The 72089-nt window shown below is 43.5% G+C and overlaps 3 non-coding genes across 3 annotated transcripts; 2 read left to right on the plus strand and 1 right to left on the minus strand.

The window, feature by feature from the left end:
* The first annotated feature begins 8704 nt into the window (after nucleotides 1-8704).
* On the plus strand, nucleotides 8705-8776 carry Trnat-agu (transfer RNA threonine (anticodon AGU)). The gene has a single exon. It is a non-coding gene; the product is annotated as a tRNA-Thr (tRNA).
* A 14644-nt stretch (nucleotides 8777-23420) lies between these two features.
* Nucleotides 23421-23495, minus strand: Trnat-ugu (transfer RNA threonine (anticodon UGU)). Its single transcript has one exon. It is a non-coding gene; the product is annotated as a tRNA-Thr (tRNA).
* Nucleotides 23496-63252: 39757 nt separating this feature from the next.
* Trnat-ugu (transfer RNA threonine (anticodon UGU)) lies at nucleotides 63253-63327 on the plus strand. Its single transcript has one exon. It is a non-coding gene; the product is annotated as a tRNA-Thr (tRNA).
* The last annotated feature ends 8762 nt before the right edge of the window (nucleotides 63328-72089 follow it).

Raw genomic sequence — 72089 nt, forward strand, 5'->3', positions numbered from 1 at the left:
TGCTTGTACAGCCCTCTCGCAGTGTCCGGAGCAAGTATGGTGGGTCTGACACACCGGTATCAATGTGTTCTTTTTTCCATTTCCAGGAGTGTATGATGTCTACATGCAGACTGAAGCGACGAATGAAAATTTGTAACAAGATCTGGATTCAAAGCCGGATCTCCTGCTCACTATGCAGATGCGCTAACCAGTACGCCACCCTGGCATAGTGGCTTTGCACAACTGCACAGACCACACTGGCACGCCTCCCTCTTCCATCCAAATTTCCACTCACGCAGACCCAGATTCGAATCGCGGCCTTAGCTTTACTTGTGACCTGTTGCCAGCTGAGAAAGAAGCCAAAAGTTAGTGCAAGCCGGTGCGCCTCAGGTCAGCGTCAGCGGCCGCGGCTGGAGCACTGCACGGGCGGGACGCGGCCTCCCGCCGACCTTGCGCGACCTTGGCCCTCCTTGTTGCAGAAGTCGCTGGCCTCGCGTAAGCTTAGGCTTGTCATCTCGCGGCGAGCTAGCTAGGACCTCCCTCTAGCTTCACTGCCCAGTCACCTACGGTACATCTTGCCCATTTCATTTCCCCGTGGATAAAAAGCTCCAGTTGCCGTATGGAAAAAAGGAGTTTCACTTCTGTATCGAAGAATTCCTAAACTGTCGGGGCTTCTTTGAAAGAACTAAATCACCACTAATTTACAGCGATTCGGGAAGATCACGAGAAATGTAAGAATAGTTTTATTTATCCGTGGATAATACTAAGAAGGATAACTAAGTTGGAATCCATTAGGTCCTTATGTGCGCAGCGACCGTTGAGTGTTAGGAGGACAGCAATCAGTCGCAAAATCTGTCATTTATTGGATCAGATCTAGATTTTTGCTATTCCATAGTATCATCGGTACTAAAATTTTTTCCGCCATCATAGATCTTCTGGCGTCCATCTGTTCGATGGTCTTGCAGTTTTGGAAGCTTTTTGAAGACCACCTTGTCAAAAAGAAGATGCGGCTCGACCCATAAGTTACAAGTTTAATGAAACCGTAGCCCGTCCCTTATACAGCAGAGAGACAGGTTATTTGTATTTGTATTTAATCTAGTCTCAGTTTTGTCTTCCAAATGATTGTTCCCTCGTATTCTATGCTGTTTTTAACATAAACTGGTGTGTACTGGTTGTAACTTTATTAGTATTTCACCACATGCTTTTAGTTTTTATATGCTGATGGATGACGTGAGACTATGTCATCGGAGTAACTTACCTCTTTCGATTATGAAAAACCTAACTTGTGTCCATGTCATGTGCAGTGTCATTGTTGTTGTGGTCTTCAACATTTTTCCTCAAATATATTGTTTAAAATGTACTTCCTTAAAAATCTGTAATGACCCCTACGTTAGAGCCAAAAATATGATGAGACGAAACGTATGTTAGTTCAAATACACGGTTGTGTTATATGAAGCCCTTCGGAATATCATCTCATTTAAATGTAAGATCAGTGAGGGCGGCTTATGACCTCTGTGGCACTTGATCTCACTTCATTGTAAAGCCTGAAAAAGCCGCGCGAACCGTGACAAGACGCCCGAGAACGCGCGGCTACACCGCGCGACACACACATACACATACACACACACACACACACACACACACACACACACACACACACACACAGAGAGAGAGAGAGAGAGAGAGAGAGAGAGAGAGAGAGAAAGAGAGCTGGGAAAGGGGTTCGAACCTAACCAGTTTACACTGACGAACCATCTTTCTTATGGAACACAAAGCATAAGATTCCCCAGGAGATCTATAGAGAGGATTGGTCGCAATTATCTTATCTAGTTAATTGCAATATAAGCCTTTGTTGGAAGTCGAAGCGCTGTTTCAGATGCATTGCACTTTGATGATGTTTAAGCGTTCGTATGTGAGAGACAAAACGGCTTATACAATTTTTAAAAAAATGCTGGTATTGATAACGACCGTGTGAACTACAAAGTCAATGATAGTAGTATCATTTTTTAAAATAGTAAACATAATGAGTAACATTTATTAGGCGGTAATGTAACTAACAAGACGAACCTACTAGTGGGAACTGCTACATCAAGGCACCCACTGATTTAGGAGTAGTACACGTAACCGGTTTCTGTCGGTTCCCGCAGCGGATTTCATAACGTCTCCGAGTAACATCTTGGCCTTCGCGGGAGCACTGTAGCGGCGCTACACTCAAATTACTAAAGGAAGATAAATCTCATTAAGCTGTCAGCTCGTGTGCACAGTGTAGAGCGGTCTTGTTATTTGTTGATTTTATTTCTTTTCGTAGTCATGTCTCCGACAAATTGAAAAAAAGCTTAAATCGGTGGTATTAGGTAACAGTTTCCAACTGAAACTCGGCACTGCAGTTTAAATGCACTGGACTCCCGCAACACCCACTTCGTTTTGGTAGTCTTTTTGTTCATATTCAGTACATTTTTAGGAGATGGTAAAAAAAAAATGGCTCTGAGCACTATGGGACTTAACTTCTGAGGTTCAAAAATGATTCAAATGGCTCTGAGCACTATCGGACTCCACAGCTATGGTCATCAGTCCCCTAGAACTTAGAACTACTTAAACCTAACTAACCTAAGGACATCACACAACACCCAGTCATCACGAGGCAGAGAAAATCCCTGAGCCCGCCGGGAATCGAACCCGGGAACCCGGGCGCGGGAAGCGAGAACGTTACCGCACGACCACGAGCTGCGGACTAACTTCTGAGGTCATCAGTCCCCTAGAACTTAGAACTACTTAAACCTAACTAACCTAAGAACATCACACACATCCATGCCCGAGGCAGGATTCGAACCTGCGACCGTAGGGGTCAAGCGGTTCCAGACTGTAGCGCCTAGAACCGCTCGGCTAGGAGATGGTAACCTGCAGCTCTTATATATTTGAAAAATTTCATGTTACCGCTTTGAGTTGCTATTTATACAACCAGTTTCAGTCGTCTGATCATCATCAGGTTCATAAAAACCGTGCCATATTAGGCGAAATGTAAAATTGTTATCACCAGGTGATAAAACCATGGACAAAGCACTGTTATCATATCGTTATAGAAATTACGTCATCAATCTATAAAATCTGTGCTGGGGAGTATACATACTCACGTTAAAACTGTAAATGTAGACTGAAGACATAATTTATATTACGATAAGATAACTATGTATTATTCATGATTTTATCACCTGACGATAGCTATTTTAAACTTCGCCTAACATTATGCTGTGAATACTTTTTGAACCTGTGATCGTCAGACGACTGAAACTCATCGTGTAGATAAAGTATTTTACCAGCAGCTCCAGGCGATAGTATGACATTTTTCGAATATTCAGTACATCGTGGCTGTTATATTTCGAATCTTTACTCAGTTTTTAAGAAGTTCTAGGACGAAATATCTGACCCTTGCCTTCGATTTAATGAATGTAGACAAATTGGGAGGTTAACTTGAAGCAACTCCTTCTGCTTTGTGATAAAAAAAGAAATATCCTTGTGGAATAGATGGCAATCGCGAAGAATGCTTATTGCAGTCAGAGAGTGCTAGTAACGAGGAAGGTGTCTGTCCCCGTCTTCGTTTACAGGAAAATATGTTTGTCTTTCTTTCTGTCATTCGTTCTCTGTTTATTTTCATTCCTGTGAGGTTGATTGTCTAGCGTACGAGACATTTGACTGTGTGTAACTTGTGCATCCGGCGGAATGTGAGAACCTACAGAAGAGGTCTCTGAACGAAATGAATAGAAATTTTTGCTCTCTCAGCGATAGCAATCTCTGTACAGTCACGAGGTTTTTATTGAAAGTGCACAGATAATCTACCGTGTTAATGCACCGTAGTCTTGTGATAAGGCAACGGCTAAGAAGAATGTTTACATTCTTGCTGAGGGGAACAGCAGGCGAAGCAGCCCGCAGAGCCGCGATGTCGCCGCTGAAACTTTGAGCCTCGCCTCTTTATCTGCGCGGTTGTTTTCTGTAGCCGCGGCAGACGTGCTTGAGACACGTGCAAACAACTTGAGTATATGGATTTATTTTTTGTGAGAACAAAAGAACCGTAATTAGCCGTGAAGCGGCGGACGCGCACCAGCCCGGCAAAAGGAGTTCATGCCGCGTCCCGGATGGAGCAGGGTCTTCTCGCGTCTCTGGACAACTTCGTCTACAAATGTAAGTGCCGTTCCACGCTCTGCGTGTTTACGTTTGCAAGACCAATGATTCCACTTTATGCATTTTTATACGACTTCTTTAAACTTACACTTGTGAGTTACCCATGTCAATAAAGTTTCAAGCTATGCTACCACATTCTTAGTTGTCGCACTCAAATAAATCACCTTCTTTGCGCTAAAAATTCAGTTATGTTGTCCGTTCATAAGCGCTCAGTTAACGGTTCGTTCATGCATAGACATCGTGCATGTATTATTCCAGCCGTCAAGGCTCTGTTATGAAAACTATAGTTGTTTTTCTCCTGTCTTTCACAGATTAGGTCTAACCTCCTGTTCTGACCACATTTCTGTCCTATGTTCCTCTTTCCTTTTGCTATTTACTGTAAGGCCACCTATCGAAACATTGTTTCATCCAGTCGTTCCAGATGTTCCTTCCTGTTTTGTTTGTGTTGTTCCACTATAGCTGTTCCCAAGCCCGTTTCAGAAGGGAGGACGGGAGCAACACCTATTTCAAAAAATTTGGTTCACCTGCTAACACCTGGTAAGGGCCCCTTGTCGGGGTTACAGTGAAGGCTACAATGGTCGAGGAGGGAAAGTGGGGTCAAGAAACACACACCATGGCTCATACAACTGAAGTAGCAACCCTCTCTGTAGGGATTATGACTCACCAAAGGCTGTGGAAGAGGGGGGGGAGGGGGGGGGAGAGACCTCAGTTATGAAATAATGGTCCTACGTGAGTTGAGAGTTACGCAGTTGGGTTGATAGAACAAATGCGAAAAAAAATCTGATAGTACTTTTTACCAATATTATCGAATTTCTTTCCTCTTCCAATTTCGTACTGAACGTTGGAACAAGTGATTGTCTGTATGCGTACCTTATTTTCGTGGTCCCTACGCGAGATAGACCTCGGTCACAGCAAATTTATCGCACAGTCTTATGCTAACACCTGTTTTCTAAATTTATGACACTGTTTCACGAGGACACTGTTGCCTTCCTTCCAAGAATTCCCACGAATTCCAACAATATTCTCCGGGCTCTATAATTCCTAACAGAGCGTCTCTGAATTAGTTCGATTCCTGCTGTCATGCCTATTTTATAAATTTGAAAAGTTAATAAGCCACGGAATAAAGTAGATAGAGAGGTAGAGAGGTAAAGCTTGACACACATACTTGGAATGACTTGGGGTTTTATTAGAAGCAAAAAAAAAAAAAAAAAAAAAAAAAAAAAAAAAAAAAAAAAAAAAAACTGGACAGCAAAACTGTTACCGTGACGGGTGAGAGGTACGCCGATATGTTACAGAATCGCATCATCCCCAGCCTGGCTGATAAACGCCTGCTGGAACGTACGATATTTATGCAGGATGACGCTCCACCCCATATTGCTAGACGCGTGAAAGACCTCTTGCGCGCGTCGTTTGGTGATGATCGTGTGCTCAGCCGCTACTTTCGTCATGCTTGGCCTCCAAGGTCCCCAGACCTCAGTCCGTGCGATTATTTGCTTTGGGGTTACCTGAAATAGCAAGTGTATCGTGATCGACCGACATCTCTAGGGATGCTGAAAGTCAACATCCGACGCCAATGCCTCACCATAACTCCGGACATGCTTTTCCGTGATTCATTCAGTTTTCAAATTTATACTGACTTTTTGATCATCCGGTACACACATCTGAACCTGACTGCTATTATCTATTCCATAAATTTGGTTTTTTTGCTACAAAAATACTTAAACTTGCTTTGTTGGGTATTTATTCTAAGAGGTTGATTCGTATTTTTGCATTAGTTTCAATATCTTTGTTCATAGTCTCCAGTGTTACTGGTGATAGCTAATGTCTTCTGGACTTTATAAAATTTTCTTAATACCTAATATATGTTGTGTCGATGTCAAAGTTTTGAAGCATTTCTTTCAAAAATGCGCTGCTGAGCCACCCAGTTAAATGAGAATAGATACAGTGGTGTGGAACGGAGGAGAGAGGATACTGGAAAGGCATAAAAATGATACAGAGTCAATTGGTATAATTGTAATAGCAAGCAGCTGAATTGGGGCATGTGCGCCAGTTACGGTAATATACAGACTGACTGTCGACTGGCAGCGAATGGCTGCGGCCCAAACAGACGTACCAAAAAAAAAAAAAAAAAATCTATTGGTCGCCGCGACTGCTGAATGCGCCGGCGGTTTTTAATATAACAATCGACCGCACCAAGTGAACTATATTCTCGCATGATTCAAATTTCGATGAGAGGGAGCGGCTAGCGGGTGGAATGCTGTTGTTGCTTTTTTCAGCCCCTCCGCCCCCGCGCGCAGCAGCTACTGCGGTGCCCAGGACGCGCGGGTGTACGTTCTGGTCATTAAAGGCCTATATTGCACTTGTTAATCATCGCAATTGACATGTGTGCGGTTTGTGTACGGCGCGGCAAGGCCCATATTTCACCATTAGAGGTAGGAATGTGTGCTCAACAGTCGCGTAATAGCGGTTTTATGTGCGGTGCCTATCACTGGTTGCTGCGCATGCGTAAATCAGCGCGCGCCGCACCGATAATTACGTTATTACCGAGCGGGTAATAGAAACAAAAATTCGCGTTTGTATTTGGGGATATATATTTGTAATTATGCTAGCCGGCGGCTAGTTGTAACAGGTGCAAAGCGCGCCGTTCTGCGGTCTGGCCCTAAAGATACCTCGTCGGAAACAAAGCGTCGTTACTCTCGCTGCGGTCGCGATCTCCACCGCTCGCTGATTGCACTTATTGTCGGCCTACCCGCGCCAAAAATTTAGAGCCGGTCGCGCGGCAGAACTATGGCTGCGCATCCGATAGCTTGGCCTCTAGGCTGTAAGTTCTGGCTCCGTGACAAATATCTCTTCAGGATGATACAGAATTATTTCTTCAGTGTCGACATCGTCCTTTTTCGTGTGTTTTTTGGGCTACCTGAAACATTTAGGTGTTAATCAAATGAACCTGTATGGTTCCAGATGAAATTAAATGTCGTGTGACTAGGGCCTCCCGTCGGGTAGACCGTTCGCCTGGTGCAAGTCTTTCGATTTGACGCCACTTGGACAACTTGCGCGTCGATGGGGATGAAATGATGATGATCAGTACAACACAACATCCAGTCCCTGAGCGGAGAAAATCTCCGACCCAGCCGGGAATCGAACCCGGGCCCTTAGGATTGACATTCTGTCGCGCTGACCACTCAGCTACCGGGGGCGGACTGGTTCCAGATACCAAGACTGAAACACCTATGATGTATTTGACTGAAGCGACGAATGAAGACGTATACCAAGGCCGTTGTTTCCCGTTCACGAGGCAAGGCGTTCGATACAGTTTCCCACAGTCGTTTAATGAACAAAGTAAGAGCTTATGGACTCAGACCAATTGTGTGATTGGATTGAAGAGTTCCTAGATAACAGAACACAGCATGTCATTCTCAATGGAGAGAAGTCTTCCGAAGTAAGGGTGATTTCAGGTGTGCCGCAGGGGAGTGTCATAGGACCGTTGCTATTCACAATATACATAAATGACTTTGTGGATGACATCGGAAGTTCACTGAGGCTTTTTGCGGATGATGCTGTGGTATATCGAGAGGTTGTAACAATGGAAAATTGTACTGAAATGCAGGAGGATCTGCAGCGAATTGACGCATGGTGCAGGGAATGGCAATTGAATCTCATTTTAGACAAGTGTAATGTGCTGCGAATACATAGATAGAAAGATCCCTTATCATTTAGCTACAATATAGCAGGTCAGCAACTGGAAGCAGTTAATTCCATAAATTATCTGGGAGTACGCATTAGGAGTGATTTAAAATGGAATGATCATATAATAAAGTTGATCGTTGGTAAAGCAGATGCCAGACTGAGATTCATTAGAAGAATCTTAAGGAAATGCAATCCGAAAACAAAGGAAGTAGGTTACAGCATACTTGTTCGCCCACTGCTTGAATACTGCTCAGTGTGGGATCCGTACCAGATAGGGTTGATAGAAGAGATAGAGAAGATCCAACGTAGAGCAGTGCGCTTCATTACGGGATCATTTAGTAATCGCAAAAGCATTACGGAGATGATAGATAAACTCCAGTGGAAGACTCTGCAGGAGAGACACACAGTAGCTTGGTATGGGCTTTTGTTGAAGTTCCGAGAACATGCCTTCACCGAAGAGTCAAGCAGTATATTGCTCCCTCCTACATATATCTCGTGAAGAGACCATGAGGATAAAATCAGAGAGATTAGAGCCCACACAGAAGCATACCGACAATCCTTCTTTCCACGAACAATACGAGACTGGAATAGAAGGGAGAACCGATAGAGGTACTCAGGGTACCCTCCGCCACACACCGTCAGGTGGCTTGCGGAGTATGGATGTAGATGTAGATGTAGTTGTGCTGATGACTATGTCACCCTGGCTTTGCACAACTTCATAGACACAGACTACTCTAGCGCAGCTCCCTCCTCAATCTATAACGCTGCTCGAGTTTAGGGGTGAATATAAAGTGGACTGAGGCGTAAATAGGAATTTGGACTGAGAAGAGAGGCGTGCTAGGGTAGTCTGCGCAGTCACCGTGCCAGGGTGGCGTAGTGGTTAGCACATCTGCCTAGTGAGTAGGAGACCCGGGTTCGAAACCCAGCCTTGGTGTTTTGTCACTTCACTCTACAGATATACATCAGTGATGTGTTAGTTGTCATAGTGGTCTTCAGCCCAACGACTGGTTTGATTCAGCTTTGCACAACTATTACTGCGCATATCCATTTGAAGTAGCTGAGTAAAGTCAATACCTAGTCCTCCTCTGCAGCCCCCCCCCCTTCCTCGTTCCTGGTCCGTGTTCTCATATCTATTGTGAAATTGGCGATACCTTGAAGCATCAGAATGTGTCGCATCAACCAACCCGTCCTTTTAGTCCATTTGTGTGGTGAATTTTTCTCCCAATTCGATTCAGTACCTCTTCATTGATTACCCAAGGGCTTATGTACTCATTGGGATGTAGTGTGTTGGTGACGACGAAGAGCACTTGTGTATAATTCGGTAAGTCCAGAATGAATCTTTGAATCTGTAGCAGACTGTTCCGGTCGCTGTGGCCGAGCGGTTCTAGGAGCTTCAGTCCGCAACTGCGCTGCCTCGGGCATGGATGTGTGTGATGTCCTTAGGTTAGTTAGGTTTAAGTAGTTCTAAGTCTAGGGAACTGTTGACCTCAGATGTTAAGTCCCATAGTGCTTAGAGCCATTTGAACCATTTGTAGCAGACTGTACGCAAGCATCCTAGCAGGTCAAACTGTGTGCCAGATCGGGACCAGAACTGGGCTCCTTGCCTTTCGCGGGCGATGCCCTTATCGACTGAGTTATCCTGATTCGTGAAGAAGTTTGTGTATGTAATTTATTACCTCTACACCAGACAAGTCGTGGGACCACAGGTGCGAAGCTGGGGCAGGTCACTACTTCAGTACTACAACTGTTCGCCTCTCCACAAACTTTCTCGCCAAGAGATAGATAGATAGATAAATAAGTAGATAGAGAGAGAGAGAGAGAGAGGTAGAGGTAGAGGGAGCGAGTGTTTGTGTGTGTGTGTGTGTGTGTGTGTGTGTGTGAGAGAGAGAGAGAGAGAGAGAGAGAGAGAGAGAGAGAGAGAGAGCCCTGAACAAAGTATAATGCTGTGTGTTATCGTCTCACGATTCTCTTCTTGCATAAGAGGACTTCTTAATGGATTGTGAACATACATCTCTCCTTCGCTGAGGATTTCTTTGTGCAGTTCAGCTGTGGATCAGTGTAAGTAATGAACTTTCGATTGCTCTTCACATTAGCTACGCTATGTTGCACGAAACAAAATATTCAATCTGTCGTAGTTAATAATCCATGGACGCTAGCCGCACTTGTGGAGAGGCACATATAGAAGCTCTGAGAATACAAACGTGTGCGGTACGTATTCGGAAGCAGCTTGCCCCATAACTTAGTGTGAAACTACAACATTTGTAGTCTAGAACGATCATTGCAATGAACGAACCTGGAGGAAATTGCAACAACCACGCCACGTGCAACCAGTAGGAGTACAAACAGACAATTGACTTCTTATATCAGTTCAGCCACATCGCAAAAAAAAAGGTCTTTCAGAATTACAGTCGCATATATTATGGGGCGTGGCGAGGAAGCATTGAAGCGTGGTTGTGTTGGAACATTGCTTATCGCTTGTTTCGATCCTGTACCGCAGTTCATTGGTACTGCATTCTCGATTACACTGGGTACTTGCCAAGTGACTGTATCACACGCATACTCAGTCTGTGGCCAACGGCCGTGTCAGGCAAGAAGCCATGCCTTGTGCGTAGATTCTAAAGGAGAATGTATAGAGAGGTCCACTTAAACGTTTCAGCGCAAATATCTCTCGAACAACTGAAGATACTGAAAACCGACTTTCACGGGTATGAATGTAAGGCAGAGGCTCATGAAAGTAAATACTATGAGACATTCTAAAACTTAAGCAAACATTATTTTCAACACAGATTTATGTTTTTTTTTTTTCAATTGCCACCCCTTATTATTTCTTACGCCACCAATAACATGAAAAATCACCAAAAATGGCGTTGATTGCAATTACGTCGCGAGAAATTGCAAAGCGAAGTTGATGCCTGAAATAAACGTAATGCACCGCTATTGCACAATCCCGAGATACAAGCAAGAACCCCACGTTGTTCGTAATTGCGATGTAATTGGCGTACTACTATGCAACAAATGCTGTGCTTATTGCTATTCACACTTTTATTAAGTGGACTGGAAACAAAACAGATGTCCAGTCGCACACAACGACAAATAATGAAAGGGGTTGCTCGTTTCTGCTTTATTGATCATAACTGAAGTACTAGAATGCACATAAGGGTAACGAAAAACCGAATATCACCGGCCAGGGCAAACGTAATTAATCGCTGACCAAGGATCTAATAGAGGGGTAAATAGTAGTTGTACGTAGTTGTGTGGCTGGACATCTGTATTGTTTCCAGTCCACTTAATAGTGTAAATAGCAATAAATGCAGCTACCGGTGTATCGTAATCAGTTACTCACATCGTGATTAGGAGCAAGTAGAGTTTTACGCTTGCATTTCGGGGGTGTGCAATAGCTGCGCACTCTTTTTTTCCGAGCATTCAGCTCACTTTGAAACTTCTCGGGACCTAATAGGCGTATTGAGATGCAACAAAGCCATTCTTTTTTGATTTTTCGTGTTACTGATTGCGCAAGAAATAATATGGGGTGTCCATTTAAATGAAGATCACATACCTAATGAGGAGATACTGACTAATATTGGGGAGAAGAGGAATTTGTGGCACAACTTGAGTAGAAGAAAGGCTCGGTTGGTAGGACACGTTCTGATACATCAAGGCATCAAGAATTTAGTACTGGAGGTAAGCGTGGAGGGTAAAAATGGTACAGGGAGACCAGGAGATGAATACACTAAGCAGATTCAGTAGTTACTCAGAGGTGAAGAGGCTTCCACAGGATAGAGTAGCATGGAGAGCTGCATCAAACCAGTCTTCGGACTGAAGACCACAACAACAATACATTTAAAGGAACATAAGTTTGTGTTGAAGATAATATTTGATTACGTTTTAGAATGTCTCAGAGTATTTCCTTTCGTGAGCCCATTGCATTACTCCCGTGAAAGTCGTTTTCCAATATCTATAGTTAGTCGTTCCAGAGATATCTGCACTGAAACCTTTAAATGGACCACCCTGTATTAATACATCATAGCGTTACCCCACTTCAAGTGTTGTAGGACCTACCTCCACGTATGGAAAATACAGTGGTGAAGAATACCTTTTATTCTGAAGCACGTGCACTATTCACTCTGCAATGTAATGTCTTCATCTAGAACTTGTCCCCTATAGCCAAAAAGCGGTGTGAACAATGTACTGAGTGTCTGACTGAGTCTGAACAAGGCCTCCAAGAAAATTATAATACTATACAATATAAGTTTCACATGGTCTGCCATGGAACTAAGACTTATTTTGCGATTTCCTAGCGATCGCAATGCAGGTGACTGCAGAAGAGCCTACAGAACTTGAAAGTGTGAGAATACATGTTATTCTTTTGAATCCAAGATAACATAGTTAAAAGATGTCGAACAAATCCTTAATTAAGAACAAAATTATTTCATATCTTGTTATTTCAGTGGTGGCTTAGTCATATCGCACTATATGGTCGGCGTTGTCTTACTAGAAATTACGTCATAAGCATACAAAAACAACCACTCTGTAAAAAACTTTCTATCAGTTTATTTGCATCGCTCATACAGCAACTATAGTGCCATTCTCGTGCCTGGCAAAACTGAACGGCTGAACTTATTATTCTCCTGAGTTTCCAGCAAATACTGTGTGACATCATATCTGCCTACCACACAGAGTGCCCTGTTGCTGGTCCTGCTGCTGATCATTGTTTTGGCGCACTACGTCGAGGTGTTAAGCTCCCATACTGGGATCTGACGAGAAGAGAGCACAGAGGCTGCATTCACTAGCTTCTCACAAGTGTATCTGTGGTTAAGATAATGCCATCTGAAACTTCTTATTATATTTGTAAGAAGTACCATCATTAGTTTACTAAATGAAAGGTATGGTTTCGTTCTTTAAACTTAAATGGGCGTAGGTTTAGAAGAGGGGAAGGAATGGGGAAGTTGTCAATGTCGGCTTACTTTCGACAACGAATCTGTTATAGAAGGAGAATGGGAGGCGAAATGTGATTTTTTTTTTTTTTGTCAAAGCAATCATCCCGTCATTCGGCTGAATGGATTTAGCGAAACCAAATCTAGATGGCCAGAAGAGGACTCGTACTCTGCTACTCCTTATATCCTGTCCAGAGACTTACGATTTCCTCATCTCGGTGAGTGCAAAGACCCTTTTTTGCCTATTGCTACAACAGTCGCACGAGAGGACGGACGGTGGAGGACTGTCATTACTAATAACGCAATGGGAAACGACTGAAATCAACATACATTTTTCGAAGAATCCTCTCGACATTTTTCAGAATCATCTTTGGTGTCATAGAAGCAGTTTTAACGTACATTTTCTCTTCACTTGTCTGTTCGTCATTTTTGTACAGAAAATTTAACATCGTTCGTTTCTCCGTGGATAGTATTCTCAAAAGAACGAAGTGTGACCGGAAGGACACTCAGGTGCATGCCAGTATATTTCATGTTCTGTCACAGGACGGCACCTGTCGTGACGCTCATGTATCGATGCCTGCGAGTGCAGTAAGTAGCTCATACTGAGCTCCAGCATCAGCCTTGCCTGAAATGCTGTATCACCGGCTCTCTGCCCACGTTGCATGAAATAACCCATCGCGTGTCAGGTAAGGCAGCGGCACTATTGCTATTCCTTTCCACCTCTATGAGGTGCGCAGTCAACCAGTATGAAGATATGTCCGTGCTGTCTGTCACGAAAAATGTTTATTCGATGGTGTCTAATGTTAGATTCGAATAACCTCTGGAGCCTTCTCTGGGTTCAGTGTTTCCATGCGGGTTTTGTGTTGTGAAATCATCGTCCGCCCTATTCGTAATTCAGTAGCGAAAATTTTATATTCGCAGCGTTATTATTTTTTTTTTTAAAGGAAAACGTTCAGTAGCGTGATGATCCTAGAACTGGGTTGCAGAACCACAGCGAAAACCATGTCGCATGCAAGTTACAGGAGTACAATCAAACAGTCAACGTTCCATATCAGGGCAGCCACCCCAGTGAAAGAAAACAAAAATAATGCTCTGTCAACACAACAAGACCGGCAGTGGCCTGTACTATGTTCGTGTCACTACGCTTTTGTTTTTATTTCCTTTTCCTAGGAACGTCCCTACGGGCTATGAAGAGACTAGCAGATAAAAGAGGAATCAAAATCATTGTGAAACCTGTCGCCTACAGTATACACGAAGCATTGACGAGAGTCATGGAGACGCAGAGTCACACAGATTGGGTTTGTAGCAAATAAAGTTCTAAGTCACACGAAATACGAAGCGCCCTTATTCCTGATTAAAGTAGTTATATCAGAACTGGGTCGAAGGGAGCAACACAAAAATAACATCGAAAGGTATCTTAAATTTCTTTTAGTGACCATGTTCAATAGTCGTAAGTTTTTCTGAAGGAATGTCTATGTCAAACTAAACCAACTGTCACGATAGAAACAGAGTTTGAATGAACTGTCCTTTCTCAATTTTTCACTTATGGTACTTTAATAAAACCAGATACAGTTACGTGTGTGTCTTTCTGTATGAGTGTGTGTGTGTGTGTGTGTGTGTGTGTGAGAGAGAGAGAGAGAGAGAGAGAGAGAGAGAGAGAGAGAAACTCTGCTTGGTCCGGTTCACTAAGCGAAGCGACCGCACAGACGACTTGATCAACCTGTTCTACCTAGGCTAATCTATGACTCGTTTCGACAGCAAGCCACATGCACTACACTGTTACGTGTATTACAGTTATTATCTAATAAATAACCAGAGCTTAGATTTCTACGTCATATTTGAAAAGAACTATCTCTCCTAAGTGATTTTGCTATCGATAACAATTTATTTTTCACTCAGAGTAGTAGAGGAACAGTTATCGTCACTAAAAACGTAGAAGCATTGTTATTAACAGGTGAACGAATTGTGAATCAATTTATTGAAAGTTATTATTGAAGATTTTAAAACTGAATTCTTCTCAAGTCCGATGCGTTGGTACTTGTAACAAGCTAGATTTACGAGCCGCATCCAGAGTCGAACCGGGAGACGTGGATTTCTCTTCTGAAACTGTTACAGTTGAGTTAACCCCCAACTCTCTCTGATAATAACGCCTTGAGAAGTGTCTATAAACTTCCTACAGCCACTGATTTCAATCCGTTCGTTTCGATTTCGGGCGCACTTACAGAATGCTGCGTAACTATAATTCTCGGGAAAATTCTACATCGGAGTTTGCGGGTAGCCCCAGGTTTGTATTTCTGAAAGAAATTATTTTGTTCTTCAAAACGTGTGTCTTGAGTTCGTCAGTCATTTGTAGTTCTCAGTAAGTGATTGTAGACAATCCACGCAATTTTCATATCAGCTACAGGTCTCGGTTTCGAGGTTATGTTGCACGGTGAACTGAGGTTTAATTGGCTTCTGTCCTTTGATTCAACGTATTAGTATGAATATTGGAACAGTAAATGATTCGATATCCCAACCAGGATGGTGTAGTACGGGATCATTTGTGCTGAGAGTGTGACTAAATGATAAAAGTGTGCCATTTTTCCTGAGATGTCGTTTATTTCTTCTAATACCAGCCAAGTTTCACAGTTGCAGAATACATAAACTCTCACATTATTCAGGAACTGTGATTCTATCTCCAAACATTCTACAGGAAGGAAACTGATGATCAGGTTTTAACGTGTCATTGACGCGACATTTCATCTTAAGTAGCTTACGAAAACCATAGGAAACCTGCATCTAGATAACGTGATAAGTATTTGAACAACATTCTTCGTCAATGCCAGCAAAGTTTTTCTGATCATCACCAAATTTGGGCCGGCCGCCGTGGTCTAGCGGTTCTGGCGCTGCAGTCCGGAACCGCGGGACTGCTCCGGTCGCAGGTTCGAATCCTGCCTCGGGCATGGGTGTGTGTGATGTCCTTAGGTTAGTTAGGTTTAAGTAGTTCTACGTTCTAGGGGTCTTATGACCTAAGATGTTGAGTCCCATAGTGCTCAGAGCCATTTGAACCAACCAAATTTGGTAAACAGCATGTAGTTCATGAAACGTTTCAAAAATGTGTATAAACGCAACGTAACAAATGATATAGTTCGTGAAAGACAAACTGTCAAAGTAGTAGTTGTTGTTTTTAACATAGCGCGGGCAAGTTAGTTTGGAAAAACGCCAGGAGCGTCGCCACCTACTATAACTACTGAAAATAGCGGCGAATCAGGCGGAGAAAGCATTTTGTGTGCTAGAATTTTCTCGTTCCGAATCGGTTATGAATGTGCAAAGAGCTTTCTAAGGCAAGTTTATACAGTGCATAATAATGTGGTACAAGAAATTCGAGGATAGTGGCTGTTCGTGTAATGCAAAAAGTTCAGGCCGATCCGCTGTGTGGATCGTGCGAGGGACGTGCTGTTGCCATGTCCATGAAGTCCATCGAGCTATTGCAGAAATGAACATCCGTCAGCCAAGAGTATGGGAAGTACTTGGTAAGCGATTGAGAGTCAAGCTCTACAAATTGCAGCTTCAGAACCATAAGCCATGAAGATAAATTGTGCTGTCTGCAGTTGTATGCAGAACCATCTAAAAAAAGAACTTCTCAAGCAAAAGCCACTTTTCATCTTTCGGCTAAAGTCAACCAACACAACATATGCTTATGGAGGACAGAGAACCCACATGCAACTGTGTAACACGTCAGGGATTTAGAGACAGTTAACGTGTTCTGTGCCGCGACTAACGACACGTTCTGTGCGTCCTTCTGCCCTGAGAGGACCGTCAGTTGCGTCAGTTATCTCAACATGTTTCAGTTGCGTCTCGTGCCACAACTTTAATAGCAAGAATTCTATCTTTCAACAAGATGGCGCCCCTCCACATTTTCACAATTGAAGGATTATCATGCTAAAAGGGCTAAGCACCAATTTTGCATAAATTGTGTTTTCCACTTGGTTAGGTGGTATGTGAAAAGGGCTTTTACCATCTAAAAGAGCAATCTCCAGTGATGGCTGATGTAGGTGCTACGGATGTCAGTAGATGGCATGAGACGTAATTGCTATGTCTTGTTCACGCTAAATGCGGTAAGTTCAGAATGTGTTAAGCGAGTTGGCTATACTGGACGCAGATATTACACACTTCCGCGTGCTCTTGCCGTTTTGTGACCTACCTCTCGCGCGTCTTCATTGGCGGTACAATGGACAGTGAAAACAATATGAGTAGTTCAGCAAAGGGAAGTAACAGAAGAAATTTAATGAACACCGTAGTAAAGCTCGCAATAAGCAACCATTTAAAGATATTCAGGAGAAAGACTTATTTTATATACTTTCCACAAGCAAAACATTTATAAACATTAAAAAACATTTAACTTTGACAATTAGTCTTCCGCATAGCGTTCGATTTGTTACGTTGTTCTTGGCCGTTCATCTAACCGGTTTTTTGAAATGTGTTATAGGCTTATAATTACTCTGCAGTTGGTAACAAATCGCGTCAGAAATCACAGTGTTATAGTTGTATTCCTCCTGTATTTTTTTGCGTGTTCAGAAAAGTTTACCTTAACTAGTTGTGGAACTAAAAAGGAATGTTTCTCGTCAAGGAAAATTTAACATTCACAGGGTGTTGTCTGCAAGATAAGAGCGAGAATTATGCAGTGAACTATTAGTTCACTGCTGAATTTTTGAAAACATCGCTGGTGAGCCGTCTACCTTCTTTATAGAAACCAACAACGCTGTAATTGTTTTCCAGCGTGGCCCTAGAGGGCAACCTATACACAACGAATGCGATGTCTCTTTCTTTCCTTGTTATAGTTCTTAGTTTATTTATTTGGCAATAGCTGCGTTAGCAAGCTATTTCTTCTTTATTATATGGTTATTCTACGTAATTTTGATGTCCTATTTCCAATAAGTACGTATTTTTGTACACAATTCTTTCGACTTATACCTGATTGGCTAACGCTGACATTATGCTGTCAACTGTAGGGGAGCCTAAAGTGTTTAGGAAATAACTGCACTGCTCTCTCCAGCAATTGAAAATTGAAATTGAAATTTGTGGCAAGAACTTATGGGACGCATTCGGAAGGACGACGGTTCAATCCCGCGTCCGGCCATCCTGATTTAGGTTTTCCGTGATTTCCCTAAATCGCTCCAGGCAAATTCCGGGATGGTTCCTTTGAAATGGCACGCTCGACTTCCTTCCCCATCCTTCCCTAATCCTATGAGACCGATAACCTCGCTGTTTGGTCTCCTCCCCCAACAACCACCAACCAACCACCTTATGGGACCAAACTACTTGATCTAACTTAAACTAACCTAAGCTAAGGACAACACACATACCCATGCCCAAGGGAGGACACGAACCTCCGGCGGGCGGGGGGGGGGGGGGGGGGGAAGCAGACCGTACGGCTACCCCGCGAGGCTCACCAGCAGTTGACTATCGTCATTCGGCGGTTTCTGCTCCTTGTACAGACATTGTCCTTCAGTATCGATATATCTATGGTTTGTAATTTTATAGTTAATTTTAACTTCTTTTTATGTATCTCTCTAATTTATATTCTGTATGATATTACGGTTTCGAACGGGGGAAGATGACCACGTGAGGATCGAAACCGGTCACCTTCTAGTAAATGTGCCTTCGCGATCTGGAATGCTTCATAATTAATCTTGAATGGTGGCTGTTTCAGTCCTGCATCATGACGCTAAGGGCAGTTGAATGAAGTCTGCATCAAAGTTCGAAGAGCGAGCGAACGGTCGTGTTGTGCTCCGTGTCCGCCGCATCCCTGCCAGGCTGCGGTCGCGGTCGGTCGGCTGACTTTTTGTGCCGCCACAGTGCGACTGCGGACCTTAGGCAGTGATTGTAGTGTTAATGGGCGCGGTTTACGGCCGCCGCGGGAGTTTGTAATGGCGCATAAACACGGTGCTACAGGCGTCGCTGGCTCCTCCAATGGCGCCGCCTCCCGGGCCGCTCCGCTCCGTCCCGTCTTACACCGCTGGAGGAACGGCAGAGGAGGGTGCAGCCAACTCGGCAGGCTGCTACATTCCGCGATCTTCCGTCTGCTGCCTCTCTGTCAGGGATGCGGAAAACCGATCTGTTAAAAACCGATACCGGTATTTTAGTTCTGAAATACTGGTATTTTTCGGTCCCGGTCGTAAGAGATTTATTAATTTTTTAATAATAAATACCGAAATATCAACATAATGTCAGTTCGGTATGTTGCCAAGATGGAAAGTTTTGTTGCACGTGGACTGCACCATTTTCGTGCCAACCGCTGGTTTCAACATGACGGAGCAACGACACATACGGCGCCGATATCGACAGAAGCCGTGCGTCGATTGGTTGATAACCGTGTCATTTCAAGGCACCGTTACACTGCATGGTCTGCAAGAGCGCCTGACATAACAGGTGTATGATCTTTTCTTTGTGGGGTGGTTTACCTTACTCGATCTGCTACCACTGAAGGAATTAAAGTAAGAATACGACAGGAAATCTCTAGGATTCCTACTGAAATGTTAGGTAGAGCCCTACATAACGTTCAATCCCAAAGAAAGCAGGTGTTGACAATGTGAAAATTACCGAACTATCAGTTTAATAAGCCACTGCTGCAAAATACTAAGACGAATTCTTTACAGACGAATGGAAAAACTGGTAGAAGCAGACCTCGGGGAAGATCAGTTTGGATTCCGTAGAAATGTTGAAATAACGACTCTACGACTTATCTTAATCGATTAAGGAAAGGCAAAACTACGTTTCTAGCATTTGTAGACTTAGAGAAAGCTTTTGACAAAGTTGACTGGAATACTCTCTTTCAAATTCTGAAGGTGGCAGGGGTAAAATATAGGGAGCGAAAGGCTATTTGCAATTTGTACAGAAACCAGATGGCAGTTATAAGAGTCGAGGGACATGAACGGGAAGCAGTGGTTGGGAAGCAGTGGTTGGGAAGGGAGTGAGACAGGGTTGTAGCGTCTCCCCGATGCTATTCAGTCTGTATATTGACCAATCAGTAAAGGAAACAAAAGTAAAATTTGGAGTAGGAATTAAAATCCACGGAGAAGAAATAAAAACTTTGAGGTTCGCCGATGACATTGTAATTGTGTCACAGACAGCAGAGAACCTGGAAGAGCAGCTGAACGGAATGGACAGTGTCTTGAAAGAAGGATATAAGATGAACATGAAAAAAAGCAAAACGAGAATAATGGAATGTAGTCGAATTAAATCGGGTGATGCTGCGGGAATTAGATTAGGAAATGAGACGCTTAAAGTAGTAAATGAGTATTGCCATTTGGGGACTAAAATAACTGATGATGGTCGAAGTAGAGAGGATATAAAATGTAGACTCGCAATGGCAAGGAAAGCATTTCTGAAGAAGAGAAATTTGTTAACATCGAGTATAGATTTAAGTGTCAGGAATTCGTTTCTGAAAGTATTTGTATGGGGTGTAACCATGTATGGAAGTGAAACATGGACGATAAATAGTTTGGACAAGAAGAGAACAGAAGCTTTGGAAATGTGGTACTACAGAAGAATGCTGAAGGTTAGATTGGTAGATCACATAACTAATGAGGAGGTACTGAATAGAATTGGGAAAAGAGAAATTTGTGGCACAACTTGACTACAAGAAGGGATCGGTTGGTAGGGCATATTCTGAAACATCAAGGGATCGCCAATTTAGTATTGGAGGGCAGCGTGGAGGGTAAAAATCGCAGAGGGAGACCAAGAGATGAATACACTAACAGATTCAGGAGGATGTAGGTTGTAGTAGGTACTGGGAGATGAAGAAGCTTTCACAGGATAGAGTAGCATGGAGAGCTGCATCAAACCAATCTCTGGACTGAAGACCGCAACAACAACAACAAAAGCTGCAGGAATGTGCGAAGGTAGAGCTCATGTATCGGATGTGATATCAATGAAATAAAGGTTTGGGTTGGGTTGTTTGAGGGAAGAGACCAAACTGCGAGGTCATCAGTCTCATTGGATTAGGGAAGGATGGGGAGGGAAATCGGTCGTGCCCTTTCAAAGGAACCATCCCGGCATTTGCCTGGAGCGATTTAGGGAAATCACGGGAAACGTAAATGAGGATGTGCCGAACGCGGGATTGAACCGTCGTCCTCCCGAATGCGAGTCCAGTGTGCTAACCACTGCGCCACCTCGCTCGGTAATGAAATAAAGAAGCTCGGCACATTCAGTAATATCATTCTCAGTAGTATACGTCGACATAAAGGTGTGTGAAGTAATTGTGCTCATCTATTTTCGATCAACAATTTCACGTTCTTCTGAGTCACTCCGTATCAAAAATTACTGATGTCCGATTTGTGTGCGCTCTCCTTATGTCGCCCTAGAGACGTCGAGGCCAAGTCTCGGCGCTTAGGCCGGCCCTGCGGTTTGCCGTCTCACGGTTCTACCACGCCGTCCCTCTCGGCGGCAGCGACTGCAGGGAGCAGACGGGGGACGCACTGGTGAGGAGGGTGGTGACGCGCACCCACCTGGGCGTTGTCCCGGTCGCGGGCCCGGGCAGGCGAGTATTTTAATATAGCCATTAGCGGCGCTGGCGGCGGGCCAGCCGCGGCCTACTTGGCCGCTCTCCTTTTCGGGTGACAGTACTTACCGGGTGGCCGCGCCGGCATGTTTACGTGAGCGACATGTTAATGGGGCCTGACGGACGCGCCCGGGGCGCCGGCCTCGAGGCGGCAGTCCGCGCGCTTCCTGATCACCCGGCAGCGCCGATCGTTGGTGGTGGGACGCTCCCACGACGGACTTCCACGAGTCAGCTGCTCTAGCAGAGCACGGGTCTCTGCTCAGAAAGCTTTCGTCATGCTGGCGAGAGGAATGGCCGCGGATATCTAAAATTAAGGGCAGTCACTACGCGTTAAGTCGTCCTACGATTCAAAGAGTATTTTAGTATAGTAAGACACAAACATCGAAGACTTTCACACCGAGCGAGGTGGCGCAGTGGTTAGCACACTGGACTCGCATTCGGGAGAACGACGGTTCAATCCCGTCTCCAGCCATCCTGATTTAGGTTTTCCGTGATTTCCCTAAATCACTTCAGGCAAATGCCGAGATGGTTCCTTTGAAAGGGCACGGCCGATTTCCTTCCCCATCCTTCCCTCACCCGAGCTTGCGCTCCGTCTCTAATGACATCGTTGTCGACGGGACGTTAAACACTAATCTCCTCCTCCTCCTCAAAGACTTTCACGTAGATTATAGCACGGCTGAAATTTAATCGTTGGAAGCTCAACAAACATCTCTGTCGGCCCAACCCAACAGGAGGACCTCACCATCCCAAACTCTTAGATTTAGTGGTAAGATGTTCCAGCGGATAGCCCGTCAAAATCTGAACACAGGTAAAGCTCGAAAACAGAAGAATGTGTACTGAAGTGTGGAAAAGGGCCGGCCGGAGTGGCCGAGCGGTTCTAGGCGATACAGTCTGGAACCGCCCGACCGCTACAGTCGCAGGTTCGAATCCTGCCTCGGGCATGGATGTTTGTGACGTCCTAAGGGTAATTAGGTTTAAGTAGTTCTGAATTCTAGGGGACTGATGGCCTCAGAAGTTAAGTCCCATAGTGATCAGAGCCATTACAACCATTTTTTTGAGCGACAGTTTAACTTTCAAGTTAATTTTGAAAAACGTTAAGGGGCTGTTTAACTTCCATGAACTTTCTTGGATTACATTAACCGTTAATTAGGTACCTACTAATTACAACAAAAATGACGCCGAGTCACCCGCGGAAATTGTGTACTGAAAAGTTCGGATCACGTACGTGTGTGGTTACACCGGGATTGAGCGCCTGATCTAAAAAATGGAATGTGAGCGAGAATAGCTACAGGCGTTGGCTGCTTGCTGTTGTTTGTTTAATGAGTTCTCGTTAAGAACTACTTTCTGTTAGTGGATTGACTGTGGAACCTAAATCGTGGAGTCGCATTCAAGTTCTACAACCGACGAAAATTCGTGGGCGTATTAAAATGATTATAGTAATTTTGTATCAAGAACGAGAGAACAAATACTTTTCGAGTGTAAAATGGGCTTTGCAAAAACATCAGAAATTAGGGCTCGCACTTCAAGCCTTAGGAATTTGAAACAACACATAAGGACAGCAGATGAATCGCGGTTTGTACAGTTTGAAGAAATAGTGAAGACATCGTCCGGTCGAGAAAAGCCAGAAAGAGAAATCCGTCTTGGGAATTCAGATGTCGGCAGCGGAGCCTGTAGCAGTAATCCTACTAGAAGAATGCGACAGAGAAGCATTCAAATAACTTTTGACACTACAGCAGTTGGCATCGGTGTGGAGCAATACATAGTAAACTTTGTTGTTACGAACATGATTTATGTACACGTCGACGAATCGAAATCATTTGAGAAATTAATAAAAATTTTAAAAGTTCAATTTCGAGTAGAATACTGGGCAAATGCATCGTTGATAAGTATATTCGATTAAAGCAGCATTTATGAAGAAAAATGTGCACGGAGAATCAGATACTGTCCTTTGCTCCATTATTTTGAACCTCCCGTGATATAATATTGATAAGTAAATAATTATAAAAATAAGTGATTAAATGATTATGAAATGATAATTAAATCGACCACCCTAGCTGCAAACAGACGTTGATATACATCATAGGGGACATGTTGAAAATGTGTGCCCCAAACGGGACTCGAACCCGGGATCTCCTGCTTACATGGCAGACGCTCTATCCATCTGAGCCACCGAGGGCACAGAGGATAGTGCGCCTGCAGGGACTGCAAGCTCCACCTGAGACCCACATTCCCAACTTAATGTCCACACCGCTACATTTGTAGTGCGCCTAATAGAAGTACATCAACGCCTCTTTCCAGCTAGGGTGTCCATTTAATTATCATATCATTTCTAGCAAAGCTGCATGGCCATCAACGGTAACTGTTCTTTCGGGAACAGATACTACCGTCATATATAGTTAAAATATGGTCTCCCGGTCATTGACCTTCTTGTGCGAACGCACACGCTATGCCCGAACTCGTACGGGACTTGGTAGATTAATCTTCCACGAGTAATGAATGATGGGCAAACGTCTATTAGGCGCAGTACGAATGTAGTGGTGTGAACATGTTGGAAATGTGGGTCTGACGGGGAGCGTGCAAGGGATAAGACCCTGCAGGCGCACTATCCTCTGTGCCCTCGGTGGCTCAGCTGGATACCGGCACGGTAGCTGAGCGTGTTCGGTCAGAGGGCTAGCTGCCCTCTGTAATAAAAAAACTGAGTTAATGGATCAACAACGAACTGAAACGGGTGTCTTTCGACGTCCGCCCAGAGCAGATACAACGAACGAAAACGAACAAAATGAGAGAAAAAAAGATGGATAGAGCGTCTGCCATGTAAGCAGGAGATCCCGGGTACGAGTCCCGTGCGGGGTACACACTTTCAACATGTCCCCAATGAAGTACATCAACGCCTGTTTGCAGCTAGGGTGTCCATTTAAGTATCATTTCATTTCTAGCAAAGCTGCATGGTCATCATCGGTAACTGTTCTTTCGGGAACAGATACTACCGTCATATATGATTAAATGATTAAACTGTTTGGATGCCATATCTAAACTATCCCAACCAAAAACTTTTTGGTTGAGCAACTGCGTTCGATGCATTGGCTCATTTCACTATACCCAGAACATAGAGTTTACTATTACGAGTTAACGATTAACGTTTAACTTACGATAAATTTCCTGTAAAGTGAGAGCTTGTCGTTTAAAGTAACGAACTTTTTCCAGTAACGGATTAACGGTTAGCGAAGTTAATCAAAAAGTTAACGTCGCCTAGCTACGCTTACAAGCGAGTGTACTGCTTGTCTGTCGCTGCGTTCCGCAACGCACCCACTGCAGACAGACAGAGCTGCCGTCTGGCGTCAGAACTGTTGTCAGCCGCTGTCGCTGTGTCCGGAATCGCACCTTTAATGGTAGTAGGTTTCGGTAGCACGCTGTTAGTTCCCAGTCGGCACGCAAAGCCCGCACTGCCGAAACTTGGCTGCGCGTAATGGCAGCCGTGTCAGTCGGTCTGTAGTCTCCTACGCGCTGTCATCGCCGCGCAGTGGCCGACTTCTAGTCGCAAAGCGCCGCCACAGGAACCCACAAAGTGCCCTCTAATTTCCCGAAGGCTGCCGCGCGCAAACGTTTAAGATAATCTGTGTGTTAGCTGTATATATCGCAACCATTCTGAAACACGGCGCAACGTTTTTAGCACCACTTAACCGCTAGGGTAAACTGATAAACTAATGCATACTTTCAACGATGTATGACATTGCATAACTTCAAACAGTAATCGTTAAATCTTTGGGACTACCGTTTAACGTCACGTATTACGACTGCTGCAAGTTTGACCTACATCTACATCTACACTGAGCACAGACCCTGAAGGCTAGCTCACATGGTAAAAGAAAAACAACCTCCCATTCACAGGCTTACTTTACCTGCTAGCAACACGACCATTTACTGTAATACAAAGTGAAACACATGCAATGGTGGGTGCACACTTCAATTTTAAATCGTTTAAATTATGATGTTGTCAAAATTGTTCCAGTTTGTTGCTATTGTAGCTCTTAAAACAGTAAATTTCTACATGTACTTCTCAAATACTCAGACGAACGCTATTTATGTGGTGCATTTTTCTTAGCAACTGTTTCTGAAGTTGGACTAAAGCAATACGCTAAGCAGTCATGCAAAGAAATTATTATTGTGTTGAGACATACTACACTACTGGCCATTAAAATTGCTACACCTAGAAGAAATGTAGATGATAAACGAGTATTCATTGGACAAATATATTATACTAGAACTGACATGTGATTATATTTTCACGCAATTTGGGTGCATAGATCCTGAGAAATCAGTACCCACAACAAACACCTCTGGCTATAATAACGGCCTTGATACGCCTGGGCATTGAGTCAACCAGAGCTTGGATGGCATGTACAGTTACAGATGCCCATGCAGCTCCAACACGATACTGCGGTGACGAATACTCGCTTCCAATGTGCGTTCACCGCGATGTCGCCAAACACGGATGCGACCATCATGATGCTGTGAACAGAACCTGGATTCATCCGAAAAATGACATTTTGCCATTCGTGCACCCAGGTTCGTCGTTGAGTACACCATCGCAGGCGCTCCTCTCTGTGATGCAGCGTCAAGGGAAACCGCAGCCATGTCTCCGAGATGATAGTCCATGCTGCTGCAAACGTCGTTGAACTGTTCGTGCAGATGGTTATTGTCCTGAAAACGTCTCCATCTGTTGATTCAGGGATCGAGACGTGGCTGCACGATCCGTTACAGCCATGCGGATAAGATGCCTGTCATCTCGACTGCTAGTGATACGAGGCCGTTGGGATCCAGCACGGCGTTCCGTATTACCCTCCTGAACCCACCGATTCCATATTCTGCTAACAGTCATTGGATCTCGACCAACGCGAGCACCTATGCCGCGATACGATAAACCGCAATCGCGATAGGCTACAATCCGAAGTCGGAAACGTGATGGTACGCATTTCTCCTCCTTACACGTGGCATCACAACAACGTTTCACCAGGCAACGCCGGTAAACTGCTGTTTGTGTACGAGAAATCGGTTGGAAACTTTCCTCATGTCAGCACGTTGTAGGTGTCGCCACCGGCGCCAACCTTGTGTGAATGCTCTGAAAAGCTAATTATTTGCATATCACAGCATCATCTTCCTCTCGGTTAAATTTCGACTCCGTAGCACGTCATCTTCGTGGTGTAGCAATTTTAATGGCCAGTAGTGTATTATTGTGTTGAGACATATTATATGTTCCAGTGTTACTCGTATTGTATTAAAATCTTTGGAGCGTGACTCAGGTCATAATTTGGGGTGACAGCAAGCTATAATAGGCGCCTGTGGAGGGGGTAAGCGGACGTTAGCCGAACCACTGAACAAGATCTGGATTGCGCTGTGTAACGGAAGGTACTTCTGGTACCGATATCATTTTCCTCCCTCCCCTCATTTTCCTCCCTCCCCTGTTGCATCTGCCAATAGCACGTGACAATAATGATGGTCGATAAACTTCCGTATCAGCTTTAATATCTCTGATTTCGTTGTCATGGTCATTTTGAGAGACGTAAAGGGAGGAACTAGTATGTTACCAGGCTCTTTTTCGAACGCATGCTCTCGAAATTTCAGCACTGAATCTATCTGTGCTATCTCTGTAATTGCAACGCATCTCTTACAGCGTCCGCCACTGGGGTCTGTTGAGCATCTCCGTAACTTTTCGCACCGACTGAATGGTCCAGTGGTTTCTGTTATTTCTTCTGTTTGCTTGCAGGATGCCACCTCTCTAAAGCTACTTTTTAGAAATGCATATATATTCCAATAAATTAACCAGCCTTTTTTGTGTCTTTTTTGTGAAAAGCGTGTGCAAAATTGTATGCTTGCAACCCCTTAAATTGAAGTGACTTGGAGTACAAATTATTTTGCGATGTCTTATGTAAAGACACGTTACTAACAGTACATTCACATTTGCACAGCGTTGGCATGATGATGAAGCTAACTGCTATAGCCCTGTGAAGCCCTGAAGACAAAATTGTGCTCCAAAATGTAAATTCGCGAAATAAATGCGGAATTGTAAGACAGTTGACTGAATTTTTCATTTAATTATCGGTTGATTTCACTTCCTTTTTTACTTATCCTTTCATTTTTTTTTCCATTTGGTCAATGTTGATGTCAATATGAATTACTCGTGCATGTCACTTTCAATGCGTTTCCATATTATTATGTAATTAACTGTTCTTTATATGCTAACATGTGCAGGAATTTGATATTTAACGGGAGCTTCGAAATATCTGTGTTGCGCATCTTATTTTCTTGTTCCACTGTCTTAATAGCACGGCATTTAGCGTAGCAATTCTGAGCTGTTGCACACTGTGAATACTATGAAGATCATAATTAAGCATTACATTTTTACGATACGATGCAATAATCGAATGATCTGTCTTAAACATTATCTTACAACGTATCAAACTTCTGGAATTAACCAAAAAGCCTGTATTTTATAACTGAATAACATCTGTTGATTTTCATATTATTAGGAATCACAGTCATCTAGAGTTCGCCATTTGAATGTTATTTTCTTTTCTTTTGGACAGTATTGCAATGTCGTTGCTCTGTTACTATTTTCCAGTAGCGTTGATATGATCACCCCTGAATGATAAGCTGGCCGGGGTGGCCGAGCGGTTCTAGGCGCTACGATCTGGAACCGCGCGACCGCTACTGTCGCAGGTTCGAATCCTGCCTCGGGCATGGATGTGTGTGATGTCCTTAGGTTAGTTAGGTTTAAGTAGTTCTAAGTTCTAGGGGACTGATGACCTCAGAAGTTAAGTCCCATAGTGCTCAGATCCATGTGAACCATTTTTTGAACCTATATGATAAATTATGAACATAATATTCGTGATATGTCTTACTGCATGCAGTGTAACTATTTGTAAAGGGTAATAATCAGTCGCTTGAGAATGTCTGCAGAGCAACGAAATTACAGTAGAGTTCTAAAGGAAATATATAACCGTCAAATGTCAAAAGCATTGCCAGTTACATAAATAAGCTAAATTTATCGAAAGAAACACTTCATATCATTTTGAAAGTGCTATGAATTTATCACGGTATCCAGCAACGCGAAATCTATCCAAGTTGCTCAATTACAGTCCCTAATCTCCGAAATCACATCGAGTATTGCACTTGTCGAACGACTGTATCATCCATGTATCTATTCTACATGCTACAGCGATCCCCATATTTTTAATTTCAGCCCCATTTTAATTTCAGCCTCACCTTTTGAGTGTGTTTTGCATCAACGTCACATCATCAGCCGTCAGCCAAGTAAATCCACAAGGGCGCAACAACTAATTTAGATATAACGGCTACTATTGTGGCTTTATTGGCATGCAATTGTTTCCCTGTAATTTTAATAAAATTGACTTTTCAGAACCCGATTTTGTTGTAGGCAACAAAGGACCTCCGTGGCGCCTGATAGTGCATTTAATTATACATTCTCGTCACGAACAAACCTTCGTTTGATTAATTAGGCCTACTTTTCATACTTTGTTTCACTTTTGGAAGGTTACTGCACCATCCGTCCAAAAGGTAGGTACACTGACTTTATTCCTGGCGTATAAGCGTCGTCAGTGCAGCGACTACGGTGGCTGTTTGAATTAACAATTATAAACAACATATGTATATTCGACCCTTCAGTTGTGAGCAGGCAGTGTTAAATAGTTGACGTGCAACCATTCTTGTGTCATAAGCCTCTATGGAGCAGATATCTATATCAGCTGTTCAAGATATCTCCAGAATGTTTTGAAGGAGATACACGTGTATGCAAATTTAGTTCGATGTCCATTATAATTATCCGGGCTGTTATGCCGTGGTCGGTTGATGTATTCTATGTCAATTCCCAACGTTTCGTCTCCGACTGCGGGAGACATCTTCAAGGGGGTCCGTAGCTTGGTGGAAGGTCCAACACACCCACTGGCTCGCTACTGACTGTAGCTACAGCCCCCTTGAAGATTCTCCCGCAGTCGGAGACGAAACGTTGGGAAAATGACACAGAATTCATCAGCCGACCACGGCGTAACAGCCCGGTTAATTATAATGGACACGATATTTCCGGCCGTGAAAGTCTACATTTTAGTATCAGATTTTGTTCCACACACCTTGACTCCTAAACAAAAAAAGGTTCTTGGATGTCTGTCGTGGGTTGATTGAAATGCAAACCGCGAGCAGCTCATAGCTGCAAAAAACCATCACGGGTGACGCGACTTGATGTTACCAGTACGAAGCTACCATAAAATGACAAAGCGCAGAAATTCTCGTGAAAGGGCAACGCACTCACGACATAAACGACATTCAATACAACGTAAAGCGCGAGTTGAACAACATCCCAAAAGTAGGACGTTTCCGACAGTTTAACGTAGTCGTATGCACGTCCTGTGGGTTGTGCTCAAGTAGTCGGGGGTAGTAAGTAGAACACTTGAAGCATTAAAACCAACATCTTAAATTTTCTGTGTCATTTATTAATGCAGTCTCCGAACAATTTTTGACTGACGAGGTATAATGCACACAACTAGTCCAGCGGGCTGGGCATCTGAGTAGTATCTCAGCTGGGAGTCCCGGTAATTTATCATGCCTCACTTAGATGGTCGATGAAGCGGCTAAGGAGACTGCTTACACTCAATTATGTCCACATTTGTGCTAGTAAGCGCTCCCAGGTCTGTTTGCGCGTCATCCCGTAGAATCGCCGCCGGCTGTCTTCATTAGCGGCAGGTACGGGTCTTTCCTGCCAGCGTGCCTTGGCCGGCACCAAAAACGCGCGCGACATTCCGATCGCCCTCTGATACCCGCCCAGGGCTGTCCACCGCCTTCCGCGCCCACTGATGGGTACACCTTTCCCAAAGGGTTCTTCTTGGCATCTGGTATCTAGTTGTCGGTTTCAGTTACCAGCCAACTAGAAACTTTGTGGATGATTCACAAGTGGTTTTTCTATAATGATGACAAAACTTTCACAAGTACAGGTAAATACATCCTAACTTTAGTAAGCCCGGAAGACCGTCGCCATGACTTCACCGTCTGAGGGCGCGGCTTGAAACTTTCTGTTCGGAGCGCAGGTGGTGTGTCACCACTGCATGGATTGCTGTTTTGTTTCCGGTTCGAAATGATGAGCCCATGATTCATCGCCCCCTGACGACGTTCGACAAAAAACTGTCGCGGTCAGCATAGTAACGCGCAAGCAGTTCCGTGCGGATTGTTCTTTGTTGCTTTCTACAATCTTCTGTCAGACATCGAGGAACCCGGCGAGCACACAGCTTTGAGTACCCTACTCGTGGACGAGTGTGTCAGCAACACAAACAGTGACGACTAGTTGAGAGTGTCCACACGTTCCAACACTGTAGGAGCTATAGCTCTGTGTGGCCGGCCGATACGCGCGACATCAGAAAGGTTTGTGCGACATTGGTGCGGTAACGACAGAGTTCTCACCCGAAGACTCGCCGTGCTTTTGTTCACTGCCAGGTCTCCGTAGGCATTCTGCAAGCGCTTTGAATATCTGCGGAGCCCTGATTTTCCGCCAAAAGAAACTCAGTGACTGCTCTCTGCTTGGAATGCACCTTCGTTACAGACGCCATTTTGAAGGCAACGTATAGCTCCGCCACCGATGGGAACTCATGGAACTATAGGGAGTGAAGTAGGAATATTCCACGATGTCCCACAACAAATCAAGCATTTTTTCAAAGGAAACTGGCCGAGAAAAAAAGCGTTGCATTACTTAGGGAACGCCTGTCGAACATTTATCCTACTGTGAGACAAGAGGTTCAATATTTTCACGGAAAAATGTTTGCGGTTGCCTACGGAACCATGATTGTAAAATGGTGTGCACCTATTCGTCCGAAGTCGACGGGCACCAATATATATATATATATATATATATATATATATATATCTTTTTTTTTCGGGCTCCTCAAATATGGAAATCACACGGGGATATATCGGAACTGTATAGAAAATGTGTAAGGGCTTCCCAGCGAAACCTCTGCAGCGCAGTCAAAACAGCCTTGCCAAAATGTATGCGGGCGCTGAAGAAAGACATTCGTAGGTGCCGATTTCCTTCGTACGATGAAGTGCACACTTGGGTACAAACATGGTTCCATAGATAGTAGCAAACATTTCTCCATGAAGGCATTGACCATTTTGTCTCACAGTTAGATAAATGTATTAACAGTTACGGCGATTACTTTTGAAGTAATAAGCAATTTATCTACTTTTTATCCATGTGTCTCATTTTCATTTGACTGCCGTTATATAGGTGACAGTTACTCTTATAACAGGCTGAGTGAGAAATCAAAGGTCGGAGGAAGACAATAATATAGCACCTATAATAGAACCATAGCTAGCAAAGCTCTGTGGTCATAAAGGACAGCTTTACTCACCTAATACCTTCAAATCAGCACTAAGGGCGTATCGCATATATGCAAAGCTTCTGTCGTAACTGTACACTTAAAATCAGTTATCACCATAACAGTATCTGAATAAGAGATTTAAACATTACTTGTGATTGATTGCTTTCTCGTCATATGTATGAGGGAGCGACTCTCTAGGAACTATACAATGAATAGCCAAACGAAGAGTGGGAAATGGGTAATTGGGTATCAAACTGACCAGCATGGCATCCAGTTTTCTTTAGAAAAAAGGGGGGAATTTAATTGCTTTTAAATGATGGGAATAATTAAGAAAAACTTAGTGATTCGAGGGAAAATTGAAATGTTTCACGAACACCTGCTACTGTGTCAAAAATATCAAATCACAGCATAAATTGAAATATCTTTGCTTTCTCTTGATCAATTTTTTTTAAATAATAGAATACCGATCGATATATAAATATATTATATTTTATACTTTCTTAATAAAACTGAAAAATAAAAAAATTGAAAAAGGTCACATTTTTATGTAGTGATTTGTCTAAAATCCAGAAAGAACACAGATTAGAGAAACATTTGACGTGCCTTCGAATGATGCCGACTTAGAGTTTAAACTGCAATGTTTAACTTAAAATCTTAGAATTTTAGGGAAGTAGAAGATATTTGTCTGCTGTAATTTCATTCGGTCGTCTCCTTAAATCATTAACATATCAACTGCTGTACACGATTTTGAGCATCATTCAAAGGCACATCAAATGTTTCACTAATCTGTTTCATTTATTGCTGTTAATGGTTATTCATAAAAAGGATCTGATGCAATAATGCTGTAATCTGATATGAAGAAGGTCGCTGTTCGAGTTTGTATTGTGATATACAAGTTGTAAGAAACCAATTTCGCAGATCAAATCTGTGATTCTATCGCCCTTTGCGCAGGAACTAATGACATATGATGTCTACGTAGGCAGATCTTCACACGGATTCCTGGGTGATTCTGTTCGAACATGTCAACGCAAGTCACATCAAATATTAGAAAAGACAAAGGGACTCGAAGTTCTCGCCCTACTGGCCATAACTATCGCAAGTACAAGAATACTTGGAAATAGCACTAGAAGGCCATTAGCTGCGTGAGTTATTCGAGGACATATCAGAGACTTCCACCAAATACATGTCCTACAATACGAAAGAACGAAACAGGAATGCTAGCGCGTGACTGAACTCTTCGTGACACTGTAGCTTTACTGAATCGATAAGTCACTTCGAGGAGCACACAAAAAGGCTAACGGAGCAGTTTTCACGCTCCATTAAACACGAATGTGTTGCCAAGCTCATCACATTAACGCTTACTTCAGCAAAAGTCGCGACCAGCAAACGTTTTTTAAAACGCTATGTTTTTCTTCACTCTGTACACCTTACTTAGGAGAGATTAATCCAAGGAAAAGAACTATATAGTGGTGGAATGAGATCGTTTACACGTTTTTCTCAACCTTCTCAGTAAACCGGACGCGTCAGACAATGATTCCAAACTAATTCATTGCGCGTTCAGCTTGACAGCCCTCGCTATTCTTCCCGAATACCTCAGTCCCGTATTTTTTATGTTTGTCATCGCATCGGCGGTAACTGACAGAACACTCGCCGAAATTTGACAGGCGTGGCCCGTATCCGTGTTTACGAGTGAGGATGCCACCTCCCAAACACTTTTCTAAATCAGAGCTGAGTGACGGAATTTTATCTAGCCTCCGGTCAGCAAAACTAAGAGCGACTACACTACTCATCACGACGTACATTAGGACCTCGGCTAAACACCCTGGTTTCCAAAAGAGTCCTCGCCACAAGCTTCTAGCTAAAATGGGAATAGATATCCTTCTCGCCAGGGATACCCCGCGGAACATGTGAACGTTGTAGGTAGTGAAGCTTGTGCGAAGGTGCTGACAGTTCTGCGAAGTGCAAGACAGTTCAGTTACTTTTTTACATTTACGTTCACTGGCTTCGCCAACTCACAACCAGACCGTCACGTTACAAGCTAACCTAGACCTCAGAATAAGCTACAGGTCAGCCCGTCACCAAAACTACGTTTTTAGTTTCCATATTCGTCGTCTTCGCCAACTGACAACCAAACTTTCACATTCCAACGTAACCTAGACCTTGTCTGAAGATGAAGATGGCCAGACTAACTCGAAACTGGGGAAAACAAAATAAAGTACTCTAACACAAATTACAGGTTGCAGTTGTTTCCACTTTTTCAAATCGACTAAAACTAATTCTTAGTAAAAGTACACTGTACTGCTAGACAGGGAAGAAGTATTCCTTGAGGCTACCTGTGAAATGCCACTTATGCTATCAAGAACTCCAGACTACGCAGAATTGTCTCTCCGTAGGATCCCCACCCAGCGAAGAGACTCTGTTGTACATACGAGCAACTTTTACTGCTACGAACGAGGAGGCCCGATGCTGTTCGTTAACACACTGACTTGTATAGACACTTGTACTGTAAACAAAGGTCACGTTTTGAGGAGCTATATTGATGTTCACCCCTTTAGTATGCTGCATTTAGATGTACCCACAGAAGAAAATACAGAGTTGTTTCGAAAGTAACGGTGACGTCGCGAACGTCAAACTTCCTCATCAAAACGGAAATGACATGACAGCTCTTTTGCGAAGAGGGAGAGAGCTGTTTATCTCAGGCGCACGATGTGTCGTGCGAGAAGCGTCTGTCACGTTGTGCCACTTCTTCCGTAATGGATGACAAATCCTTTTATTCCTTTTGCAGCCGCAGTGGACACCAGCTGACCGCGGTATCGCCATTGTAGCCGCTCAGACTGCCTCTGCTCTTGCACCGGCAGTTCTGGTACAGCCACGTAGCGCATTCTGTTATTGCACATGTCAGGGCGGTATCGACCTATCCTCTAGACACGATCAGTGAAGTACTTAGTACTACGAGCTGCCTACCGCTGCTCGTTTGCGTGACGAGATCATTTATACCCTGTCGGAATTTACGCTGGACACAATTTCCACTTTTCCGCCACGTGTGATGCACCACTATTGATCCACTTTGTTCAGCTAGTGGAGCAACGGTACGTGTCACTTACGTCGGAATTAATCAAGTTATCTAACAAGTGAAGGACGTGACGGTTTGGTAATGGGGCCACCAGAAATGTCCGTAGACAAATTCACCGCATAGGCTTCAGCTGTCGTTTACTGGCAACACGGCACATACCTTCCCATGCGTTTTGGCCACTGTGTTGTTGCAAACAATGAACAACCAGCTAACAGTTTAGACTGTGCAGTCTCGTTAACATGGATGAGAAGGGCGTGAGTGGTGGATAGTTGAAGATTGCTATGGGTGGGGGTACAGAAATATGGTTTGCCATCTAAAAATTTTTCTGTTGTATGTTTCATTACTGAACGTACAGTGTATGGTATTCGTTCTTAACGCATACTAGTGCGACACAAGACGAACGAAGTTATTCGTTTCACAAAGACGCTATATTTCGCGGCATTTTAGTGTCTGAATACTTTTCCGTCTTTAACTGTGATAAGCTGTGACAGCGTTCATCAAAAATCAATCAAGTCACTGGATGAGGGAAAGCAGTTTACCTTGAAAACAGCTCCGATAGGATGAGCGCAGTTGTTCTATTTGATTATGAATTTATGCCTACTGCATATGTATTAACTTTCGCTTAGTTAACTGACCTCCAGATAGCAGAGATTATCATGCCTACATTGAATATTAGCATTGTTTGTCAGCATCATAAATTGAGTTGTAGCCTCAGTTTCCTGAATTTTATGCGGACCACCATGAAACTGCTCATGGTTGAATATGTTACACGTAGGAAAGACACAACGTCACAAAATTGTAACGAGAGGTAGGAAGATCTGTATAACAGTTAGTAAAGGCTTACAAGTGACTCTTAATATAAAAAAGTAATGCATGGAAAGTTAACAGGGGCTGTATTCCACCAGAGTTTGATGAAACGAGTCAGTCTCTTCTAAAAGTCACAACACATTTTGAATCTTACGTTTAGAGAAAATTTAAAATGGAACGAACACTTAAAATTGGTAAAAGAGACGGCTGATGTCTGGCCCAAAGATATTCCGAAGATGGTCTGCCCATACCGTACTGGTCTATTTAGTCACAGAGATGCCCATTCAGATCCTGCTCCAGTCGTTACAAGAATAACATTACATATCGTATACAGATTTAATGCTAAATTTCCGTGAATAAACGTCCCAAGAAGATTCTGACAACATTACGTTTAGATATTTCTCGAGGTATGTTCAAGATGATAAACTCTGAACTTTACCAGAGGCTTCCGAGCCGAACAGGAGGAAGAAATGTGACAGCGACAGATGTACCCTTCGCAACACACCGGACATTGTCTCGCGGACTTTCGATTCAGAAGGGTGATCAAAAAGTTTTCTTTCGAAGGCCTTGCAATCCAGAAGCCGCAGTCCAATTAGGGAAGACTGTTGTGAACATTGAGGCAATCATCCAACCGGCGCACCAGATTAGAAGAAGCCCGTTTGTTGAAATGTCGTGTTCTGCTGCGTGGAGAAGTCCATAACTGTCAATGCTGCACCTTCTCATCCGACAAGAGTCGTCGACCTAGGCCATTTCAAGGAACCGAATGTATGACGATATCATAGCGAGAGCTCAACACTACAGGGCGGTTGCTCAGGTATCTCCATAATCGATTAGATTAGCCTCCCAGATCGAACGCCGTTTTGTTTCGAATCGCAACCAGCACCGAAATTGGGGCACAATTCCAAAATGGTGGTTTTCGACAGACATACTGCTACACACATTCTTCATTCTCCGATGGATGTCTATCGGTGTTTGCTCTTAGGCAGCTAAGAAAACAATAACAGCACGTTCGTTCTGTTTGGATGCATTTGGTAATAATGTCGATATACACTCATGCTCATACTTTAAGGATAATGCTGATAATGCTAAACAACGCTCTGGTGCGCGGTTTGCGGGTTTAAATCACCTCGGGGTATGACCATGCGTTGCATTTGACCTGCGGTCGTCACACGGTGGCGCTGGCAGCAGTCCACACACGCAGAGGTGTGTTGGTGCATGTCAGAGTGCGGTGCAGCGAGTAAGTGTGCAGACGTTTTCAGACGTGCTGATGGTGACTGTGTGTTGAAAATGGCTCAAAGAACACATCCAAGTCGGGCTATGTTGCATATACTCTGGAGCAACCCACTCAAAAGGAAACTTTGTGGTCGCCCATTATACAAGTAAGATTTCAAAACAATTTCCGGACCAATGTTAAATGTTAGAAGAGTAGAAGTGTTGGCCCGTGATAAATGTAATGGAAGGAGACATAGGCGAGTATCCTGAGGTAGAGAAAACCCGCCCTGGCTATCTCTCACCCTATTTCACCATTTTCCGCTATTTTATTTTCCCGCTCCGTGACAAGACGGCGGGCAGGATTCGAAGGGCGGGCTGAGTGAGTCGCCAAGCGGCGCCCTGCGATGCCCGATGCGCTGACAGCTACACTTAATTGGCAGTTTTGTCGCTTGAAGGATTGGACTGGCGTCGCGGTCCCCGACACGTCACCGAAACCTGTTCTGCCCGCCGGCTCCGCTTCTTCCAGTTTCAGCCGCGTTCCTGCGCCTTTCTCTCGCTTTTATTTCTGTCTCCTCCCCCTCTTTTTTCCCCACCCCTTCCCTTTTTTGTTACTCCTACTCCGGCTTTTAGTCCCGTGAAATGTCCTTCCAATGTTTCCCATGGCAGGACGCGTGAGTGATGCCTTGTATTCTCGAGTTCTCCACATTAGGTCTCCGAAGGAGGACATTTTGGTTCTGTTTTTAGGTCTTTCATTTGGGACGTCGGCTACAGCGGCTGCCGAGAATGTTTTCGGCCAGGTCATTTGAATAAGACAAAGACGACTAGCGAGCATAAATCGGCTTGGGTGTGGCTTCGATCCGGGCTTTTTCACTCGGATTAATTCGAATCCGTCAGCTTGGAAGCCTACCCTGGCACGCCTGACTTGCCGGTAGCTCTTCGCTAAGCAAATGTGTGAGTTGCGTGGTAGATATGATGTTGCGGTAATTTATCTTCTTTTTAGAGGGGGCTTGGGTAAAGAGAGGGGAGGCGGACTATCTAGTACAAGAAGCTTGCTCCCGATGCGCCTGCCGTGCAGGTTCCGCGTAGTGCTCTCGCTGGCACGTACGGCGGACCGCCCGTGGCAGATCGCCACACACAAGGACATTGCCCCTGCTCTTATTTTATCCGATTCTATCAAGACCGCTTATTACTACTGGTTTGAAAGCTCTCTACGGTGCATAGCGGTCCGCGCATGAGATACGCGCCGACCTCGTAGCCGAGCAGCCAAGGTGATGGAGTATCTTGGCCGTACGAACATGCCAGGCACAGACATCAGTTTGTCTTAGAGATTCGCGCCGTTTTGAAAATTTTTAAATGTCTTCTGCTCGAAGTTGTCCCGTAAAAACTGAGCAGACAACCACGAAACATATTGCAGTTTCCAGACCTTCTACACGAATTTTTGAGACACACTCAGCACTTTGGTGTAGATACAGCTGACGGGTTTCTTCGTCATGACAAAAAAATGAAATTAAGTCTACACATAGTGCTCGAAACCATCGTCGTCTTCATTTTCCCATTATTCAGCACTAGGCCGGGTTGGGACATTTGTGGTACTTCTCGACTTTCTTCTGTCTATCCAACGTCCTTCTTTTCTAATTGTTTTGTTCCAGTCTAGATTCTTTCTTCTTAAAATCGTCTTTATTGAGTCAATACATTTTGATGTAGGTCTCCTTCCTGCCCTCAAATTTGGCCTCCATTATTCGGTTTGGCATTCTTCCATCTTCCGTTCTCTTTGCATGTCCACACCACTAATTTCATATTATAGGCCTACTGCCGACAGAAAATCCTAAACTGAATATTTTCAGACGAAACTATTGGTAGAAAATGGACATATCAAGCATTCAAAATGCTGTCTTACGTCGTTTGATGGTAGGTGCCAACCCAAAACACTTCTCGGTATAAATAAAAAAAAATGCAGTTGCTGTATTTTTTCAAGTAATTTAATTACCATCCATGGAACTTACCCACAATTCTCGCGGATAAAATAATAGTGTGCAGAGTAGCGATCAGTTGCCAGTTACATCTTTGGTTGGTTGGTTGGTTGGTTGGCTGGCTGATTCGGGCGAGGGGACCAAACAGCGAGGTCATCGGTCCCATCGGATAAGGGAAGGATGGGGAAGGAAGTCGGCTGTGCCTTTTCGAAGGAACCATCTCGGCATTTACCTGAAACGATTTCGGGAAATCACGGAAAATCTAAATCAGGATGGCCGGATGCGGGTTTGAACCGTCGTCCTCCAGAATGCGAGTCCAGTATGCCAACCACTGCGCCACCTCACTCGGTGGTTACATCTTTATCGTAAACAATGTGTCCTAATACTAAGGCCAAGTAATTGTAATTACAGAGTTCAGTTCTGTCAGTACACGATCTTGTAATGAAATAAGACACTTCGAACAGTTACTACAGCCATATATCGATGCTACTTGTAGAATGTCTAAGTTGTTCGTGTGAATAAAAAAGCTGCCTATCATTTCCGACCAACCCTTCTTTTATCTGAGAGCTCTCAGTTTGGCACCATCTAGCTTCTATGTAATTTGGGTCATCTTGTATGTCCTACTTCTAAAGTAAAGACAACGTGTACGTAATAAACTTTTTTGTGGCTTGATCGTTATCCTCCATCTTTATTCACTCTGAAGCAATTTTATTATTTTAATGCTTTCTCATAACACCTGTATTATGCAACGGCTTTTGTCCGTTTACATTTGGCAGCATTTGTCTGCTTGATGACCCACGCGTTAGTCTATAGGTTGTTGCATTAGTCTACCAACAAGAGGAGAAATTAGCCTCGCTACATTCAAAGCTGAATAATCCACCGACATTTTTCACTGAATTGTCAGTCTGTATCTACTTTGAATATTTTGCTCTATCACTCTTCTTTATTTCTTTTCTTTATCTCAATCTTAAATCTAAAGAATACAACCAGTATTATTATCAAACACATTATTTCGGGTCAGAAGATGTGATCCGTGGCCACACTTGAAACGACTGTAGGCTCCTCAGAGTTTTCAGGGTTACAACTGTCGCTCCCCGCTATAACCTATTACTTACTACAACCATCAAATCATCAGAAACTTATCAAATTTCATACGAAATCTACCACTAAGTCCCACGACCTCTTTCGTTATTTCAAGAACCTAACTCCCTTCATAAACACCCGAAGATGACTCTCACACTTTAGGGCGGAACACACATTTACAGACTACTCAAACAATTATACTTTACATAGTCATATCCGTCATTTTCTACTCATCCATACCACAATCCGAAGTGGAACTGTCGTTAAGTCCTATGCAGTTTCAGCTAGATATTTCTAATCCTTACTTTTCTCTCAGACTAAAACAGCGTGTTTGTGTAAGAATTTCCGTTAATCGAACATACGAAGGCTATATAAAAGTTGGGCTCCAAGGCTACTGTGTCAATGAGCAGATTGCATGGAGATGCTCGGAGAAGATGCGTGGAATCTTTTGAAAGAAAACAATAATTTAATTGCGATTACTGGTTGTTGAGATTAGAGAGTAAATGATAGTTATAGTTGGGGAAATGATTTTAGTGGCTTTATCGCAATTTTTCCTCAAGAACTTAAGACAAAAGAGAAATTAAACTGCGTAATGGCGCATAAAGATATTTTTGTCTTTATATTGCGACAAAAGGACAGTAAAAGGAACGAGTGCGGCCTATGCAATGGTTCACAAAGTATGTACATAGTTGAAGATTCAGGAGAAATAGCAGTCACAGTGTATATGACGCAGAGTGAATTGGATAAAAGAGTCAAGAAAAGAATTATGTTGTTAGACGACAGTATTATAATGGAGTTTTCTGTAATATATAGTAGGCTCTTAGAGTTTAGAATTCCCACATAAAGAGCGAAAATCCATAACGTTGTTAATCATAATGCATTTTCAGTATAATTAAAATAGCCAATAAATGCATTTCTAAACCTTAATTAGGAACACAGGCAGCATCGCGGCTCAATATTAACCCTTAAATTTTTTTGGAACGTTATAGTGGGTAACCTGATGCTGCGATAATGCTTCCTTTTTTGCGTTGCTGCTACGAGTGGCCGCTCGGTCCTTTGCGGCTTTTGTTCTTCTTATTTTTTCTATTACTATTATTCTTTTATCCGCCTTTCGCTCACTTGTTCTGGAAATCAAAAGTTCCCGCACTGTGAAAGTACAAATACGGCTTCACGACTACTCTTATTTTATGGTGTCCTGTATACGGAGCTCGTCAAATAACAGCACTTAGAGCTGTCATATATTCACTGCGGCTCTTGGAATATAAAATAGCCTTGCGCCTTCAAAATTTTTCATCATGTCTGCCCTGCAAAGGCGGATAAGTTGGTCTATATCATCAATAATTTATTTGATCTGAATTCGCTTGTGACCAAGTCGCGAGAAAGCTGTACGTTCTGTCACTTGCTTTGGCGGGAGCCACAGTTAAGTTAATCGTCTGGCTGTGGGAAGTTGTTACCGCTGGCACATAATGTCACTATTTGGATGACGAATTACGAGCATTTCCATACGGCGCTCCTGTTTCTTATTTTTCCGTCGGCGCCGAGGCGTAAGTGGGTTCGCGTCCTGTTCGTGTAAATATGAGGTCATCGCATCCTTTATGGCGGTGTCATTGAATGGGAATTGCTGCTTAGCCGGCGCGAACGGGAACCAGTCAAGCCGCTGCTTCGCAGTATTGCTCTTCGCGGCATCACAAACTACCTTCCAAGCGAAGCCGTCCATTCCCCGAGCTCTCAACTGCGAAAAGAGATTAACTTGTGCTCCAGTCTACGCGGCGTATTTTGTGTGTACGACTTGTCTCCTCATTGCTGAAGAGTTGCAGTATTATCATACGCCACATTTGTGGTAAGTTGAGCGGTAGGTCGTGGAACTTAACGGAAGCAGTCACAGATACTTTTACAGGCTGGCCACTAGAAGTATGCGACAAGTGGAGCTGTGTGTATATAAAAATAGAAGAGGTGACAGCCATGTATTATACGCTTAAGCCACATCACATGCGCAAGGTGACCCGGGCCTGGCGCCAGAAGAAACGCTGCTTTTTATTTTTGACCCAGAATGCGTGCGATTTTGGCTCTGTTGGCGCTCGAATTTGTCAAGGCGTTATGTGCGCCATGACAGCAGCTACTGCCGGGACTTCATCACTCGTCCTCATTCTTATACGTACAGTAGGTCGTTATTACTGCCAGAGAGACTGCTTAAAAAGGTTCAGGAAGTTGTGTCTTTACGAAGCTAGCACCGACTTCGGTATAAAAAAAAAATAATCGTAAGAGCTTATTTAATAATCTCTTTTCCTGCTTCAGTGTTGGATAACTTTCGGCGTATTTTCCTTTTGCTGTCTTCGTGCGCCTTGTGATTGGTGCTGCTACTTTGACCACCTGAATTATATTGGCTGATTCGGATCTGATTCCTTTTAGTTATCAGTTTTGTTGCAAAAATACCAGCTGTGCTAACATCCAGCCTGAAGATGTGACTTAGATTTCGTACTCTTGTCTTCAAATTGTTGTGGAAGACCGCTTTCTGATTGTTCGACATAATTTGAACAATTTTCTGTTAAAGTTTGATACTGACTTGTTTCCTACAGAGAAGTAATAGCCACAAAGGTTTGTAGAATATGAAAGATGACTCCTTAAGTGAATCTTTGCAGGAAATTGTTACTGGCTGCCGTTGAGAGTTTAGCATTATATACACAGATACTGTTACAAGAAGCGTAACGTAAAAGATACGTAATATCGGACCACAAACCTAGTTAAAATGACCGTACGGCCGTCTACATTTAGGTTTCCGTAAAACAGTCATCACGTATACGGGTTCGATTCCTTTGAAACAGACACGGCCACTTCCTCCCCTATGAATTAACCGAGATGCCTTTCCTTACGACAACATCGTCGGTGGAACCATAAAAAAAACTTATACAAATTTTCGGTTTAAATCGCGCTTTTCTTAAAAACAACCAATACAGTGTTATACGTTTCGATTACCGCCATAATCAGGGTCAAACTTAATTCAGCAGATACAACATCTCTCTTTCTAGATCAACAAAAAAATGGCTCTGAGCACTATGGGACTTAACTTCTGAGGTCATCAGTCCCCTAGAACTTAGAATTACTTAATCCTAACTAACCTAAGGACATCACACACATTCATGCCCGTGGCAGGCTTCGAACCTGCGACCTTAGCGGTCTCACGGTTCCAGACTGTAGCGCCTAGAACCGCTCGGCCACTCCGGCCGGCTCTACATCAACACTTAAAGTCCAATTGTTACTCTCTGCCATAGATAAAACTACTGTGTCAGCATATGAAATGATACGGATAACTGTGTTTTAAGATGTATTACGATTTTTATTTTGTGGCGTTATGTCTCACATGTATGCGCATGAAGAGGAAGCGCGCCTTTTGAAACCATTAATGACTGTCTTCTGGTGAAACTCGGTGACATGAAAACATAAATACCATAAGACATTATAGATTCTCTCGCTTCAAAGTAATTGTCTTGCAGAACAGAGGTGACGGCCGTATTAGTGAGCCTAGTAAATCGCGCCGTTTCATTGCTCTCAGTCGTTGGACTTTGATTGTCGGAATGTAGCGGAAAAGTGTTACTCCCGTGCAAGCAAAAAATGTTTTGACTGTCGTATTGCATTCTCAAATAAATATGTACGGCGGTGTAATGTGAATTATTGCCTTAAAATGCAATATTTTAGAATTAGAGTTCCGAAATGAACAAAGCAGTTACGGAAGTTTTCATATCCAGAGTGATGTGTACATACAGAATATGCACTACATCTCCTGCATGTTTATAATAAAAAGCTTTACTGCAGGCGTGATCCCGTTTGATTTGCAATGGACTACGCCACTTGCCGTGATAAGGAAATCGTGCAGTGTTTTTAAATCTTTGACATGGGGCATTTACCTGCTGGGATATTTTATGGGTGGTATCCCATGTACCCAACGCTACCAAACATCAGACAATCCGAAGATGCCTAAATGAAGGTGAAACACGTCACTGGAAAACAATTAAAAACGTTAACACAGCAGCAAAGAGCACTCATTTTCTCATGTCTCCTCTACCAGCCCCGTTATGAACTGGAATAACTTTTAGCTATCAGAAACGTACTATTTTTCTTAAATGAATCTAAAGGTAACGACGCTAGTTGTATAAAAGTGTCACCAGTTTTAACAGACGCTACCAACCCTCTCCCGCTCCCTCCTTTCACTCCCCACCCCCCACCCTCCCTGACCGTGCAATAAATCTACTTTAAGGATTTTTAGTTTACTGCAGTAGAGGTAACTACCTCAATAATGAGCATATAATAGGCAATTGCGAATACGTTTCATGTAATCCTGACTGTTGTCTGCTACGGAGACATCCAGTTTAATAAGCGTATCGTCTTTGAGACCGAGACTAAGTCCACTTTGGACAGGGTGAAGCTTTCATATACAGTACGCTCGTCGCTTTTGCACGCGGATTCGGTTCCGCAGTCGAGACGCGTTGTCCATATAACGCCGCCGGGACGCAGCACTGTCGGGAGAGACGCAGCTGGTGACAGATGTTCGTCTGGCGATGTCGTAACGCGGAGAAAGCTGTCACCGCTGGACACTGTCGCCGCAAGTAGCCACCGACATCTTCCTGGTCGGACGTCTCCCTTCCATCTGTGTGACTTCGTAGAAATCTCTCTGCTGGGGCTCAGTCTTAGGTAAAGCAAGTGGCAGACTTCATTAGTCGAATATTGGAAAAGTGCAATGAATCTACAAAGGGGATTCCTTACAGAACACTCGTCCGACCCATCCTGGAATATTGTCCAAGTGTGTAGGAGCGTATAGCAAGTAGAACAGGGGACACTGAACGATAGAGGACAGCACGAATGATGACAGGTTCGTTTGATCCTTGGGAGAGCGTCAGTGATATTCTTGTATCCCACGAGGTTTCAAGAAAAAGAGTTCAGTGAGGAATCGAAGAATACAACCCAAACAGTCCGAGACTGAGTTAATAAAAGCAATAGAGAAACGTTAAGATGGTCAAGCTAATTGTAGAGGAACATATATTTTAACGAGAACTCGAAGCTACGATTCCATGCGACTTTCGTCACATATGCACATCGTTGTCACACGTATGAGAAACTGTAAGAGACTGAAATTATCCTAGAAATGATTGAGGATTGACCCCCGATAATTTGACCGACGAGTTGGCGCATTGGTTAAGACACTGATCTCGCATTGGAGGGGACAGCGGCTCAAATCCTCATCCGACCATCCCTAAATTGTTTAAGGCAAATACATGGACGGTTTCTTCCCAAATTTCAGCTTGTCCATAACGACTCCGTCGTCGCCGGGACGTTAAAGTGCAGTCTTCTTTCTTACACCTCCAGACTTTTGTATCTGTGGCCTGACACGTACCTACTTCATTGTCATGCACATTTTCGGGCTAAGCATCTTTGCAATTTAAAGCTGATCGTACCACCTCCTTCGCGGAACTCCTATCCTTTTACTACCCTTAGATATATAGCCGTAGTTTTTCCTTGGTATCAGGCTTAGATCCATAAAAAGCAGACAATCATACAATTCGTTTTGGTACTGTTACATCTTTTATACTTTTCCTAGAACATTGGTCTTACCTGTTATCTCACTGTTCCTATTATTGTATTCTAATTTGTACTCTGCCAAAGGTCTCAGAAGCCTCATTTCTGGCGCTTCGATTCTCTGTAAATGTTTGGTCATTAAAGTCCGTAATTCGGACCCGTAGATCTGTAAAGGTACATAGGATTATAGAATTTAAGTACTGTCTCTTCCCTGGCTTTGTTCAGGAGCGTTCTCTTAATCATACTGAACATGTGGAGCTAATTTTGCAGATTCCTTTCAGGATCTTTATCATAAGCATAAGAGATATCACAGCCCCAGGCAGTTGAGTATTTGGACTTGTTCCAATATGTTATTCTCAGTCATCATTTTAGCTCTAAGATGTTCTTTTCATCAAAAGCCCATGTCTTTAATTTTCGTAATGGCTATGATTAAATTACATTCTTTTCTCATATAAGGACGATACAGCTCGTTGAAGGTTGTCTTCTGCATCCGGGAGTCTAACCTGGTCATCTGCAAAAAAGCAGTGGGTTAAATATTGTACAACTCGGTGTGGAGGTATTTTCCATTTTCTTTTGTCATTTTTTTGCGAATGTTGTTTACATATATGTCAAGTATATGGGAGACCCTTATCCGACTGCGTATGTGATTCTTCACATTCTTGTAATATATCTTGATATTTTTACCAGCACACAAACTCTGAACTGACCTTCTTAAATGCTGAAGAATGCCATACTCTCCTAAAATTAGCCGTAACTTCGTTCCCAGCACGCTGTCGAAGCTCTAAATCTACATGATTACTCTAAAGTTGACAATTAAGTGTCTCGCTGAAGGCTAATTAATTTCTCTACCGTTCCGTTCTGGAAGAGCGCGCAGAAAAAATGAAAACTTAAATCTTTCCGTGTGAGCTCTGATCTCTCTTACTTTATAATGACGATCATTTCACCCTATACAGGCCGGCGCCAACAAAATATTGTCACATTTGAAGGAGGAAGCTGACATTTGCAATTTCATGCTAAGTTTCTGCCGCAAAGAAAAACGCCTTTGTTTTAATGATGGCCATCTTAATTCAGGTGTCATATCTGTGACACTCTCCGCCCTATTTCGCGATAACGCAAAACGAGATGCCCTTCTTTGGACTTAAGCGAAGTCATCTGTCAATGTTATCGGATGCAAACCCCACTCCGCAGAGCAATACTACAGAATAGGGCGGACAAGCTTAGTGTAAGTATTCTCTTTACTAGACGTCTTGCATTTTCTGAGTGTTCTGCCAGTGAATCGCAGTCTTTGGTTTGCTTTCCTCATGACATTACCTATGTGATGTTTCGGATGAAGGGAGGAGGACATTGGTGTTTAGCGTCCCGTCGACAAAGAGATCAATAGAGATGGAGCGCAAGCTCGGATTAGCCCTTTGTTAATGGAACTACCGTGGTATTTGCCTGAAGCAATTTAGGGAAATCACGGAAAACCTAAATCAGGATGGCCGGACGCGGATTTGAGCCGCCTTCCTCCTGAATTAGTACGTGAATTACAATGGACAGTTGGTTGATTTGGAGGAAGGGACCAAACACGAGGTTATCAGGCCCATGGGGTTAGGGAAAGATGAGGAAGGAAGTCGGCCGTGCCTTTTCAAAGAAACTATCCCCTCATTTGCCTGAAGCGATTTAGGGAAACTACGGAAAACCTGAATCAGGATGGCCGTACGCGGGTTTGAACCGTCGTCCTCCCGAATACAAATCCAGTGTGCTAAGCACTACGCCACTTCTCTCGGTATTACATGATCTTCCCAATTTTTGTTATTTGTAATTGTAATTCCTAAGAATTTAGTTGAACTTACAGATCTTTTCATATTCCACAAAAGAGGTACACGCTGGGAGATTAAATTTTCTGTGCTTGTCTACTGTTCGGTTTATAGAGCTCCGCCAGTATAGCGGAATATGGCCAGTCTTCTAGCATAGATTTATAAAATTTAGAATTCTTCCACATAGATTTATAAAGTCCAGAAGCTAAATCATAAAATTGTCGCTGGCATATTACGTAAGCTCCGTATTTAGTTCGTCTTCTCCTGGACCCTTTCTGTTTTACTTGATCCCTATTGCCTCACTGGGCAACGGCCTTGCCGCAGTGGATACACCGGTTCCCGTGATATTACCGAAGTTAAGCGCTGTCGGGCGTGGTCGGCACTTGGATGGGTGACCATCCAGGCCGCCATGCGCTGTTGCCATTTTTCGGGGTGCACTCAGCCTCGCGATGCCAATTGAGAAGCTACTCGACCGAATAGTAGTGGCTTCGGTCAAGAATACCATCATAACGACCGGGAGAGCGGTGTGCTGACCCCACGCTCATCCTATCCGCATCCTCCTCGGAGGATGACACGGCGGTCGGATGGTCCCGGTAGGCCACTCGTGGCCTGGCGACAGATTGCTATTGCCTCACAGAAGGTACTGTTCTTCCCTGAGCGTGACTGTGACGAGGTTGAGAGGGGCGCGCCCCTGAGTCGACCCGTGGAGAAAGTCGGGGAGCGGATCCGCCCGGCGTCGGCGGCGGCGGCGTCGGCGATCCGTCGTGGGCGGAGGGCGCTTGCTGTCCGCCGCCCGCTGCTCGGTCGGCAGGTGTGCGCGCCGACTTGCATGACCGGACCTGGCTGGCTAGCAGCGCGTGATGTATTCCGCTCTAAAAATGTGTTCTAATACAAAATAATGTGATGCTAATCTAAGCGGCGTACGTGCCGCCACTGCCGCCGCCGCCGCCCGCTGCCGTTACACAGCGCCGGTGGCTGCGGGGGCGTCTGTTTGTGATCCCGCGGCGGCTGCTCCGTGCTACGTGTATCACCCGTGTCCACGCTTCCTGATCAGCACACTGGCCGTAACGGAGAATCGCTGCGTGCTCGTCTGCGCGAGCCCCACCACCCGTCTGCTGCACGTGTACGTGGAGGGAGACGTGCCCAGTAGGCAAAGTCATCTACGAGACCTATTCGGAAAGATATTTCCGATCGTCGCTAAATGGAAACCACTATGAAAATCCGATGATGTGTTGCACAGATGAGTGGGGTAGTGTCTCCAGTATGCCCGTCGATGGCGGCACGTTGTTCTTTTCAATTCTGAGCGTACAGTGAGCACATAAATTGGATACTTAAATTGGAAAGACCACATAGATAATATTGTGGGGAAGGCGAAACAAAGACTGCGATTTGTTGGCAGAACACTCAGAAGATGCGACAAACCCACTACATTACACTTGTCCGTCCTCTGCTGGAATATTGCTGCGCGGTGGGGGGTCCTTACCGGGTAGGATTGACGGAGGACATCGATAAAGTGCAAAGAAGGGCAGCTTGTTTCGTGTTATCGCGCAATAGGGGTGAGAGTGTCACTGATATGATACACGAGTTGGGGTGGGAGTCACTGAAACAAAGGCGATTTTCTGTGCGTCGAGATGTATTTACGAAATTTCAATCACCAACTTTCTGTTCCAAATGCGAAAATATTTTGTTGACACCCACCTACGCAGGGAGAAATGATCACCATAATAAAATAAGAGAAATCAGAGCTCGAACGGAAAGATTTAGGTGTTCCTTTTTCCCACGCGCCATTCGAGAGTGGAATGGCAGGGAAGTGGTATGAAAATGGTTCGATGAACCCTCTGCCAGGCACTTAAGTGTGAATTGCAGAGGAACCATGTAGATGTAGATGTAGATAGAGATGCCTAGAAAATAGTTTCCCGCCAAGCATGAGGACCTAGTGAAAGATTTCGCCTGATGTCGTGCAGCCCAGATAACTGTCGTGCGTTTTATTCTTCGTGATAATTCTCGACCGCACTCTGCAAGGGCAATGAAGATGCTCCTACAGCGTTTACTGTGGGAAGTGTTTGATCACCCGCAGCACAGCCAGTAATTGGCTCGTCCAAAGTTTCATCTCTGCTCCCATGAACGGCTGTCTGTGAAGACGAAATTTTGTCATAGATAACGACCTGCAGACGAGCGTAGGGAATTGGCGGGTAGCACAGAGGGCTGCGTTCTATGACGAGGGTATTGGAATGTTGGTACAAAGCTAGGAGAAATGTCTAACTTGGGACTGCGACTATGTAGAGAAGTAGCTGTAAGGTATAACCAACTATTACAAATAAGACCTTTTCTGATTTGGACAGTGGTTCCCATTTCGCGACCAATCGGAACTTGCTTTCCGAATAGCCCTCGTATGTTAAGAACTGCATTATGCAATACACAGCTGTAACGTAGTGTTTTATTAGGGACGATCGATTTCGGGTTAAGATCAGACTATTATCTGGGCCAAAAAACTGTCTCTGCTGTGCATTTGCGTAAGTTGAGAACGTTTAAGAGATTACATTGTTCCATCATTGATATCACCAGCACCTACGTAACATTATGTCAATTTAACCAAATAGATGTTTAGCGTGGTATACTCATTATAGACCGAAATCGATCGTGTCTAATAAAATATATCGTTACAGCTTTGCAAAGCATAATGCATTTGTTAACAGTCATTAAAGCTGTACAACACCTCCAAAAAATATTTATAACGTCATCTATCTTTCTACTGCAGCTGCTTTAGTACTACGCCGGTATCTTCATCCCCGGATACCTCCCTTGGTCAGTGTTACCATACCCCGTTCTGTTGGGCGCCAAGTTAACTACTACTGATCGGCGTGCTGTTGTATTCACTAAATGATCCTGGTGTCAGTCAGCAATACGTGGCAGGAAGACAACCCGCTACCATCGAAAGGTTTCTTGACAAGAAAGGAGAAATGCTGTTCTTGTTAACATGGTATGACAGATTATGTATCTGATTCGTATTTCTCTCTTCGTGTGGTCTTCGGGGTGTCTTACATTTTTTTTAAATTGATGGCGCTGTTTGTTCAGTTGTCGTAATCAAAACTTTTCCGTTACAAACTTCTAGGATTAGCAGAGGGAACTGAGTAGATACTATTTTGAATTGTAGCTCATGTCCGGAAACGTACCATTTCCGCGCCACAGTACTACAAGGGGGTAGACATGATTTGGGGGGGGGGGAGGGAGAGGGAGGCTTACATTAGATCGTCTCGTGCCATTTGACGTCCATCCTACCTCTCTGACATGGTTCGAGTAACATTCACACGTGTCTGTGAGTGTTAGAACAACATGATTAAGTACACGTTTGCAGAATACACCGACATGATCCTTCCGTAGGGCGAAGTTCATGGTAATGGAAGAGATCGTTATCCAAAACGTCCGACTCCATCGAATACCCTTTTCGCCACAATTACGGAAGAGCTTCGAGAAATGGGCACTTTCATCTTCAGCAGGCGTGACTGTGATGCGACAATGAGACATCGCACATCCGAATTGGAAATTTAACTGTAAACAAAAGTGTTTGTGAAAACTGATTGCGTTTCTTTCATGTTTCTTTGTTATTAATGAGTGGAACTGTCAAACAAGTGATTTACTGGGGCATGCTAATAAATAATGAATTACCGTACTTGTAAATGTAGTCGCGTTACCAACATGTTTTGAAATGACTGAAGCAGGGAAACGGTAGGCTTCCAGGCATGAGTTCCAGTCCCCTCTAAAAGGCCTGGAAGTTTGTGACGAGAATTTCCGAACGCCCTGTATATTCACAACGTCGCAGGTTCAATGATGTCATTCGTTCGTTTCATTTCACCGAATGTACTACAGTTGTTGAAGAACATATACGTTTCAGTACGAGGATTTTTTAAGACGATGCAGTAAACCCCTCAGTAAATCAACTTTACTGGTATAAAATCTTTTATTTTTTACAAAGGTACCGGAATCCATTTAGCCGTCCATTATAAAGCGAGAATTCTGCAAAACATAGAGACAATTAAGCTCGTACGCCAGAATGAGATGGATGCTCGACCTGTGGGGTTTACTGAATCATTATCCTATTAACTTTTGTGGCACCTAATATGAAGAAATTCCTGGTGTTACATGACTTTTTGACGCAGTATTATCTAAAGAAGACCTTAAAGATGCATCATGACTTGAATCTTAGGCACAGAAACTGTTATTCTTCCAGAAACTAGAAAATACTAGTTCATAAGTGGCAGCAAGCCAAATTATAACCAGGACGCCTGCCAAGGCGCTGGTGTGTTCACACCTACCGCTATTCCAGTTACCTGCCGGTTTCCTTCTTATGAAGCAACTATAAAGTAGAAAAAAATACGTAGAAACCACCAGAGGTCGAATGAATACTGGATGAAATGTAGCACAAAAAGTTATCATCATTGAAGCATAATACAAAAAAAGACTTATTAGTCTCAAAACTGGCACTTGAATACCTATAATAGGTACGTGGGGATAAATCCACTTCTCTTCGAAAACTGATGAGCAAAGGAAAAGGAAGGAGAAAAGAATGAAACTAGAGTAGTTTTCGGAATTTACATATGCAGTCACTGTTGTCTTCCGACGCCTCCACTCGCCTCCACTCAGGTTATTCTCTCTTACTATATTCATTGCAGATGGATCGTCCAGAAGTTCATGTTGGAGCTGCAAAATCGAGAGGTCTTCAGATGTTCTTCGGCGTCAGCGAGCACACACTGACCGCGCAGAAAATAGAAAGCTGAGCCGGACGAGCGGCATTAGTTCCGCTGAATCTCATTACACTTAATCAGGATTTCTCTTGTCGAAAGAAGGCGTTAAGTAGAACGTACACTTTGCCATATTTAATTTATAGCTGTCCAGATGGGCGGACGGGTGCTTAACTGGCTTGAAATGCGTCAGACCAGGTCACGTAATCGTGAATTTCTCCCAGTTAGCGAGTTCCGACGCAAGTAATACGTTGGCTAAACTTTTGGACGCCCCTGTCACTAGTCCTTGGACCCAAAATGTTATATATGCACCTTCAAGTACAGGAACAAAAAATTTATTGGTTGAAAGAGAAAGGTTTCCCATGCTCCTGTGTCGCTAATGACTCAGATATTGACGATATTTTAAAATCTAACTCGCCTCTGTATCACTGGTTAGGCCAAAGAGCAATTAATACTCGTGTTGCTGGTGAGCTATAGAGAAGAAGTTGGGCAATCAGTGATGATGACCTGGATTTGGAGTTTTTAAAATGAGGTGCAATTTAGCAGAGTTGTTGTACTCATCCCGAGATGAGCTGCCGAAAGACACTCTAAATGAAGCTATCTGGAACATCTGCAAACTATGACAACGCACTTTTATACCAACGTACTAGAAATAAGAAAATCAGCAGCACCACACGGTGGCCTTTTACTGGGCTCATTAACAAAAGGAACAAATAGTGGATGCAATATAGCTGTTAGAAAATTCCGAAACCTATTTACAGGTAGAGAGGCGCTAGCAGATATCCATTCACTTTACTTATTTTTTCGTAATACTTCGATGAGAACAGTTAAGCGTGTGATTCACTCACTTGTAGCGTTTAGTCGAAGTAAAAGCGACGCGTGTTACAATGTAAGTGTCGAATGTGGAATTTGCTTTGCAGAGGTTCCAAATGTTAAGAAGACTAAAATAGAACACACCAAGCAAAATTCATTAAAGTTGTGGTTTTCCTTTTCTGTAGGATGTTCTGAAGCTTCTTTCTGTGCCAACATGACAAATGTGGTTTTTAGTGTCAGAGATAAAATTAAATTAAGATGGATCAGACAGGTGAGAACTCGAGGTATTCAGCATAAATAATTCTTTACAGTGGATCTACTTTCATGGCTGCCAAATATAAACAATTTGTTAGCTGCATTTGTTCCACCTCTGGATAACTGCTAAAGGCATATGCGATGAATTAAGTTGTAAAGAATCGTTCTAGTGAGAAATAATGTGCTGGCTAACGAATCCTACGATGTGACATTTTAATGAGACCAAATGCTGCTTACCTATTTACTATATTTTCAAATGGCTCAAATGGCTCTGAGCACTATGGGGCTTAACATCTGAGGTCATCAGTCCCCTAGAACTTAGAACTACTTAAACCTAACTAACCTAAGGACATCACACACATCCATGCCCGAGGCAGGATTCGAACCTGCGACCGTAGCGGTGGCACGGTTCCAGACTGAAGCGCCTAGTACGGCTCGGTCACACCGGCCGGCTACTATATTTTCCCCGTGTTTGTAGTCTTAAAAGATTTACGTCTAGAAACGTCCGTAGAATTTCCAATAATGTTAACTACACGTTTTGTATTATCACTAACACCCAATTAGTCCTGCGAATAGTTAGTTTCGCGATTTCGGCGCCTCAAGAAATATTTCTTTAGCTCAAAAACTGTGGTCCAACAATCCTTTTGTTCGCCAGATTTTTCTGGTCTCATGGTTTATTTTTTTGATTGTGTTTCGTGCAAATGATGTGAGAGTCGCTCTGTGTATGTTTAGGAGTCCCCAAAATGCATCACATTTGATTTGTGAACAAGTCAACTGTCGCTAATATTTCAGAAAGTTTCAATAAAAATATGTTTGAATAAGTTTTTGTCAGACAATTGCCGCGTCAGATTTCTGGTTAACCCAAAACTTTCAACTACTTCCCCTGTTGTCGTCTCTCGTACTAATATATCATGGTGGTTCGATTAACCCTCTGCCAGGCACTTGAATGTGATTTGCAGAGTATCCATGTAGATATGATACTTATGTATTTAGTTAGCGAAATTATGTCATGGAGACATACGAAGTCACCTGTCTTCTGTATGCTACCAGCGATTATGTCGATGTCTGAGATGGACATGGAGGTATATTAAGAGGAGCTGGAGCTACAGACTTGCACTATACGTTGCTTTGTAGCCGGCGACGCCATGTTAGATGCTCCAGAACATTAGCATACTGTTGTTTGCGATTGCTTTTTGTTTTAAAAAATGGTTGAAATGGCTCTGAGCGCTATGGGACTTAACATCTGAGGTCATCAGTCCCGTAGAACTTAGAGCTACTTAAACCTAACTAACCTAGGGACATCACACACATCCAAGCCCAGGGCAGGATTCGAACCTACGACAGTAGCAGCAGCGCGGTTCCGGGCTGAAGTATCTAGAACCGCTCGGCCACCACGGCCGGCCTTTGTTTTAATTTCTGTCGCGTGCACTCAATAGTTACTTTAAATAGTAAATGTTAGTACACCCATAAATGAATCAAGCTGGCATTTTTTATGAAAAGACTTCCATCAGAAACAAATGTTTGGGGCAACTGAAATAGTGGAAGTCGGATTTAAGTATGTGATCTCAAGCTATTTCTCTGTACCCTGAATGCGTCGAGCGCTCATCTCCATGCACCAGTAAGGGTATAATTGCTGTCCCATATACTCGTAAAACTGTTGTAGTGCACTCTGATCTCAACGCCTTATGCGATGACAGAATCACAATAGGTAGACACACGGGAAAATATTTTCGTTTCCTCACACAAACACCACATAGGTAAGTTCTTAACGCTGACGATCGAGCAAGCTGTTGAAAGTTTGAGTTTAGTAACGAATATGATGTGGCAAAAATCAGAAACATATTTAACCAAGAATATTTCCAGGAAGAACTTCACTCAAAGATGTATTGATTGTTCCAACGGGAGCGAGTCAATTCAGAGGTATTGCGAAAGTACAGTATTTCTAATGCAGCAAGCCTTTGCTCTGTCGCTATGAAACTAAAGTGGACGCAAACAATTGTCCAACTAGATTGCTTTATTTTTTTTTTTTTTTGCTAACATCATTGGATTCGGTTCACTAGAAACAGTCACAGATGTGATTGTATCGTTTACAAGAGTAACCTGTGCAACGTACCAGCAGAATTTAGCATGCTATGTCACAGGATACAAGACTTTTGCTGCTTGTAACCTATACAGTCTGACCTGAGGGCGACTTAGGTGAACAGAATTCATTCATTTTCATAAAAATTAATTAAAGTAACCTAGCTAGACAACAGTTTATTTTACAAGTGATGACAGAATGTCCCCGAAGTCAATACCTCAGTCTGAAAAGTACACGGCACACAGAATTTGGCTCTGAGCACTATGCGACTTAACTTCTGAGGTCATCAGTCGCCTAGAACTTGAATTAAACCTAACTAACCTAAGGACATCACACACATCCATGCCCGGGGCAGGATTCGAACCTTCGACCGTAGCGGTCACGCGGTTCCAGACTGAAGCGCCTTTAACCGCACGGCCACACCGGCCGGTCACACAGAATTTGGCAGACATTTTTGAAATGGCCTAATGTATACAGAACGACTAGTAGCAATGACAGTTCACTGCACCAGCCCCTTCAATGTTCATGACGTATCGCTCGATGCAATGATCCGTCGAAGAAGCCACGCGTACCTTAGTGAACGAGCGTCGGATGCAGCGTGGGTCGGTCCCTGTTAAGTGACGTAAGTGGTCCGCTTGCGGCAAGAAGCTGCTCACGGTAATCTAAACTGTATCGTAATTCACAGATAGCCGCCTATTTACGGTTTCGGTTAAAATTTTAGGCGAAGATACTTTATCGCAGTGCTTTGTTAAATCAGAAAATGAGGGTTAATTACATGGCGCTATAAAGCAGAGCGCGGTCGTCGTCCCAGCGCCAGACATGGCGCGGACCGACGTCGAGATGGTACATATTCTTGTACAAGGACTGTCCACAGCTGGCTAACCACCTCTTATATGCGACAGCGATATAACAGTCCCGATTACCATACCACTTACCTTCCCGAATATTTATGCCCGGCAGTATCAAAGGCATTTTAAAAAGCGATCAGCATTCAACATATTGACGCCCCTTACGCTCTGTGTTGAAAGACTTCGTCACTCGCAGCGTATAATTTATATCATGCAAGCCGACTCGGAGAACAAGATATTGGAGTTTCATTAAGATCAGAAAAACAAGTTCATTTCGCATATACGGCGTATTTTTCTGACACACACCGCGTTTAACTGCAGAAGTGATTGATAGCGAGATTCTTTTTTTTTCTTCCTAAGAAAAAGGTCTGAGTGAAATTTAGCGTTATTAACGCTCGGGTAATAGGACACGCACCGTTAAGAAAAATGCACATTAACCGATATAAATCGAAAATACACAAAAATTGAAAAAAAAGAATTGATGTACTAGATTGAAGGGAGGTCAATAAGCAGTAGTCGGTAAAGTTTTCAATCACCGAGAACATTGGCCACACGCGAACAGAAACTTTGAAACCAACTGGCCGTGATATAATTTGAGAATTACAGGCGCCGGGTCGTTGTGATTAAGCGTGGTCGCCTATCGCGTCGATCTGCTCTGTGGATAGATTACTTGTAAATTAATTATCACAGAATGCGAGGAAATGGCCCTAGGAGAAAGAGATTTTCGTAACGCGCCGTGTCCTTATCTGATGCATTGGCTTATTTCTTGTGCCGTCGTTTATTATAAATGAAATCACGTCGTGATTGCTTTCTTACTGAAATGCAGTTTTCCTTTTGATAAATGCGAGCGAAATGCCGCTTTCACACCAGCAACTGCTGGTGCGAAACTACAATGAATCAGTGCCTGTACGTCGTCATATATAGATCGTCCGTGACTACACGGTTTGCAGAGAAATTCTGGTGCTTGTTTTTGTTTCTCTAGCAAAAACAGCAAACGACGGGGATTTCAGGTCATAGCATTTATTATCTGAGATGTTATATTTCGAACGAGATGATGGCCACAATAGCGGTACAATAACTTTGCATTACCAATGCTAGATTTTTCCCCTTTCTTCCGGAAATTCCTGCACGTATCTCGTAATATCTTCTTCCAACGCTCCTTATATTAGCCGAAAAAATCACGCCTTCGTCCCACATACTTCACCTGTATCTCTTGTTCAACCTGTACTTTCGTGTTTCGTTTTTCCTTCTCTACGTAACATATTTTTTTCCTATGAGTGACCGGACTCATTTTTAATGCCCAATCGCACTATGGGCCGAATTACTATTTAAAATGCACACCCTCCCTTAACGAAATGGGTTACCTAATTTCCTAGATCCGACTAACGCAGGGACACATCACATTCAACGGAAAGATGTATGGCAAAACACTAGGATGACCAAAAATAGTCGCTGAGCTAATATATAATTTTTTACACTAGTTTCTTGCCAGAATATTGAATTCATTCTCTTAGTACCTTCTAATGCTTATATTGCGCATTTCATATTTCGGGCTACACATTTTTCCTTTGAAACGACAGAGACTAGAGCGTATTTATTAAATTTTTAACTTAACTTTTTCTTTTTATGTATATTTTATTTCTTTGCATTCACGGGGGTTTTGCGATGCTTTATTTCCATTTAGCATAAGTATTGGTGTTTTCTATAGTTTTTCTTCTGACTGCAGGTAGAATGTGTGTAAATATTCGGCTTGTATATATGTACTTGCGTTCCTGTTCATACCTCTAAGAGAAATCTCGATTGTTACATTAAGAAAAAAAAAATGTTAATTCAGTCTTCCGTCGGTTCTATGAGAGCAGCATTATAATAAATGAAAAGCGCTGGTTTGCTTTGTTGTGCAGTATTACTGTTATTGTGTTACGGGTTGTCAGCTTATAAGGCTGTCTTTAGACATTTATTGACTATTGTCACTAAAGAAATTACACTGTTTGTACATTGAAAAGAAGTTACACATCTTGTAAGCCGAAAACCAGTTAACACAATAAAAGAGTTACTGCAGAACAAAAGCAAACTAACACTTTTCATTTATTAAAAAAATTATTAAATATTTTAAACACATTCTGCTTGGTTTGGATTTACGAGTGTTCACTTACTAACGTTATTCCGTTGTATGTATTCCTGAGTTTTGGATCTTTTCCGTAATGATAAATGAAAAGCACCAGTTTGCTTTTGTTTCACAGTATCTTCCGTAATGCTTTATTTTCAGTAATGTGTCTCATTTAATCATTCTATACTTCAAAAATGTCACACATAAGTCTTATTCTTCCTAGACTCCATGGCTACTGTACCTTCGAAATAATGGGGTGGTGCCCTGTTCCCTTCTACATCATAACTTTACTGCGACTCGTGTTCCGAACCTGTCAGTAAGCGTTCAGTCATGACGACCATGTATTCTGCATTTTGCTAATACTAATGGAGTTGCTTCCGCCATCAGGAAAAAAGACCCTTCCGCCTTCTCTGCAGTTGAGAATGTCATCTACTTCCGCCATTGCTCTAATAGCAGATAGTCAAAAACGTATGTAGAATATACCTCTTGCTCCTATTCAAAAAAAGAAAGCAAAAACCTTTTGTGCATTTATTCAGACGCAGTGGATTCGATCTTTAATCGGTGAAATGATTCTATATATCAGTTGTCGCATCTTTCACCTGAGGTAGAGATTTGCTTTTGCGAAGGACACCATGTTAAACATGGTTGGGAGACCACATCAAATTGTAGGCTGAGTAAATCAGTTAGAATGTCGGAAGAAGGAAATACAATATCTAGTAAAAGACTGTGTTCAAACCAGCCTTCGGGTGGATGAAAGCTTGGCCTTAAATTTTTAACAACTATATTGTACGAAAAGATATGGAAAAGAAAAACTAGAGGAAACCAGAGAAGAAAGAAGTCGACGATTTGTTGGAGGTAACAAAATGTCACAATGATGCAGAAATGTAGAATTTATCGCGAAACATTGCAGCGACAAGGAATAGTCGTTCTAAACTGATTGCTCATTCTTTTGCTCATTTCCTTTTCTGTTACACTTTAAAAGTTTCGACGTAAGTGATTCTACGTACGATATTCTCTTCCAGGTTTGTTGCCGTTCCCGAGCTATTTGAAATACAGCAACTACTTCGATTCAGTTTCTTCGCAGTAGATATTGTGCAGTCCAGGTGTGTTCATTGTAACATCTGTCACCATACTTTCCGCTTGTATCGCATACATTGACATTTGTACTGGCATTAATTTGTCTAGCTGCTGCTGCCGCGTTCGCTAATAACAGCGTGTGCAAGGAACGCGTTTATCCTCCGCGTTTCAGGCAGCTGGTGCGCCTTTCCCGGTCGCGTTGCTCAATCTAATTGACAGTTTGCAGTGACGGCCGTTTTATTACCGTTCGCATTCAGCTCGGCACCGCGAAATCGCTTCAGGCGCAGATACGAACCCAGCTCGCGACTCGAACTACTCTCTGCCGTAACTGGGCAAGGTGCTTGAGAAGCAGTGTTGCGTGATCAGAATCTTGTAATTATATAGGCTGCTCCTACTACTAACGTGGGCCTACAGGGCATAAATTCGGTACGTTACATTTTAGTTGTCTGTTGATTCTTGTCTTCGACAGATCGCTTCAAAACTAGCTGAGGCGAGCTACGTGACGCAGTGGTCAGGCGGTGGACTCGCATTCTGCAGGACAGCGCTTCAGATCTCCGTCCGCCCATCTATGTTTAATTTCCTCATAGTTGCCGTAAATCACTTAACACAAATGCCGGGATGTTTACTTCGAAAAGGACACGGCTGATTTCCTTCCCCACTCTTACCAAATTGGCGCTTGTACTCCGTTTATAGATACATCGTTTTGACGCGACGTTAAACTTTCATTTTACGTACTTATTTCAAATGTCGTATCTTGATTTTACAGAATGTTCGAGAAACCTTAAAACATCTGTTGTCGGTATTTAATTTCTCTAGCGATTTATTTCACGTCAGAGACTCCTTTCAACTGACATTGAAGGCAGAAATAGATTCTTTCTCAAATGCTACAAACTTCAGTCTGTACAAAAGTTTGTAACATGACAATAGTGTAGGCGACATACGCAAAAATCGCCATTGTTACCTCTGTGTCCGTAATTTTTTTCTTCTTAGATTTCTGTAGACATGCTAAAAAAATTGCCTTTTTCCCACGTGCCGTTTACATGCGCACATTTCACGCACTGACATACCCAGTGATTTTAAAATAGTTTCAGTTCTAAGATATCTCGGTAATACATTCATGAAAATAATAATCAAAATATTTCTCGTAAACACATCTAAAGATTAAAGATACCTTCATGTGTGAGGAATAAATCAACTCAGTGATGAAGGTTCCCAATATTTTATTACTGAATAATGGGTACTGTATTTTACGATGGCAGTCTATCATTCGTTGTCCTCGATGTGTATGACATTCCCTCTACCTTTTTTTGTACACAAATCGTTCCACATAAAAGCTATGAAAATTAGCTAGTAACGTAAATGTTCACTAAAAACTCTTTCGTGGACACTAATTATTACTGTAGCATGAAACTGTTATTAAGTCCCACTAAATTAATGTTTGTATTTTAAGTTCGCAGGTAACTGGAGATTTATAGTTACTAATGTTACGTGACGGTGATCCATTTACTCTGCAGTTGCATAAGAAGCGAGCGCTCTAAGCGATTTTGCAGGAAAGCAACATACGGTCAACGTCGACCTTCCGTTCCGTTTTACTTGAGCAGTTCTATACGTTTATTGGCCACCACTCCTTGTGAATGGCATTTATGAAACTGGATCCAAATCGTAAACTGTTGTCTCCTGTCAGCGAACTTGAAAATATTGCACAAGTAGTGCGAATGAAGGAACGGGGATACCGGTAGTCTGTTTTAGCTAAATTGCATTTTTTAATAATTGCCTTCATGTTGCTACGAGTATTGAAAAAATGTTAAATCTTATTCTATAAAACCATTACAAACGTATTTTGTCCTTGAAATGGCTTCCTTTGAAAGTTGTGTTTCCCGAGAGACGGTTGCGACCCACAGAAGCTGCAGCCGAGACGGAGACTTCAACGCCTGCATAGGAGAGCAACTCATTGGATCTTCGTGTCCTATCTAGAAGAGATTGAAAATAATTTCACGGAATAATCTTAGAGTGTGAAACGTACTTGCACTGCAATAATAATTTAGAAAAGCAACTAATTTCCATTTCCAAGAGGTGACTGACAGTACGGCTTCTAGCGTAAAAACATTTATCAGTCTCCCAGATGTGAATGGCTATGTGAGAAAATGGCTGCTCACTTTACAGTGGGGGAACAAAACGCAGTGGATGGGGATGTAATGACTAACGTTATTAACACAAAAAGTAAGACCACGTTTTACTGCAAGCCATTTGAAATAATTGAATTATAGCTATGTTTCTAAAAAAATTATTGAAGTTTTTGAAGGACAATCATAAAATTCAGAACATTTTTAATTCATATTCACTTTCTCTTAACAGAAAATCTACGTAAATTTACAGTAGCCGAAGGTTCTGCGGACGTACGGTGTCTCTTATTTGCTTAATTATCTAAGCTAACGTGTACAACCGAAGTTGGATATGTATGTGGAGCCATTGCTACACTTTCCAGCTAGAATTTTTATTGTCTTTTAGTAAAACACAGAACAAAAAACAGCAATAGCACGACTGTATGCACAGTTGTTGCCCATAGTAACAACTGAGGAGACAATTTTTTGAGAACGTTGTCTTGATTAGATTTTGTATGATATAACCAGCCTTTACACTGAAATCCTCTTTCATAAAAGGGTTGCGCGATCTACGTCAAGAATATAGATTAACAGACTGTTAAGAATTATAAATTAACATCGTGCGAAGATTTTGGTCGTTGTTTCGGTTATTTCCTTTCATTTCTGCTTTGAAGAAATACAGTAAACCATTTTATCATTTGTCGTAATTTTGTTCATACCTGGAAATTGATGCTGGAACCGGGAGTCGAAGCCGGGATCAGATCCTTCATACCGTACCACCTAACCACGTGACATGCCTCGAATGACTGTCAAATCTATCGTCCAATTAACGTAGAAACCCACATCCAGGTTGTTTCTTCCAGGTTATTACCATCCGTATTTGATGTAATTTTGACTGTTACCGCGACACCGAAAATGTAATTATATTAAATTTCAGCCTCCAGTTGCATAAGCAAAGAACCTTTATCTAGGTTACGGCTATAATAATCTAGCGTTCTTCAGAAACGTCACAATATAAAATTAAATTAACACATGTCAGACATTGGCCTTGTCAAACTTAAAATGTTAGTACTACAGTACATAGTCATGAGACTGTGTCACTTCTAGTAGAAATCTTCTAGTAGAAGTTAGTTGGGCCTTCTGAAACTATAGGGTGATTTCATGATGATGTTACTAAGTTTCAGGTACGATGGAGAAGGTTAAATGTATCCATGTGATGCAAGGGACCTCGTAGGAAGATATAACAGAACATCGTTCTGATACCTCTCACTGTGGAATACGCATACCGGTACTGTTGTCGCTGAGATTGTAGGGTAGGCACCCTTCAGAAGTGGTAATATGGACCAAAACAAGAAAAAAAGTCCACGGCTCTAAAATACATACCTAAAACGCTTTGGGCACTTGTTCAGTAGAAGAGATGTATCGAAATTTGCACCGTTTGCTCTAACGCAGTTATTGCATTGCTCAATCATCCCGTCACGACCAAGTCCATCCGCTGCACGCGTGGCGAGGTACGTCATTTTGTGAGTCACATGTTCAACACTTCTCATCCATTTTTGGGGTTCTTCCCAACATTTGCGACCCGATATGTCGTACGTTAAATTATTTGTCTCAGCGTCATCTACTTGGCTTCAGGTGTTTTTAAACGTCAATAAGAAGTACCCTTTATGTACCTGGCACTGTTGTTATTATATATACTAAGATGGTATCTGTTCTTTCCGACATGTCCGAAAGAACAGATACCATCGGTCACCATGCAGCTCGTTAGAATGAAATTGCAATGAAATGAACACCCTTAGCTGCTTACAGGCGTTGACATACGTCAGCGGGGACAGATGAAAATGTGCGCCCCGACCGGGACTCGAACCCGCGATCTCCTGCTTACATGGCAGACGCGCCGCGAGTAATGAGTATAATGGGCGGGGGCACTACGAATATAGTGCGGGACGATACGTTGAGAATGTGGGTTTCGCGGGAGACGTGCCAGAGATAAATCCCTGCAGTCGCGCTATCCTCTGTGTCCTCGGTGGCTCAGATGGATAGAGCGTCTGCCATGTAAGCAGGAGATCCCGGGTTCGAGTCCCGGTGGGGGCACACATCTTCATCTGTCCCCGTTGACGTATGTCAACGCCTGTAAGCAGCTAAGGGTGTTCATTTCATTGTAACTGTTGTTATTATCATTGCAGGGTAGGCAACTTTCAGGGGTTATAGTATGGCCAAAAAGAAAAGGTGTAGTAAACATGGGCTCTAAAATGCCTGCCTTAAGAGCTATGACCACTTGTTTATCTTTGCTACTCTGAAACACATCTCTTCTGCTCAATAAGTGCCCATAGCTCTTAACGTATGCATTTTAGAGCCCTTGTTTATTAGAAGTTTTTTTCTTGTTTTGGCCCGTAGTACCACCTCTGAAAGTTGGCTACCCTACAATCCTGGCAACAATAGCTCCGGTGCATGTATTCCAGTGCCATAGATATGAGAACAATGCTGTCTTATAACTTTCGACTCGGTCGTTTCCGGACTCTTTCCCATTAGCCCTGAAAGTTTGGAACGCCATCACAAAATCATCATATACATTTAAGATTTTTTTTCGGTGCACATTGTTTTCGACGTGTCGCTGTTACAGAGAGTTATAAATAATGGAGGTGAGATAGTGCTTCAAGCAACACCACTGTGCGCGAGTTAGTGGTGCCGCCTCGCACAAATGCGACAATTTTTAGTGTGGAGAGGACGTACGCCGATGGGTGGCGGTCCGCAGCGCAGCGCCGCGCCTCGCCGCTCCGGGCCGGTCCTTTGTCCATAAGACACTGGCGTGGCGCGGCCTCCAGCCGGCCGGATTCCTGTCGGCCGTGTCCATTAATGGGCGCGCGCCGTAACAAGCGAGGGGGCAGGTGACCGGCGCTGGTGACGATGGGGAGGAAGGCGCGCGATTTACGGCCGCGACGCTCCGGCCTCGCCTCACTCTCCGCTCTCTTCAGTCTTTAAGTCAAACCGGTTTCCTTTTTAGAGTGTTTATAGTTACGTGTCGGTGGTTTCGATGCTGATATAGTTGGTGTCGTGCTGGCGGCCAACAGCAGTCGCGGCGGCGGCGTCAGCGACGGCCTAAAAAAGAGAGGAGAAGCTGCACAAAAAAAAAGGAGGGAGAGAGAGAAAGAAACGAAAACGCGCGGCCGGCCGGGCCTGCGACCGCGTTGCGCGAGGAGCGGAGAGGGAAAAAGAAGCGCGGTAGTGGCAGGGGGGAGGGATAGGGGAGGAGAGCGACGCCGGAGGAGGCGGCGTGGGCGCGGGAGGGGCGCCGGGGACAAAGGGATGCGTGATCCGGTGAACTTTACTGCCGCGACCTGCCGTCTCCCTCGTTAGAGCGCGCCGGCCGCTGCTACCGCCAGCCGCCTGCGAACAAGGGCGCCTCCCCTGGCCCTGCCTCTCCACCTCCACCCTGCTACGCCTTATTCGGCCGCACACTCTCCTTTTTCCTACTTCTGCATCTAAAAGATTTACATCTCACACCATCTGCAGTGCGCCTCACCAGATTGCCATAGCTACCGTTCCACGCCGACCGCTATTTACACTGAGGTGACGAAAGTCATGGGATACCTTCTGATGTATCGGACTTCCTTTTCCTCGGCGTTGTGCAGCTACTCGACGTGACATGGACTGAACAAGTCGTTGGAAGCCCCAGCAGAAATATTGAGCCATATTGACTCTATAGCCGCCAATAACTCTGAAAGTGTTGCCGGTACATGATTTTACGCACGAACTGACCTCTCGATCACGTCCCGTTCAGCTTATATGGGTGTCCAGTTCTTTCGCTCGAATTGTCCAGAATGTTTTTCAAACCAGTAGCGAATAGTTATGGCCTGGTGACATGGCGCAATGTCATCCATAAAAATTCCATCCTCGTTTGGGAAGACAATGGCTGCAAATGATCTTCAAGTAGCCGAACATAACCATTTTCAATCAATTATCCATCTAAACACAGTCCTTACCATTACTGAACCACCATTAGCTTGCACAGTGCCTTGTTGACAACGTGGGTCCATGGCTTCGTAGGGTCTGCGCTACATTCTAACCTTACCATCAGCTCTTACCAACGGGAATCGGGACTGATCAGACCAGACCACGTTTTTCCAGTCGTCTAGGGTCCAAACGACATGGGCACGGTCCCAGGAGAAGCTCTGCAGGAGGTGTCGTGCTGTTAGCAAAGGTACTCGCGTCAGTCGTCTGCTGCCATAGCCCATTAACACCAAATTTCGTCGTACTGTCGTCGTATGTCCCACATTGATTTCTGCAGCTATTCCACACAGTGTTGCTCGTCTGTTAGCACTAATTTATGAAAACGCCTCTGCCATCAGTCGTTATGTGAAGTCCGTCGGCCACTACGTTTTCCGTGGTGAGAGGTAATACCTGAACTCTGGCATTCTCGGCACACTCTTGACACTGTGGGTCTCGGATAATCGAATTCCCTAACCATTTCCGAAACGGAATGTCACATGCGTATGGCTCCAGCTACCATCCCGCTTTCAAAGTCTGTTAATTCCCACTGTGCGACCATAATCACGTCGGAAACATTTTCACACGAAGCACCTGAGTACAAATGAGATCTTCGTCAAAAGGCTGCCCTTGTATACCTTGTGTACGCGATACTGCCGCCCTCTGTATATGTGCATATCGCTATCCCGTGCCTTTTGTGACCTCGTGACATAAGGGGCGATCAAAAAACTTCCGTTCAGAAGCCGTACAGTCCAGAATCGGTGTACCAATCAGGCAAAATCACTGTGAGCATTGAGGCTTTCATCCCTCCCGAAGCACCAGGTTTCGTAAAACACCTAGATCTGTTTCGTGAAGAAGTCTGTAATCGTCAGCTGCCCACCCTCACCCGACAGGAATCGTCGAGCCTTCAAGGGCTTTCTTAAGAGAGAGAAGGTGTGATAATCGCGTGGTGAGATATAAGGGCTGTAGGGCGTGTGCTCGAGTGTCTGCCGCTTGTAATGTATGAGGCTGGTCTCCTACATCGGCCGTCGTCTTCTGTCGAATTGCGACCACCACTGGCCGTGCTGTTCTAGGCGCTTCAGTCTGGAACCGCGCGACAGCTACGGTCGCAGGTTCGAACCCTGCGTCGGGCATGGATGTGTGTGATGTCCTTAGGTTAGACAGATTTAAGTAGTTCCAAGTTCTAGGGGACTGATGACCTCAGATATTAAGTCCCATAGTGCTCAGAGCCATTTGAACCATTTATATGCTGAATGTACTCCAATGTCTGTCTCCCTCAATAGGTTTTAGCCCCTATAGCTCCCTCTAGAACCACTGAAGTCATTCCGCGATGTCTTAACACATATCCTACCATTCTGTTCCTTTTTCTTGTCAATAATTTCCAAAAATTCCTTTCCACGCCGATTCTGCGGAGAACTTCCTCATTGCTTACCCTGTCAGTCCACCTACTTTTCAACATTCATCTATACCACCACATCTCAAATGCTTCTATTCTCCGTCGTTCCGGTTTTACTAAAGTCCATGTTTCAGTATCACATAATGCTGTGCTCCAAACCTACATTCTCAGAAATTTCTTCCTCAAATGATGGCTGTGTTTGACACTAGCAGACTTCTCTTGGTCAGGAATTCCCTTTTTGCCAGTAACAGTCTGCTTTTTATGTCTTCCTTCCGCCGCCCGTCATGGGTATGTTGCTGCCTAGGTAGCAGAACTTCATCTACTTCGTGATCACTAACGCTGATATTAAGTTGTTCTCGCTGTTCTCATTTATGACTACGTCTTACTACTTTCATCTTTCTTCGATTTACTCTTAATCCATATTCTGTACACATCAGACTGTTCATTCAGTTCAGCAGATCCTGTGATTCTTCTTCACATTGCTACCATTCATTAGCGAATCTTATCATTGATACCCTTTCACCTGGAATTTCAATTCCACTCTTGAACCTTTCCTTTTATTTCCGCCATTGCTTCTTCGCTGTATAGATTGAGCAATAGGGGCGAGAGACTGCATCCGTGTGTTCCACACTTTTTAATCCAAGTACTTCGTTCTTGGTTGTTCCTTCTTGGTTTTGTACATACTGTATGGTTCAAATGGCTCTAAGCACTATGGGACTTGACGTCTGAGGTCATCAGTCCTCTAGAACTTAGAACTACTTAAACCTAAGTAACGTAAGGACATCACACACACTCATGCCCGAGGCAGGATTCGAACCTGCGACCGTAGCGGTTGCGCGGTTCCAGACTGAAGCGCCTAGAACCGCTCGGCCATATCGGCCGCCTCGTACTGTATAGTGCCAGACTTTGCTTGTAGCTTACCGCCTCGTATAATACCAATTCTCTGGCATAGATTCAGTATACTGTGGATTATGAAAATGAACTTTTCACTGGTAGGCAGTGGTTCGAAGATTCCGAACTGATACAGTGCGACGATGCGGACGTTTATGGAATTATTATCTTATGCTTAACCTGCACTTACTGACGTTTGATTTCCTGTCTTTGTAATATTTTCGCCGCATTTTTGCGTCTCACCGGACGCGCCCTTCGTGATCCGTGCGCGACATAGCTGCCTAAAACGTCATAAACAAAAGACTCGATCTCGCTACTAGCTCTCCTGGGGGACAACGTCGGACGCCCCGGGCGCTACATCTCACTCCGGAGAAGTGAACAAAGCTGAATTCCAACATTCTTTTGTTTACAAGGAAAGAAGGAGGTCAGTCTGCGCCTGGGGGAGGCGGCGAAGAAAAAGAAGAGGGAGACACGAGGAAAAACAAGGCATTCTGCTACAAGCCTTTCGAATTAAGGTACACGAAACGGAGGCATCCAGGACATCCGAGGCCCGCGGCGAGCGTCAGCATCCATCACCGGATAGAATCGTCAGCGCCGACCGGGCCCGGGACATCGCCACCCGCTGATTTATGTTCCGCCGCCGTCCATCAATCCAGCCGCGCCATCGTCAACCGCTCCCCAGCCCCTGTTGCCTTGTCTTAGGGAGCTGCGCTGGCGATCGCTGATCCACAGTTGTGCGCTATGAGTGCCGCCGGCATTGTCGTTCCGCGTCGCCGAGTTACAGGCAGCTGTTGCTTAGAACACGTTATAAAAGCTTTAGCATTTGATGCATGTAAGATTTCCACCGTTGTTGCGGCTATAGGAAACGCAGTCATATGGTTAATTAGAGGAAACGTTTTCTCGGACTGCAATTACGAGGGACGTTCAGTAAGTAACGCAACATATACTTTTTTCTCGGCCTTCTTCGGTTGAAGAGATGAGAGGTTTGTTGCGGGACAATGTGTAATATTCCCTCTTCAGCCTCTATAGTTTCGTAAGATCCGATAGGTCGCGGAGCCAAACGTAGTCTTCAAAATGGCGTCTGTAACGGAGGAAGAGGTGGGAGAGGAAGTTAATGTACAACATCCCGACAACAACGAGGTCATTAGAGACGAAGTATAAGCTCGGATTACGGAAAGATGGAGAAGGAAAGCGGTCGTGCCTTTGCAAAGGAACCATCCCGGCATTTGCCTTAAGCTATTTAGGGAAATCATGGAAAACCTAAATCAGGATGGCCAGACGCGATTTTGAACCGTCGTTCTTCCGAATGCGAGTTCACTGTGCCGTGCCGACCACTGCGCTACCTCGCTTGGTCTGCGTGCGTTCCAAGCAGAGACCTGTCATCGAGTTTTCTTCGGCCGAAAACCAGAGCATCGCAGATATTCGTAGGCGCTTGCAGAATGTCTACGGGAGACCTGGCAGTGAAAAAAAGCACGGTGAGTCTCTGGGCTAGGCGCTTATCATCCTCGCGACAAGGTCGCTCAAACCTGTCGTACCTCCTGCGTGCTGGCCGGCGAGGGCACACAGCCGTTGGAACGTGCGGACACTCTCCTTCAAGGTGCTCCTTCTCCATGTCAAGTCTGCGTACGAGAGCAGAACATAAGACTTCATCGGACTGTTCTTCCTTATCCACCCAACTGCCCGGAACTCGCTCCTTCTGCCTTCCATCCGTTTGGTGCGATGAAAGATGCATTTCGCGGGAAGCAGTACGTGGGTGATATGGAGGTTATTGATGCAGCAAGACCTCGGCTCTGACGTCGACCAGCAGAGTAGTGACATGCGGGCACGCATGCCCTCCCAGAAAGGTGGCATAAGGCACTGAACGGAGATTATGTTGGAAAACAGAACTGTGTAGCGAAAAGAGTGGGGAATCATATGGTGTATTGTCATACTGAATAAAACGAATCTGCTTTCAGAAAAAAAATGTGTTGCATTACTCACTAGACGCCCCTTGTTCTTCATTTAATTGTACCATGATCGATTTCAGAGCTCCTAGTCTTATCATCAGATCTACTTGATAAACGTGTGGTACGTTCACGTTAGGACCATGCGTTGTTCTTCAGTAATGTACACTGTCAAATCAGGGATTCACTGGACTACTCACGAAGCGACGTAACTAGCGATTGGTTGCAGAGTGTATGAAATGTATTCACAACTGCGAGTATGGACAACTATCAGCTGTACAATGGAGTGACTGCAATGAAAATCTGTGTCGGACAGGGACTATACCTTGGATTTCCCGCTTGTCTCGTGCAGTCGCCTCACCATTAGGCTATCCTAGCGCGCTTCGCAGCCAAACCCGAACTTCCGTATGTCGTCAATCATATGTGCACAACATACACTCATACATCAGATACCTGTATTTCCGTACAGGAGAGATATTTTAACAGTAAGTCGCTTGGCCGGCGTCTGGGGATAATAATAGTAATAATAACAATCGCTGTCAAATCAGGGACTTATAGCAACATTTACGAAGCGACGTCCGAGTGGCGCTAGTATAACATACCGCTCATTAATTCGTTGTAAATGTATCAGGTATATCTGATGTTGAAGCTAGAAACCTCAAAATCGAGCATGGATTTGTCACGTCGTATTCACACTCATGACCAAATCAGAAGCCAGGATTATGAGTGAAATACAACACGTAGCCAGGACAGGACAGAACTGAACTGAAATCTTGGTCAGAGACTGTTGCTGTCTATGGAGACATCGAATATTTCAGAATATACAAAGATTAACAAAATAAAATTTTCGAGAACCTTCCAGAAATGTCAAATACTAAGTAACATATCATTGTTGGTGGTTGGATTTGAAAGGGCGACCCGCAGCACTGCAGCCGGTGTCGCTAACCGCTTCGCCACAATTCATGCACCACCGCTCGCGGCAAAATAAAGACCATTAATTGCAGTTCGAGAGAAATTCTTCATTTTTCTCTTATTATTATTTGATATAAATTTCGTCTGTTACTGAATCACCCAGCTGAGCGGGCACTGTATCCGACTGCCACAGGATAACCAGAACCCATTCCTGGTTCTATTAAGAATTATTCATTGATGCGAGGACAAAGAGTATCCTGAGCCCAGCGAGGATAATGGAGGCGTTACTTTAAGCTCTGGTTTCGAAAAACTAGCAAAAGGATCGGTATGTTAACAGAATGGTCTATTTACTGACTAGCAATGAACGACAGTGATCAATGGGTAGCGCGTGACCCACGAGGCTTAATGGCTTTTTTTTCCGTTATTGTTTTTGCTTTCAGTTTTACAATCATACAGCGGTCTATAATGTTTGAAAAATACTCTTGTTTAATTACATGATCACAATGTCACATTTTCACAAAGTGGTGCCCCGCAGCTCGTGAATTCTTGAAGAACGTCGTGTTTACCGCGAACAGCTACTGATAAAGTTTCTTTATTTAATAACCAATTACGGTCCACAGACCATTGCCAGGCTCATAAAAGCATTTGCATCATCATATTAGGCGTTGTAAAATCATTATCAGATAATAAAATCAACGAATTCGTTTTGTTGTCACATAGCGTCATAAACTCTGCCAGACAGTGCACTTACTCATGCTGCATTAACAATCAGCATTAGCGCTAGGTACGAAGGCATTCTAAGGTAGATTTATATTACTGGGTGACGAATTTGTAAAGCCTAATAAGATGATATAAATGTTTTTATGAACGTCGTTGTGGTCTGTAGACAGAAACTGGTTGTTAAAAATAAATAAATTCTATGAGCTGCCTTTGGCGATAATCATGGCGTTTTTAAAGTATCACATATTGAAGTTACAAGCATCATTCCGTTCATAAAAACACATAACGAGTTTCGCATGAAATACCGAAACAACCCTAGTTAGGTAACGAAAAGCCAGTCCAGTTGCTAATGAGAACTTCATTAAATCCACAAAGGATTTCGGCCTGTATATCAGGCCATTTTCAAGTGGAATTGAAACTGCCATTGTCAATGCATAATAAGATGGATATATAAATATTCGACGTAGTAGGAGATGAAAAACAAAGCCTAGATATTCACAGTATAGGTACAGAAAGAATATGTAATTTGCATATGGTATAGAGAAGAAACTTCAAATGATAAAGTAAAAGTCAAGTGGATATAAAAAGTAATGTGCCCAATGACGTCACGAGAAAAGTGCGCGTGTTATGGTTATGAAAAGTGTACAGTTCGAAGCATTAAAACTATTGAGATGCTTAGCTTTAAATATAGTTATATTCTCACATGTTCGATATCTCAAACTGCATGCTTTATCAAAAAAGGCAAAAAAAAACTTTGAAAATTTAATGAAAATGTAAAATACTTACAGTGGGCGGGGCGTGCAAGTCGAGTGTGAAGTACCGTCCTCTAGCGTCCAAAAGTTGGAACATAGGGAACTGCAGAGGGGGCTAGCTCAGCTTGGATGCATCGTGGACTGCTGGTATATTTACAGACATCTGGATCAGGAACGAACTTGGAGAGCAGCTGTCAATAAAGGCGCGGCAGATGTTCAAGGAACTGTTGTGTCTAAATGTCTACTGTTCGTTGT

The sequence above is a fragment of the Schistocerca cancellata genome, chromosome 1 (genome assembly GCF_023864275.1).
Source record: "Schistocerca cancellata isolate TAMUIC-IGC-003103 chromosome 1, iqSchCanc2.1, whole genome shotgun sequence".
Lineage (NCBI taxonomy): Eukaryota > Metazoa > Arthropoda > Insecta > Orthoptera > Acrididae > Schistocerca > Schistocerca cancellata.